We start from the raw sequence: 71631 nt of genomic DNA on the forward strand, positions 1-71631 counted from the left end.
CAATATATTAATAGGGTGATATGAAACATGATCAATCTTTACTTAGAATGCCAGAACTATTGCTTTATATGCAAATAAAACAATTAATACATCACACACACAAAAAGATCAAATCATCTATCATAAAGAAAGTTTTTTGGTTGTTGTTGTTTGCTTTTGGGCCACACTCTGTGATGCTCAGACATTATTCATGGCTCTGCACCCAGGATCACTCCCAGTGCATATACTTGGGGGGACTATATGGGATACCAGAATAGAACCTGGGTTGGCCACTTTCAAGGTGCTCTAACCACTATACTATCTTTCCAGCCCCAGAGAAAGGTGTCTCCATGATTAAATACCCATTTGTGAAAAAAAATGCTTTGCAAAAATGATGGAGAAACATTTCTAACCACAAAAAAGAACAATCGTGATATATACATAACCAACATCACAGTTAATAGTGAAAGAAAGCTTTATTCCTAAGATCAAGAACAAGAATGTTATTTATGATCATCACTATTATTTTATGTAGTATTGGAAGACTTAAAGTAAAAAGATAAGAAAAAGATATCCAAACTGGAAAAAAAGAAGTAAAATTGTCAATACCTGCAGATTCCATATCATATATACAATTAGAGAGACCCCACTAAAAAACTACTAGAAACAATAGACTTCCAGAAATAAAGCCACACATATCTGAGCACTTAATTTGTGACAAAGGGTATAAACACATACAATGGAGACTAGAAAATTTTTTTAACAGATGGCACTGAAAAAACTAGCTATCTATTTGCAAAAAATTGAAACTGGATCATCGTTCCACACCATACACAAAAGTGAACACAAAATGCTTGAAGGAGTTTGATATAGGATGTGTAGCCATAAAGTACATACAGGAAAGCAAAGAAAAATGTCCAATGATAGTGACCTCAGGGAAAACTTTGAGATGTCAACTATAACAGGGGAAACAAAAGCGAAAGTAAGTAAACATTTGGACTATACAAAAACGATAAAACTTTTGCACAGTGAAAGGAAGTATCAATAAAGCAAAAGGCATCCTATGTAATGGGAAAATATATTTGCATAGTACACATCCAACAAGTGATTGATTAACCTCAAGATTTTCAAAGAAATACTAAAACTGTAAACAAATACAAAAAGACCAGGAGGGCTGGTGAGATATTGTACAGGGAGGTGAAGTGCTTGCCTTGAAGGAGGCTGACCCAGGTTCAATTCCAGCACCCCATATGATCCCCAAACACATCAGGAGTGATCTTTCAATGCAGATCCAGGAGTAGCCCTGATCAACGCTGGATGTGGCCCCCAAACAAACAAATAAGCAAACAAAACCAACTGGAAACTAAAAAATAGAAGGGGAAGGTGGAAGAGATGGATAGATGTTTTTCTGAAGAAAATATGCAAATTGTCATCAGGGACATAAATAATAACACTCATTATCCATTATGATGGGGGAAATGTAAATTAAAACTACAATATCTTGGTGGTGGAATATGTGCACTGGTGGACGGGTGTTTGAGCATTGTATAACTGAGACTTAAACCTGAAAGCTTTGTAACTTTCCACATGGTGAACTAATAAAAAAAAAAATTAAAAATAAAAATAAAATAAAAATAAAACTACAATAAATACAATGAGATAATACTTCACCTCTGAGACCATACTCTAAAAACTTGACACAAAGGCTCAAAAAAACAAGTGTTGGCAAGTTTGTGGGAAAAAAGAATTACTGATATAATGTTGGTGGAAATATAAATTGGTTTGTTCCCCTCAGAAATCATACAGAGGTTTTTCAAAAGCTAAAAAATTTTCAAAATAATCACTTTATCCTTATAATATAAACCAGCAATTCTAACCCTAGTTATCCATCAAAAAGAGACAGCATCATGAATCCACACTAATAATCATTACATTAATGCTACTTAAAATAGCCAAGACGTGCAAACAACCCTGGTGGGTAAAGATGATGTGTGTCCATAATGGAAATCAACTCAAGCATAGACAATATAAAATCTTCTCAACTGTGATAATATGGATAGGGCTGAAGGGTATCATGGTAAAGAAAAGAATTCAGCAAGAGTGAAACAATCACAAGAAAATTTCATACATCAGCTGAGAAAAAAAAACCAAAACAGCAATGGAAGACACCAAAACAACTATTCATCTGGGGCTACGGAACTGAGATTGGAAGAAGGAAGCAGTGGAGACACACAGGACTCAAAGTTTCAGTAGATGGAGGTTGGTCGTCATGACTTGACAATTCATTGTTGAAGAATGTTGAAAAAAATATCCCTCACATATATAATAAACAATGTAAATCAATGTTATCCCAACAAAACAACAAAACAAATTAAACATGGTTTTGTGGAGCAATGCAAGTGTAGGTTCAGAGAAGCCCTTTGGACCACACGCTCACCTTGTAGCTCTGGTAGACGTCTTCCACAAGAGCTGTGACGTGTCCTTTGTGCTGTGTCCGCTCACAGCGCCAGCAGATGAGCTGTTGGTCGTCTTCACAGAAGAGGTGGAGCTGCTCTCTGTGTTCCTCACACAGCTTCTCACACTCTGTCTCCTTGATGGTCTCAATGAGGTTCTGCAGCTGCTTGTTGGGCCGGAGGCTCTCCCTTCTAAATGTCGCTCGGCACTGGGGACAGTGGAACTTCCTCTGCGCTGTCATAGAGCACTGGCTCTCAATGATGCCCACTATGCACAGGCGGCAGTAGCTGTGCCCGCAGTCGATGCTCACAGGCTCAGTCATCAGCTCCAGGCAGATGCAGCAGGTGGCTTCCTCCTTCATCTTCTTGGTACTTGTGCTTGAGGCCATGGCTTTCCCTGAGCTTTTTCTGAAATGCTGCAATATTGGATCTAGAGGTAGAGCAGAAGCACCAAGAACCTTGCAGAAGGACTAAAATACACCTCTCCTGAGTCCCTGTGTCTCTACAGGTCTTGATAGCTTCTCTCGGAGAGTAGAATTGGATTAGAATTCAGAAGCTGCGTGCCGTGTAGCTCTCTTATGAAAGATGTTAGACAACGTTGTCACTTACGTTGATACTAATAAAAATGAATATACATTAATATTCTCTTTCTCCATCTCACTAGACCAAGTCCCCTTGCTGAAATTGTGCATGGGGCTATTATTACCTGATATCCTAAAATATAACATGCCATCATTGGAGGAAGTGTTTTGGACAAAGGACTAGGAGAGAATATAGAAGCAAGACAGCCTACCTCGCAAAAGATGCAGCAAAAAGAGGTTTTAAAATTCTTTTTCACTCTCTGAACATCAAGAGTCACTGGTACCTGGATTACTATTTTGTAACTGGAGTGCCACTTACGTATAGTGATGGATTTATGAAGGAGTATCCCCGGAAAAATTCACATCTGGTTACATTGAAACATTCATCTGATGTTGGATCCGTTAAAACACAAATGGGAATTTATTGTGCCCTGTTCTCGGAACAAAGATTCGAAAGGAACTTTCTGCACCTGTTCTCATGAAAGGGTTTGAGTAATCACACCACAGTAAAGGTGCAGCTTGGGATAGACACACTCTTTCCTAACTTTGCTGTTCTTCTCCTGCTTCTGTAACCTGCTTGCTGGCTTAGTGAAATTCCAGGATGTGGTTTTTCCCTATAAAAAACCCTCACGTTTTGCCCTCAGGGCTGCCTCTTTTAACCAGTCAGGGTTGAGAGAGTAGTCACTGGCCAGCCAATCAAGACTCCTTGATTTGAGACAAGGATTCTAACCCTGGAATTGTTTTTGGAGTGCCGAGCCTATAATAGCAGAACCTCTTTCCCGCTCACACTCAAAGAACAAGAGAATATAGAAAATATAGGTAAATATAATCTATATAAAATACACATACTATGTATATTGCCACTGTATCACTGTCATCCCATTGTTCATTGATTTGCTCAAGCAGGCGCCAGTAACATCTCCATTAGTCCTAACCCTGAAATTTTATTTTTTATTTATTTTTTTAATTAATAGTTTATTTTTAATTAGTGAGTCAACGTGAGGGTACAGTTACAGATTTATACATTTTTGTGCTCATGTTTCTCCCTTACAAAGTTTGATAACCCATCCCTTCACCAGTGCCCATTCTCCACCACCAGTAAACCCAACATCCCTCCCCCCCTCCCCAGTCCCGTCTCCCCCCACCCCACACTGCCACTATGGCAGGGTATTCCCTTTTGTTCTCTCTCTCTGATTAGGTGTTGTGGTTTGCAATAAAGGTGTTGAGTGCCCATTGTGCTTTCTCTAGTCTGTATTCGGCCTGCATCATCTTTCCCCCACATGACCAACAACCACATTTTAATTGGTGTTCCCTTCTCTGAGTTGCCCAGAATGAGAGACCAGCCTCCAAGCCATGGTGACAACCTCCTGGTGCTTATTTCTACTATTCTTAGGTGTTAGTCTTATAGTCTATTATTCTATATTCCACAGATGAGTGCAATCTTTCTATGTCTGTCTCTCTCAACCCTGAAATTTTAGCAGCCTCTCTTTACTCATCCTTCCCTACATTGGGGGATTTTTCAGGGTCAGGGGAATGAGACCCATCATCGGTGCTGTTTTTGGCATATCAAATACACCACAGGGAGCTTGCCAGGCTCTGACATGTAGGCAGGATACTCTCGGTAGCTTGCTGGGTTCTCCAAGAAGGAGAACTAGACAATAAGAGGTTATGCAGCCGCAAATGCGGCCGTGCGCTTCCTGTGGACATTCCATCAGGATTGCCATGAAGCAGCATGTCCACCAGGATAATCAAGAAGCTGAACGTTCTTCCTGTTATCCTCTCAGACCTGAAGGAAATAGAACTGAAAGAACTGAAAAAGAGAAAAGGTAGGTCCTGGACCAGAGCCCCTTGAGACCCAGGGATGGGTCTTGCTCCCAGCCAGCCTGGTCTCTCAAAAGTCCCAAACTTCAGTTGAAGATAACTAGAGCCCTGAATCTTTACAGAACCTAGGGCCTGGGACAGGTAAGAGCACATGGGGCTGTGAAGACTGTAGGATCTTGGCCATTAATTCCCCAGTGTTCACCAGAGGGTATCTGATAGTCTGAAGCAGACAGAGCTGCCAGGAGAGGGAAGAGTTCACACGTTTCCCCCCATTGCTCCAACAGGTTTGGCATCTGCCCATGTTCCCTTTTATCACTGTGGAAACTTTGAGGGGAGGAGAGTAGAGACAGCATGAAATGTAATGAGAAAATGTCTCTTTAACTTGACAATGCTGAGTAGTAAAACAGGATTCAGCCAAGGTTGGAGAAAGACAGTTTCCTCCTATGACAGGATGGGTCTGTGGGTGGGTAGAGATCTCTTCAGGGGATTTATATCCCTTGTCAGTTACTTCCCCCTCCCCCCTTAGGGGAGCAGTACTCTGGGAAGAAGCACCTCCCACTCCTCTGATCCCACAGGGAGCCCCGGTTGGGTTTTTACTCACCTCACATCCTGGGTATGCTGAGATGAGACATGCGGTCTGGTGAGAGTGAAAGCAGCCGGGGAAGAGAACTAGGAAGCAAAGTCCTGTGGACTTTCAGCTTTGTTGGGTCTCGGCACTCTCCCTCTCTGTCTCTCTGTCTCTCTCTGTCTCTCTCTGTCTCTCTCTCTCTCTCTCTCTCTCTCTCTCACACACACACACACACACACACACACACACTCACACACGTTAGCCAACAGTTGTGTTGCTCTGCAGACAAGGCGGCGTGCTCCCAGTCTGCTCTGCAGCGACCTCTTCCTGAGTCCTCAACAAGGAAGTTCGAACTCACTGGGTTACTTTGAAAAGTGACACTGCAACGCAGGGGTGGGGGCGGAGTCCTGCAGGACTTGGGGAGAAAATGGGAGAAGTGAGTAGTATGAGCATTTTCTCAAAGGGACAAGAAAGAGAGGATTAATACTCTCTTTACAAGTAATAACACAGGAAACTGCTTTGTAAACAGGAAGCTTCCACAGAGTCAGTTTCAGAAAATAGACAAAATCTTTCTGCTTTTGTCCCCAAACCCATTGGGAGTCCTGGCTCTGGGACCACATTTACATTCATTCACCTCTTCTGGGTCCCTTATTGTCTCAAACAGCGGGAAGGGAGGGAGGGGGAGGGAGGGGGGTTTACAGAGCTCATGGGCAGTGGAGTCTCTGAATCTTTCTGTCTACTCTTCTGTCTTCTTTTTCACAGTATTGTTTCGTGAATATTCTTGCAGTCAGAGGTGCTGGGACAAGGAAAGCGGAAGAAATGTATGTCATGGAGGGTCCAAGTTCTCTCTGACTCTGTGACCAAAGTAGAGAGCCCTGAAATCTCCTTTTATTACCATCCTACAGTTCATAGGTCTCAATACGGTGAGGTCATCAACAAAGTGTTAGGGCGCGGATCGAGATCTCCCTATAACGACAAAGAGACTCCAGAGACTGCAAACAGCAAGCAGGGTTTATTGTAAGACTGGCTAGCCAGGGTCCAGCCGCCTACACGGACACACAGGTCCAGCAGGTTGGGCCAAAGACCCCGAGCTTCTTCAAAGGAGATCTTATATAGGCCTTCCCCGGCCGTTACAGCAGAGCCCGCGCATTTCATAGCCAATAGATTTGTAATATTGCAAACTTTCTTAACCAATCCATTTAAAAGAACATCACTCCTTAGCCTATGGTTTTAGAGATCAGTATTCGCGCCAATATTCAGGAATGTCCCGGTTCTGGGGGCAGTCCTGGGTCTTGTGATACGGGTCATGTGATATGGGTCTGGTGATCTGGTCTGACCACCACCCTTCTTGCGAACCGGGGTGCCTGTATCTGAATTCCTTGGTCAGGGGCAGAAAATCAAGTTATTCTAGAATGCGGGCTCCTGTAAAAAGAGTCTTAAGAAAGCTAAATAGATTCCTGTGGTCTGTCCTGGGCCAGATCCCCACAAAAGGAGTTAAAGGAAAATCATGCAAAGTTCTCCCACATACAGAAAACAAACAACGTAGGATCTGCACACTGACAATAAACAAGCTAAGTACCTAGATCTGCATACTGACAACAAACAGGCTAAGTGGAACCAGGGATCTGTGAAAAAAGGATGACTGACAGTTTCGGTATAATTTAGGAAATTATTTACTAAGGTAGCCAAAAGAAGAAGATGTTCAGCCTCATCCAAACTAGTAAGGACACACGAGAAATCTTGCCCACTTTCATGGGTCCCTATGTTCCTGCCCTTGTGTGGAGCAGTTTACATGGGCTCATCCTGGTAGCTCAGTCCAGCCCCAACACAGTCCCAATGTGCGACTCAGTCCATGTTTGTTTTGTCTTGGTCTTGAGGCCACACTGGGTTGTGCTCAGGCTTTGCTCCTGGCTCTGCACCCTATTCATTTCACTATTGCTTTGTCCTAGTAGGATTTTTAATATCATTTCTGTACACTTTAGTAACAAAATTATAGAAAGGGAATAAAGTCTGTCTTAGGGCCTAGAACAGGTGGATGTTTGTTCCGTGATAGCATGTTCATCTGCTGGCTCAGAACCTGAACTATAACCATTGCAGTCTTTCCAAGAAACACTGCAGAAACAAGATCTCAATTTTTTTTTAAAAAATTGCAAAGTAAAATAATTTCGAATGCAAAGATGATCGAAACTAGAGTCTTTGAATGCATGCAGCGTTGTATTATAGAACCTGGAAGGTGGGGATGGGAAAGAGGGAGGTGGGGAAGGGAAGATCAGGAGAAGGTAAACATTTTCTTTAGAAGGTTAGCTATGATTCTTTGAAGGATGGCATGAAACAATCAAAAAGTGATCTAGATTCCCTGTCAAAGTTTTAGGTCTCTTTTCAAAAAACAAATTCTCAGATTTCCAAAGAAAGCAAGTTTAATATGAATAAAATTCAGTATGCTCAACACAAAAAGAACAGTCCTGAGGCAGGTAGGTAGATAGGGAAGCAACTCCCCTGACCCCACTCTCCGTGACAATGAATTCCTGGGAAATAATAAAATCAATAGCCCCAAGACTGCAAAAACCCATCTTGTGGGCACAGAAACTGAGGCCTGATAAGTCCTTTACCTGGTGCCAGCACAGACACAGAGAAAGTTGGACCCCTTTCAGAGAGAAACTCCTGCAGAAACAAAGGCCAGGAATGGAATTTCAAGGATAAAGATCCACTGCCCAAAAAAGCACAGCAGAAATGACATCTGCACCTGTATGTTCACTGCAGCACTGTTCACAATAACCAGAATCTGGGAACAATTTGAATGCTTGAGAACAGACAATTGGTTAAAGAAACTGGTACATCCACACAATGGAATACTATGCAGCTGTTAGGAGAGATGAAGTCACAAAATTTGCTTATAAGTGGATGGACATGGAGAGTATCATGCTAAGTGAAATGAGTCAGAAAGAGAAGGACAGACATAGAATGACTGCACTCATTTGTGGACTATAAAATAATATAATATGAGACTGTCACCCAAGGACAGTAGACACAGGTCCAGGAATATTGCCCCATAGTTGGAAGTCTGTCTCTTGAGCTGGGGGAGAAGGCAGCTGGAATGGAGAAGGAATCACTAAGACAATGATGGTTGAAAGGGAGATGTGTGTTGAAAGTAGATAAAGGACCAAACATGATAACCTCTCAGTATTTGCATCATAAACCATAATGCCCAAAAGTAGAGAGAGGGTATGGTAGAAATTATCTGCCAAGGAGGCAGGGGGAGGGTTGGAAAGGGGGAGTATACTGGGGACATTGGTGGTGGAGAATGTGCACTGGTAGAGGGATGGGTGTTTGATCATTGTATGATTGAAACTCAACCATGAAAGCTTGTAACTGTATCTCACAGTGATTCAATAAAAATAATTAATTAATTAGTTGATTAATTAAAAGATCCACTGTTCCCAGCCCTACTCCCTTGTCAACCACCCTAGCAACAGACCCTGACCTACTCAGAAAGCCCCACACGGGGCAGCTTTGGAGAAACTCAATAAAAGCCAAATTGAATCCAAAAAGCATACATATATACTGCCCAATACTATATGCTGCCTGTGAACATGTGTTGCTGCCAAGCACATGTGTTGTCTGCATCTCCCCTCTTGAGATGTGCACTTTTGTATTTAATGTAGGGACGCTTTACGTCCCTGGAGAAGCTTGTGTTCTCTCTTGAACGCTTTACTTTATCTTTCTCTCTCTCCCTCCCCTTCCTCAGAACCTTCAAATAAAATGTGTTGTTTCACTTTACTGCTTGTCTCCTGAAATTCTTTTCGGAGAGAAAGGTCAAGGGCCCAAAAGGCAGGGTAAGGTCTAGACTGACTTTCTTTTCCTGAAAAAGAGCAATTCCTCACTCCAGCCTGAGTCCACAGCTCCCTGAGACATTGGGTGGTGAGGATTAAGTTCCCCACCAAGCAGAACAAGTGGACCTCAGGTGCAACTAGACAGCTGCCTAGTGGGACTGGTGGGATGTGAGGTCCATGTAAGGGTTCATTGCAGACTTTCAGTCTGAGATTTCCCAGCCATTTCCTGGGTGACAGAAGTGTAGAGAAAGTGGCCGGTCCCCTTGCCCTTGCTCACATACCCAGGGCTATTCTAAGTTGCCCATGTATTGTTATCATTCGAATTGGTGATGCCGAGCTTTCTCTCTATCCATCTCTGCCACCCAGGAACAGCTGGGGAAGCCTACTGCTGTGAGCCTGCTGTGAGCCTTGCTCCTGCAGGAAGGAAAGTCAGTCCAAGGCCTGACCCAAGCCTTTTGGGTTCTTGCCTTTCTCTCAGAAGAGAATTTCGGGGGAAGATGAGGTAGCAATGAAGTATTACAGATTTTCTTGGAAGTTTTGAAGTGAGAGACAGAGAAGCAAAGGCAGAGCCATGACAGGTTCATAAAGAAGCCAGAAGAAGCTAGGACTAAGTTTCAGTTCCAGAATTCCTGGAATTGAGCACAGATACCTGGAATTGAGTCATGATTTCCCTGAAGTGAGAGAGCCATAGGGAGGCCAACTAAGGGTTACCAGTCAGATGCAGGTAGGATGCAGGTATAACCTTCTGTAACTTTTATATGACCCTATGTAACTCCAACTTATAACCAGTCAGCTAAGTACAAGTAGTAAATAGCCCCTCAGACTGTGGCCAAAAGGGTGGTTTGTGGAAAGTTCCTATTATATAATATTATGCTATAAAAGCCCCTCACTTTTGAGAGTTGGGGCCGCTCGTTTCAAGAAGGCTGCCACTGTGCTGTGTGAGCCAGACAAGAGCCTTAGCTTGTGTTAGCCAATAAAGACCCTTTGCTTATTACATTGCAACTTGTCTTTGTGTGATTCCTCTGGGGAGATCTCAGTCCGGTTTAATAGAGGAAAAGGAGTGGAGAGAGAGAGACAGAGAGAGAGCACCTGGGCTTCTCCAGGGTGGAAAGGGAGCCCCAGTACACATCCCCGCGTTAGATATGAAAGTACACATCTCAAGAGGGGAGATGCAGTTGACACATGTGCTCGGCAGCAATACCTGGACACAGGCAGCACATGGGCTTGGGCATCATAGGCGGGTGCTTCCTTTGTTCAAGTTGGCTTTTATACGATTTCTTGCAAGCTGCCCCAAAGGGGGCTTTCTACCTAGGTAAGCGTCCTTCGTAGGGTGGTCAGCAAGGGTAAAGAGTTGGGTGTAGGGGCCGGAGCGATAGCACAGTGGGTAGGGCTTTTGCCTTGCACGCGGTCGACCCGGGTTCGATCCCCGGCATCCCATATGGTCCCCCAAGCACTGCCAGGAGTATTTCCTGAGTGCAAAGCCAGGAGTAACCCCTAAGCATCGCTGGGTGTGACCCAAAAAGCAAAAAAAAAAAAAAAAAAAAAAGAGTTGGGTGTAGTTGATGGTGCTCTTTGATATTTCTTTCTTGGCCTCTGTTCCTGCTGGAACTTCTCTCAGGGGGGATGGTCCAGCCTTCTCTGGGTCTGGCAGCAGGTAAAGGTTTTATCAAGCCTTAGTTTCTGTGTCCAGAAGGTGGGTTTTTATAGCCTTGGGGATATTGGTTTTATTACCTTTCAGAATGTGGGGTGGAAGAGGTTCTTCCCTATCCATCTACTTACCTGCCCATTTCATTGGCAAAAAGATTAAGGGTAAGCTGTTGGAGGCAGAAAAGCTGAAGCTGTCTTCCACACGGACGATGCAGAGAGCAGGTCAGGGAGACATTAAATGCCTTGCTATTTAACTTCTACTTATAAGTGGCAGATCTAAGATTCAAGTGTAAACATTCTGACTCCCTAGGCTCAATGCTAATCTGTGTTGTTCATTTACTTTCTACATTGTTTCAACGGAAATGTTCCCATTATAGTTCTTTACTGCCCCACAGAGTTGTGGGTAGAAATCTCTGTAGGTTGGCTGTCAGTAGTGGCACGTAACTAATGTCTGAGTTGGAGGTGGGGAGGGGACTGTCTTGTGGGACTAAATCCTTAACTCTAATCTTTTTTTGTTGGGAAACACATAACAGTGCTCTGGGCTTAATACTGTCTCTGTGCACAGAGATTGCTCCTGGCAGTGCTCCGGGGACCATATGGGGTGCCAGGAATGAAACTTAGGTTGGATGCATGCAAGGCCTTATCTACTATTTCTGCAGCCCTTTAACTCTAATCTTAGCACTAATCCAGTTAGTGTCAGGTGAATTGAATTGTAAGATACCCAACTAGCTTGATAGGAAAACCTCATTCATATGTGTCAGAAGTGAACTGAAGGGTGGGTGAAAGTTCACAATGTAAAAAGTGGGGGCTGCCACTGCGATACCGGTGTGTTCCATGACCCAGAGCCCACTCCTCACCTCCCTGGCCTCCCCGCCTCCCCACCTCCCTATGTTCCCACCTCCCTGCCTCCCTCCCCACCTCCCCGCCTCCCCAGGCCTCCCCAACAGAGAGCAGAGAGACAGGGAGAGACAAGACCACAGCCTGATGGTGAAAATGGTCCATTTAATGCAGAGCTGCTGCATCCTTATAGAGCATCTGAGGGATCTTGCAGTAAGTAAGTGTGATTGATCATTTGTGCATTTCCCCGAAATCTCTCCGGCCGTGGAGAGACAACAGTGGAAAGCGCTCCTAATTGGGTGGGTTCTGTGAGCGGTCCCGACCTGAGAATAAAACCGGTGAGGTTAGAAAGAAAGAGGCTCAAGACATGCTGATCAAGAGCGTCTTTATTATCAGCCATGCTGGTTTTATACCTTTCTTAGTAGGGGGTTGGTACATGAGTTGTCAATCATCAGGGAAGTGCCTTCTCAGACCAAATAAGGAAAAGTTCGGGGTGTTCTTTGGTGGGCTGCAATATTCTCTAAGAGTCGGTTGAGAAATAGTGGGGAGGGGGAACATCTGTCAGGAGGAACATACAAGGTTTTGTAAGCTAAAGTATGGCTTTTAGTGTAAAGGAAGGTATTCTACTCTGCAGCCCTTGGGGTCTCCTGGTTAACTGCCCTGGGCTACTTTTACTTCTAGAGGTTAGCTATTTCCTTTGTCACAAGGGCACCTGTGCCTCAGGTTATGCAAACGCTAGTAATGGAATTTTCCGGTTTGTCCAGAGTAAAGGTTGGGAGGAGGGCCCTCTTTTGTTCAGGGTCCTGAACAGTCCCCAACAATCATTTTCATAGATAAGACATCTGGAAGTTTGCATAGATCATTTATATAGATAAAAAACATAGGAAATTCTCTTTGGGGAGATTAAAGCAAGGAGACACTCTGTCTCCAGGGACTTCTACATTGCTTCTATCTTTCCCTCTATTTATCTTTATTTGTATTTTTAATGAATCACCTTGAGGTACAGTTACAGACTTACAAACTTTCATGATTACGTTTCAGTCATACAATGATTGAGTACCTATCCCTCCACCAGTGCCCATTCTCCACCACCAATGTCCCCGTACCCCCCCTTCCTCTCCCCTCCCGCCTCTGTGGCAGGCACTTTATCTTCTACTCTCTCCTTTTGGGTGTTATGGTTTGCCATACCAGTACTAAGTGATCATCCCCAACATGACCACTTACTAAGCAGACATGATGACCACAGTCTACTTTCAGCACACATCTCCCATCCCTTTCGAGCCCTCCAAGCATCATTTACTTGGTAGTCCCTTCTCTATCTCAGCTGCCTTTTCCCCAAGCATGTGAGGCCAGCTTCCAAGCCATGGAGTGATCCTCCTGGCCCTTATCTCTACTATCCTTGGATATTAGTCTCCCATTATGTTACTTTATATTCCACAAATGAGTGCAGTCCTTCTATGTCTGTCCCTCTCTCTCTGTTTTGCTTAGCATCTGTTTCTAGAGAGATGATGTCGAAGAACTTTAGCATTGACAAGCATTGATTTTTATTTTATTTTATTTTTGCTTTTTGGGTCACACCCGGCAATGCACAGGGGTTACTCCTGGCTCTGCACTCAGGAATTACTCCTGGCAGTGCTCAGGGGACCATATGGGAAGCTGAGAATTGAACCCGGGTCGGCCGTGTGCAAGGCAAATGCACTACCCGCTGTGCTATTGCTCCAGCCCTGACAAGCATTGATTTTTAGAGAAACTGTCCGTTATTGTAATATTCAGCAATTTAGTGACATTTTTGGTATCATTTATGTTCATGTTTGGCCAATTTCACTATAATCCTGTCCTTAACCATCTTATCTAAGAGAATTTAATTTTGACTTAAAAGTTACTCATTAAAATAAACTTGTGCATATTTAAAAGCAACTTGAGCATATCAGAATTGTAATAAAGGCTAACAATAATTTACTGGTGAAGGGATGGGTATTCGAGCATTGTATAACTGAGATTTAAACCTGAAAACTTTGTAACTTTCCACATGGTGACTCAATAAAAAATTAAAAAAAAATTTCATCTGCTATCACTGTTAACTGAGTTTTTAAAAAGATTTCAAGATATATAGTACTAAAAGTTGAAATATGTCAGTTTATTTTCTAGTACTGAGGTCCAACATCTTAATTCATTCTTATGCTTTCTCTCTTCTCCTTGGAAGCATCTTAGTGCAAGCCATGATTCGTCTTTTTTCTATCTTGGCTATTGGCCACTGCAGGGCTTTCTAGGTTTGGGGTTGTCTTCATTTATAATCTCATCCAAGGATAAGATGCATATTAGAATCAACAAGCAAGAAACTGGTTAGAGAACTCATGTTTGTTTTGATTTTCCTGTCTTTTACATACCTGACAGAGACAATTAATTGCAATTTCCTTCATCCTCCACAAATGCATTACAACAATATCAAGCAAACCCAGACAACTCTACCTCCTGATCTCAGGCATCCTGTCTGGTTAACCAAGAAATTTTAGAAATCGAAGATATGAATGGAAGGAGAGGACAATGTATGATCACTGCTGCAATTTGTTTTCTCCAAACTTGAGTTCATAAGTTATGGTATTTTAAAAGTCTTCATATCCATTCATCTCATAAAGATTTATTCACTAATATTCAATTAATCTTGGTATTATATATATATATATATATATATATATATATACACATATTCTCATTTGCCAAGACATCAAAGATCAGATGGGCTCGACATATAATGCGATTCAGAGACGACCGCTGGACTAGAGCTGTTACTGACTGGATTCCACGGGACGTCAAAAGACCGCGTGGCCGCCCACCAACGAGATGGTCAGACTGCTTTGTTAAAACCCTGAATGAATGGTTTGAGGCTCTTCCTGTTCCTGGAGTGAGCAGATATCTTTGGGCTACACTAGCACGCAATAGGGACAAATGGAGACGTTACTGGTGCCCGCTCGAGCAAATCAAAGATCAACGGGAAGATAAGTGATACAAGACAAGTGATTATATATATATATATGTATATATATATGTAAGATGACATTGGTTTTGTCTTTTTAGCCTTGCTGTAGGGAACTTAGTTTACCTTAAAGCAATGTCCTTTCTGTATGGACACAAGAAGACAGTTAATATTATGCTTTGTAACTTGGGAGTTGATTGCCTCCAATAATATTTACTCCTGGGCATCTGTTTTCTCGACTCAGTTGCCCTTAGTTCCTAGCACCCCCAAAACAGGGTCCCGACGAGGGACGGAATGGACCCAGGGCAAGCTGTGAGCTACCCTGGCATCAAAATGGGTCAGACCAAAGTGCCACAATTCTCAACTGTAAGTTGAGAGCATGGTCATAGACAAATGCTGTCATGATCCAAAAGTAACGATGAAAGTAGGACCCTACTGGGGTTAGGAAGACTAACCTGGCCTGAGGACTGTGATCTGGATTATATAGTGAATGTCCTCAGGAAGAACCAAACTTTAAGTCTGATATATTTCTTACTGTGTTTTTTTTATAAGATTGTTTATTTGTAATGAATTTAATAATATAATGTAGTATTACATACATGATTCAGGTTTATAATATAAAATTTCTATATATTGCAAAATGATCATAACAATTCCTCATTCACTATACATTGTTATAGTTTTAATTTTTCTGTCATCCTTAACAGAACACTGGCAATAATTCAAAGTGAATCAAAATATTAATAGAGATTAAGTAACATAGCATAATGATGCAAAGGTTAATTCATCAAGAATATAAATCATAAACTTTGTAAGTAGTCAGCTATAAAAAAATACAAAGAAAAAAATACAAAGACACACATGCGGAAGATGGGTGATATATGTTGTGTGTTGTTATCCTACATATATATATATATATGATATATATATATAAAATCATATAATCTTGGGCAACAGGAATGAGGGAAACATGTCTCACCTGGATTTACATTAAGTACTTTACATTGGATAAATAAGAGATATTATGCTTTACTTAGGGGAGGCAGGAACAAAGAAGAATCTGGTAAAACCCTAAAAAAAGGCCGGAGAGTTCTAGAAAAGGCGGCCTTGGGGAAGGTATAAATACAGGAGCCTGTATTCATGTTGTAAAAGGACACAAATCCAGCCTCATAGTCCAGGAAAACCCCTATAATCCCAGGATTCTTCTGAGGAAGAAATAATTTGGGATAGGTGAGGGCAGCACAGTTCTTCTCTTTGAACAGTCGAATGCCCCAGAATCCAGATGCAGGCTCCATAGTTATGTCAACATCCCTTGGCACATTTTCCAGACAAACTCCCAGATCACATTGAGTAATTCCTCTCACGTCCACTTCAAAGTAACATCTTCCTGAGGCGAAGCCCTCACAGCCCAAGACACAGCATAAGGACGTAAATCTTGTGGAAGTGTGAGGCCTGGGCTCGTACCCACGAGTCACTCTTCTGTGATCCTCTGACAGAATTAGATCAGAATGAGCTGTTTCTGGATCCAGAGTCACGTTGACTGAAAAACAAAGAGAGAGAGAAGGAAAGAGAGAGAGACAGACAGAGAGACAGAGAGAGAGAGACAGACAGATAGAGACAAAGACAGAGAGCACAATCATATGTTATGTTTTGGTGCTAAAAAAAACAGTTTGTATTAAATAAAACTGACTTTTCTTCCGGTATGAGCTTTTTATTTCACTGATTGTGTCAGTTTGGTTAACAATATGGCAGAAATTATTAGATGTGCCACAGTGGTGGGAACATTGAAGGACTTAACATATGCCTGGTGTTCGGTAAAATTCATAGTCTATAGAATCAAAATTGTAAACCACACCCCCCACCCGCAAAATCAAAGTTTCCAAGAATTAAATGGGTAAATTAGGAAAAAGTTAATAACTCTAATATCAAAATTTTCATTCAGGGCTAAGTTGGTTGAGCCTAAATTAGCTAAGTTGCATAGGAAAATCTGTTGCAAGGGCTTTGCAAGAGAAAATAAGTAGTACTCTATTTCCTGCATTCTACTCACTTTTTTTTTTTAAAGATGGCAGTGACTAGTGAAAACACAGTCTGAGAAGCAATTGTCTATTTGAAGCTATGTTTCAGAAAAGGTACATTGTGAAAACAGTATACAGATGACCAGGTAACCTCAAGATGCTCATCCTATTTATTCAGGAACCCTTATTCTTTATATGGAAACATCACTTTCCAAATATCCAGATGACAGATGTCAAGATTCCCTTGCTTATCAATGTGAGCCAAACCAATCAAACATGGGCAATGCTAAGGCCTAAAAGGTGTGTGCGTGGGGCCAATATGAGTTTCACAGATTCTGTTAACCACTTAAACATGCCAACAAAAAGTTTTTCTCTCTGACTCATTGTGGTCATAGGACACCAAAAACCCATATTTAATATTTTCTCATCATATTCATCATCTTAGTGACTCAGAAATCAGAGGCAGAAACAAACTAGAGTTGGCATGAATATTTTCTTCTCTAAATCCCTTCTTCCTCCATGTAGGATTACCTGGATCAATGAATACTTGAGTAAAAACAAATACATTTCCATCACTATTTAATAATCACTGATATGGAGAATCAGGAAAAAAAAAAAGATACAACTAATGCTGGGAAACTCCAAGGGGTCTATCCTAACCTCAGGATGTATTCCAGTCCCTTGACTTTCTTTTTTTCTTTTTGGGTCACACCCAGCAATGCTCAAGGGTCACTCCTGGCTCTGCACTCAGGAATTACCCCTGACTGTGCTCAGGGGACCATATGGGATGGTGGGAATCGAACCCGGGTCGGCCGTGTGCGAGGCAAATGCCCTACCCGCTGTGCTATCACTCCAGCCCCAGTCCCTTGACTTTTACGGGCAAACTTATCTTCCTCCTGGCTTCAGATGATGTTCCATAAGGGTTAGCTTAAGGTAACACGCCAAAAGTCATCCATATGAAAGTTATTTGACTAGAAAGTCAGACTGGACAGAAATCACATGATTAACTTGATATGTTTATTAAGTGTGATAGTGATCATCATACAATGTTAAAAATGAAAGTGTGGGACAATTTTCTAACAAGAGTTCAACTTGCTAGAAATACAGCATGCAGAAATACTTTCAGTTCTAGATGGTCTCCACTCTCCTTTGTTCTCCTTTAGATCACTCCCTACCTTCTGCCCTCTCACTCTGGTTCTCCTGGAAGCTGAGACTATGGATGCATCAAATAGGTTCCTTTCCTTCTAACCTCTGTTTGCTTCAACCAATGGAAAGCACAGGAGGAGACCATGGTGGAAAAAAGAACGAGAGGAGTAATTAAGTGCCCACGTCCCGCCCATTGCTGTGATTAAAGGTTCTGCAATCCTCTGCGTCAGGTCACAGTCTCCTACCCTCTCATCTCCCTCCACCCCCTATCAGAAACCCAGGACACATGATGGCTCCTTGCATATCCCTGCCCCAGGAACTTGGCTGTTCCTTCATGGCTTTTACTCTCATCTTTGTAAATAACCCCTTTACTAAACTCTCTTACCAGGAGCCAGATTCACAAAGTGTTTCTTTCACGTTACATGAATTCTGAAAACAACTGCAGTGAGCTTGGAAGCAAATTATTCTCCAGTCTAGCCTCCACCTAGAATGTATCCCAGTCCACAACTGTCAATTGCAGGTTGTGACAACTAAGCAAAAGACGCAGGTAATCTGCTCTCAGATTTATAAAACCTCTGAGATACTATGTATTTATTATTATAAATTGCTATTTTCTAGCTATATCGAATTACCACAGCTGCCAAATAATTTCAGGTTGGGTCCTCTTTTGTAGTAGAGACAGCAAAATAAAAACCTACTTTTTGACTTTTATAGTTGTGAAAAAGATTTAGCAAAGTATAACAAGTATGGTTTAGAAAATAAAGGGAAGAGACTCATAAATAAATCATGAAAGAGATCATCAAGCTGCAGAGACACCTCCAGACTCCATGCCAGGCGGAGTCTCCTGGACAGGTGAGCCCTCTGACAGCCCTAACAGAACCCCCGGCAGTTGAAGATCTCTATAACCCAATTCATGCCATGCTCATGGCCGCATTCCACAGGCTCAGGACTAGCCTCAACCACGAGTGAATCTGTTGAAAAGCTCAGGTATGTGGGTTTTGTGACCAAAATCTTCAGGCACTAATGGACTTGGGAATGGGAGACCTCCCCCATCTCCCTATTCTTCCAGCAGCCTGGCAGTCACACTCATGAATTATCTCTGGCCCTATACAAGCTTATTAACTGGTTACAATCCAGAGACTCATACAATATAAATCTTGAAAGGGATCAACAGGCTACAGAGATGCTTCTGGACCCCAAAGTCACCATCCAGTTAAAAATTTAACTCCAGCTGTGTTAGCCCATCAAAATTTTAGAATTCCTGGAGAGATATCTCATATTCTACACCACTGATGTGTTAGGAATAGCACAACACATTGGGTGGGATGTAAAGTAGAAGGCAACCAATCTCAATTAAGAAAATAAAAACGCACAAGGCTTAACCTGTAACAACATGGTAGTAATCTCTTATACAAGGGTTAAATGGCTCCAGGGTGAGATAGAACAGTCTTCACACTTTTTTTTAAGGAAATCTTTTTTGACAATTTTTAGTGAATTAATCATAACAAACAATACAAAATAACTCATTTAGGACCTGTTTTGGGGCCTGGTCTGGATGGTGGTTGGGGGAAATTGGAAATAAAGGTGGTGGGAAGATGTAGTGGTGGTGAAATTGGTATTGGGATATTGAATGTAATAAATTACCATGAACAACTTTATAAAATTAAAATTAAATTAAAAATAATAAATTAAGAACAAAAATTAAAACAAAAAAAATAGTAGATACCAATCTATATCCCTGGGGGGGAGGGAGAAAATAAAGGACTAGAAATACCAGGGGTTTGAATGGTTAAAAATTTCTTTTCCGGGGCTGGAGCAATAGCACAGCGGGTAGGGCGTTTGCCTTGCACGCGGCCGACCCGGTTCGATTCCCAGCATCCCACATGGTCCCCTGAGCACCGCCAGGGGTAATTCCTGAGTGCAGAGCCAGGAGCAACCCCTGTGCATCGCCGGGTGTGACCCAAAAAGCAAAAAGAAAAAAAGAAAAAAAAATTTCTTTTCCTTGTAATCTTAACATTTACTGTGTTATCTCAATCAAAGCTCTAAAAGCATTTGCATCACAGTCCATAGTACATTCTGCAAAGCTCTGAGTTGACTTAAACATAATGAATAAGTACAATGTCCCAACATTGCTCATATGTTCATGTCATTAATGCTAATGACTTCCCAGTGAAGTTTGAATTTTTAATGTTTTTTTTTATATATATACAGGGGGAGGACCAGAAAGTAATTTGTCTGGAGTAATAGACCTAGTAAGTGGAAGAACAGGAATTTGAGGAGTCTGCACAGCTATTCAATATGACAAGGTTCTTTCTAGAAACTGGAGCAAACTCACAAGGAAGAGTACATAGCTCCATTACAAACAACTCAACAGCCTCTCTGATTGTAAGCTAGCTGAGTGTAAGTGGCAACTTGGTTATGACTTAAGATCCCTTCCATTTTTTGCATTTAGGAACTCTTGATTTCACATACCTTGATAGCTCCTTAATATCTTTTTCACATCAAGGTAAAGCTCAGAAACATTGCACTTCTTATCAAGGTCCAAAGAGACAGTCTCTGGCAAATTCAGCATCACAGCAGAACTCCTACAATAAGCAAAAGCCCACAACTTCTTTAGTGAAAATGTTCCATTTGTCTCTTATTACCACACCCTCTTCCTCCCGCATTCAGTGAGTACTTACCTGTTCAAGACCTCTTTCACATTCTATAAGAAAACAAAGACAAAAGTGAGAGGGGGAATGTCAGGTTGGGACTGGTCTCTATAAATCCTCCTACCATAGAAGTAGAAGGACCAGAGCTTCAGATATTGAGAAAAAAAATTATTCCCATGCCAGTTCCTGAGCACATTTAGCATGGCTTTCCATTTGTCAACGAGTCTCCCTATGGGGAGCCATAGCGTTTGCATCACCTCAGCATTGTGGTCTGCTTGGGGAAGAGGATCAGGCATGTGCTCAGGATTCTCCTGCCAGAGTCACTTTCATAGAGCTAAGGGTCTTCAGAGGAGCCCAAATTAGAAATTATTTATTATAAGGATTTTTGGTGATGAAGACAAGTAGATCCCTGAGATTGGGCTACAAAGGTGGCGGCCGCAGGTATTACAGGGTTGTGAAACAGTTATGCAACAGTTAAAAAAGGGCCCATAAGAACTTCTGGAGAAAAGGCTTGACAGTCACAATCACCCATTTCAGCTACACCATTTATACCCACCAAACTTATTTCAGGAGACAGGATCCGGTGCTCATTGGAATGGTAGAGAAAATTACTGCTAATGGTCATAGTTCCCTACTAATAGTAGAGAAAGTTCTCCCATGGTTTCTTTTGTCAAGACATCCGGAGTTAGAGTGATAGCACAGTGGTATTTGCCTTGCATGCGGCTGACCTGGGTTGATTCCCAGCATCCCATATGGTCCCCCGAGCACCGCCAGGAGCAATTCCTGAGTGCAAAGCCAGAAGTAACCCCTGAGCATGGCTGGATGTGGCCCAAAAGAGAAAAAAAAAAAAGAAAAAGAAAAGAGAAATCCTTGGGGCTGGAGCGATAGCATAGCGGGAAGGGCGTTTGCCTTGCACACGGTCAACCCGGGTTCGAATCCCAGCATCCCATATGGTCCCCTGAGCACCGCCAGGGGTAATTCCTGAGTGCAAAGCCAGGAGTAACCCCTGTGCATCGCCGGGTGTGACCCAAAAAGCAAAAAAAGAAAAAGAAAAAGAAAAGAGAAATCCACCTATTTTTACCAAGACTTAAGCAAACGTTTGTGTATATATAGAGGCACTGTAAACACTAATGGAAGACACTGTTTAGATACTAACTTTAGAAGGAATATTACTCCCACATCACTGTGTGCACTGCCAAATGAGATAGAAGCAGACCTGACCAGTTTTCCCAGGTTTCCTCACTGTTCTCTTCATAATGGCAGGACTAGGCCCCCGTCCACTCCCTTTCCCCTGAGTGCAGAGCTTCACCTGAAGTAGATTCTGAGCTGGGCCCCGGCATTTGTCCTCAAGCTGCAGAATGTGTTTCTTGAGTTCCTGACTCTGCTCTTGTAGATTTGCTTCATTGTCCTGCAGTCTCTTCAGAACTTTCCCTTTTTCGTTCTCCAGTCTCCATAGATGAGATTTCTCTTCCTCACGCAGGAAATCTTGAAGACTCTTAAAGTCAGACTCGATATTTTGCTTTTGATTCTCTGTCACCCTCTATAAAAAAGAAAACATGCTCAAAAAGAGCAACAAACTTTACATCTGTGGATAAATCAACAAGCAAAATGAGGCACATATATGCAATAAAATGCTGTTCATCCTTAAAGTATAAATTCTTATATTCTCAACAACATAAAGAAAGAATAAATATATCACGGAACGTGAAATAAGCCAGAATCAAGAGGACAAACATTGCCCATTATCAGGGGACTATATGGGATCCTGAGGATTGAACTCGGGCCTGCTACATGCAAGACAAATGTCCTACCCACTGTACCATTGCTTTGACCCACATAAGTCTTCTTGTGAGTTATCGTTTAACTTTTTATTGGTATTAAATTTTAAAGACAGAAAACAAATAATGGCTACCAGGCTTTCAGGAAAAGGAGCATTAAGAATTACTTTGGCTTTAGAGTGACAATTTACAATGATGAAAAGTTATAGAAATGAATAACAGTATGGTTGCAAACTGTGAATACCAATTAACTGTATACTTAAAATTGTTAAAATGTAAATTTTATATTGTATTTATTTTAACATGCATCACTTCTCAACAGATGACTACTTAACAATTGTGATATTATTTTTCCCATGAATCATTCAACTTGGAAGAATGCCCAGGATCCTCGGTGCCTACAATCAGAAGTGGAAGAGTTTTCTTCACTGAGTTGCCCCATAATTTTATACAATCTCTTGATCCATTTTTTAGTTCTTTAGTCCAAATACAGAAGACAGGAGGGCAAGAGTATTAGACAATTTGATCGTGGATCTTGACCAAAGTAAGTACTTTTGGATGTAAAGATAAAGCTGAGTTTCAGTTGGAATGTGAGAAGGCATATCTTTCTTCTGAGAGATTTTTTTTAAAATTTTAATGAACATAAATAAGATTATATGTGAAGTCTGATAGGTTAGTTCATAATTTCAAAAAGAAGGCCTGGGCAAGATTTTGATAGTCGTCCTAGAAGTATTCATACATCAACCCAGTACCCACTTAATTTTTATCTTAAAGATTAACAAAATAATCGGTGCTGTGGGCCTCAACTTTCATTCTGAGAATACAGAGTGGTAATTTCTATTAGCGATTTCTCAAATCATTCAGTGTGTCAAAAACTGAAGTTGTGGTGTAAGGATTATTGATTTAGCCTGAAGTGGAATGCTTTGTTAACTCTGCATTAATGGGGTTTCACTTCATGTTAGTTACAATCAAGATCCTCCACACTGCCCAACATCCCCAAAATGAGGGATGCAAGGTATTTTTTGAGAGTTCAAGTTTAGCATCCACACATAAGCATAAGGCGGGGGTTGGAAAAGGCTCCTGTAAGAGGCAAAATGAGCCACTAGTCAGCATGATTGGATTGCAGACTAATTGAAAGCATCAGTAATTCCCTAGGGAATGTGTCTGTGATCCTGAGAGACTGGTTGGCTAATAGTACCAGAAACTGGAAGTCTGCAGTTTAATCTGCAGATGAACTGTCTGTTAGTAACAGACTAATCTGTACTAAGTTAGATTCTCTTTAGATTCTCATAAAATTTAACAGTGTGGTTTTAACAAGGAGCGTTCATGTTCTTACTGGTCACCTTCTCGTTATATAATTTTAGGGATCAACAGTATCCATTCCATAGTTACCATGTGGCAATTATGTGATAGGCTTAAGCCCTATAAACCAATGTTATCAAAATTGGAGTTATTTAAACCTTGAAACGTGTTTATTATGGCAGTATACACGATTTACATTAATGTTAATGTTTATACTTAGATGTAAAATGTTACAGGGCCACCACACCAAAGTGTGGCCTGTTCTTTCCATCCCTTCCCTCTCATCCCCCATTCCCATCTGACTCTGTAACCTCAATTCTGTTGTCAGATTCTAAGGGCTCTTTTCATTTTATATTTTCTCTACCTTTGCTTTGTTTACTTTATGCTACATATCAGTGATATCATCTAGTATTTGTCTTTCTCCTTCTGATTTATTTTGCTTACTATGTATGATAGTCTTTAGTTCTATTCATTAATAGCAAGATGCAGTATTTCATCTTTTCTTATAGCTATATGAATTCTGGATGAAAATGGGGAAAACTGAAAATAACTTCTTCAGACAGACAACTATAGACATGTAAACAATAAATCATTTTTTCCCTATGGGCATTTGCCTTTCACGCCGCCGACCCCTGTTCCATTGCTCCTCCCCTCTCAGAGAGCCCGGCAAGCTACTGAGAGTATTGTGCCTACACAGCAGAGCCTGGCAAGCTACCCATGGCATATTGGATATGCCAAAAACAGTAATAAAGTCTCACAATAAGAGACGTTACTGGTGCCCACTCGAACAAATCGATGAGCAATGGGATGACAGTGACAGTGACAGTATAGAGAATAAATCATTGTTTTGTTTTGCCCAATAATTTTCTGCTTAAACTGTTGGCTGAAAACGTTTGATATCAATTAATTTTAATTCTCACCTCACATTCAATTATATGCTGCTTTGTGACTGTCATTTGATTTTGGCATTTTTCTTCCAAATTCTTCAATCTTGCTAAAGTTTTCTGCAGCTTTTCCTGAAGAAAAACATTGGCACATAGAGTTAATTTGAAAGCTCTTTTTTGGGGGGCCTATAAAGTGAATCCCAGTTCTCCAAATTTATAACAAAATTTAATATTCAAGTCTGCTTATTGCTGTATGTACAATAACATTTGATCCTCTTAGCAAGTCAAACAATTGGGTAAGATTTTTACATTGTTTCAGTTACATAAAATCTGAGGTTTAGGGAAGAGTAAAATAGCTTTTTCATGGGACAATAACTGGTAGGTATTTGAGCTGTGAAGGGTCATAAGTATTGAGCTTGAAGGGTGATATTGGTCGAGTATATATGTGTGCACATGTACATGTGTACATGTATATGTGATGTTTGTTTTCTTTCTGTCTGCCTCTGTTAAATACTCAAATGTTAGAGTTAGGCTAAAATCAGGCTTAAACTTGGGCAAGGAGCCCCATTACAGAGGTCAGTGATATGCAATCTAGCAGTTTAAAAGTTTAGATGTGTTTGGAACTTGTTAGATAAAGGGCTTCTTAAAAATATATATTATTATTTATTTATTTTTAAAAAATTTTTATTAGTGAATCACTATGAGTTACAGTTACAAACTTATGAGCTTTCATGTTTGCATTTTGTTTACATCCCTCCACCAGTGCCCAGTCACCTCCACCAGTGTTCCCAGTATCCCTCCCACCCTCCCACCCCATCCCACCTCTGTGGAAGGGCATTCCCTTTTGATCTCTCTCCTTTTGGGTGCTGTGGTTTGAAACAGAGGCACTGAGTGGCCATCGTGTTTGGTCTATTTTCTATTTTCAGTGCGCATCTCCCATCCCACGTGGGTCCTTAAACCACACTTTCCCTAGTGTTCCCTTCTCTATGTGAGCTGCCCCTTCCTCCAGCATGTGAGACCAGCTTCCAAGCCTTGGAGCCAACTTTCTGGTACTTATCTCTACTATTCTTGAGTGTTAGTCTCCTAATCTGTTATTTTATATTCCACAGAAGAGTGCAATCTTTCTATGTCTGACTCTTTCTTTCTGACTCATTTCACTGTTAGATAAAGGTTTAAACAAAGATTACTAATCAGAATATGGAGCCTACAGAGAAATTGAAATTCTCAATCTAAAATTTCTTATTAGAGAAGCGTTAGTGGTTATTAACAGTTGAAATTCTTTTTAACTTAAGAATCTGTACTATCTACGAAGAGCTGTGGAACTAGAGCCTGAAACTAACGTGAAATGAGAGTTCAGGAAATCTAAGGCTTTATCTTACAAGTATCAGCCAACTTTAATAAAGAATTTAAGCTGTTTTACAAATAATAGAGGTACAGAAGCCATCAAAATAAACCAAGAAAGTTTTTTGTTTCTATAATCATTGGAAGTTCAAGTGTTTTCACCATGTTCATATTGTAGGATTGTTAAAGTATCTGGTGTAGAAAGCTCATGATTTGAAATAACTAAGGTATAAGAACCATAGAAATTAACCCAAAAGAGGTGAGATCTTGGGACGGAGGCATTACCGGCACTGCTCTCCACCGAGATGTGACCCAAGTGGCCGCACGTGTGCTGCCTCTTCGTTTCTGGATGACCGTAATCCCGGAGGCCAGCTAAACTACTTTTGGTACCAGCAGCTTCTTGCAGAAATGTCTCTAGACTGTGAACTAAGCCACGGCCCCATGCTGCCCCAGGAGGAGAAAGGTTTTTCTCTCTCGGCTTTTCCTTTTTGGGGGGCTTGGGGGGGTGGGAAAGGCGTTGTGACCGCCATCTTATAAGGACCACTAAAGACAGGTACAAGCTTGCAATGATGCAATTTCTGGCAGAAATTTCCCTGGACTTAGTTACTAAAATTCAGAAATCCAAAACCTCATATCTCTTCATTCTCAGCAATGGAAAACAAACTGTCAAATGCTTCCTTTTCAGCAGGTCTGATTTTGGGGGGGAAACTCCAAACAATCATAGTGAGTTTTTTGTGGAAATATTGAATGTAATCAAAGTAAAGAGAAAGTCAAGTGAAAATTATCAGCTACACGGGGGGGAGGGGAGGTATACTGGAGTTCTTGGTGGTGGAGTATGTGCACTGGTAAAGGGATGGGTGTTTGATCATTGTATAACTGAGACTTAATGCTTTGTAACTTTCCACATGGTGATTCAATAAAAAAAAAAAATCCCGAAATTAAGCCAAAAGAGATTTTCCTCATGCTTCGTAAAAATTGGTTTCAACATGAGACTAACAACAAATGATGGTAGACATAAGGCCCAGGAAGATTGCTCCATAGTTTGAAGCCTGCCTAATGAGCTAGGGGAGAAGGCAATGGAATATAGAAGGGATCACTAGGAAAATGATGGTTGGAGGGATTGGTTGGGATGGGAGAGGTGTGCTGTGTGCTGAAAGTAGATAAAGGACCAAAAGTGATGGCCTCTATGTTGCAAATCATAATGCCCAAAAAGAGAGAGAGAGAGAGTATGGGGGAAATTGTCTGCCATGGATGCAGGAAGAGGGTGGCAAAGGGGGGTATACTGGGGAGATTGGTGGTGGGGAATGTGCACTGGTGGAGGGATGGGTGTTTGAACATTGCATGATTGTAACTCAAACATGAAAGCTTGTAACTGTACCTCATGGTAATTCAATAAAATAAATTTCTAAAAAAAAACTACATAAAAAATGGTTCCAAGTTCTCCTTATGCTGCTATGTCTACATATATATTTGTGTTCGTTTATTTGTTGCATATGCATTGCATTAGATTATTAAAATGAGAGTTGAAATAATTGTGGTATTTAAAAACAGGTTCAAAAGGTATTGGTTTGGTTCAAAACATAAGTTTTTAGGTTATAAAATTGGTTGCAAAAATTATTCTACCAGTGTTTTATTTGATGAGCAACCTACCTTCACTGGACCGCTTGCGACACATCATAAGACACTCCCTACCCATTTTCCATAAAATCATAAAGGGAAATATATATATATGCTTCTCGGAGAGCCTGGAAAACTACTGAGAGTATCCTGCCCTCATGGCAGAGCCTGGCAAGCTCCCGTGGCATATTCAATATGCCAAAAACAGTAACAATAACAGGTCTCATTCCCCTGACCCTGAGAGAGTCTCCAATCATTGGGAAAGATGAGTAAGGAGAGGCTGCTAAAATCTCAGGGCTGGGACGAATGGAGATGTTACTAGCGCCTGCTCGAATAAATCAATGAACAATAGGATGACAGTGATACAGTGATTTGAGCTGTGATTCTGAGTTTTACCACTGACCAGCATCTGATCTATACATTCTGCTACAGTCCTGCCCATAAGATCTTGCATAATAATATAATAATAATCAAATAGAGATTTAGACCAAGATAATAATCATCGAATAGAGATTTCCACCATACTTCTATATACAGCCATTGTATGAGTGCTTTGAGACTCATCTATGGAAAGCGCAACAGATTCCATTTCCACCTGTTAAAACCCATTCCCACTACGCAAACCAAATGGACTGTAGGCTGCTAATTTACTCTACTAGACTGTAGGATACCTATAAAGTTGTGTATCTTTGTCCTTTGTTTTCAGACCCTATCACATCACCTGAATTTATGGATTTTTCAACTTTTATACACAATGGGTAGAATTAAACATGCCGGTGAGTGTTTGTACTCCTGGACCCTAAATTAAGAGAAGTTCATCAAAGCAACTGATTAGATCAAGAGTGTCATCGTGACCTGCCGCAGTTGGAACCCATTGCAAACTAAGTTTCAGAAGGACAATATAAAGAAAGCTCTATTTCTATACCACAATCTCAAATATCATGATAAATAATCTGAGGTCTCAGGAAGCAACATAAGAGCAGGCACATGCGAAGCCCTATCACTTACATACTCACCTTGTAGTCTTGGCATGCGTCTTCAACAAGAACAGTGACATGTCCTCTGTGCTGTGGTGACCGCTCACAGCACCAGCAGATGAGCTGACCGTCATTTTCACAGAACAGGTGGAGCTGCTCGTTATGTTCCTTACACAAACTTTTTTGGTCCATTTTCTTAAGGATTTCAATGAGGCTTTGCAGCTGCTTGTTGGGCCTGCAGCTTGCCCGACTGATTGGTGTCTGACACAGGGGGCAGATTCTGGGTTCAAGGAGGCCCAATATGCACGATTTGCAGAAGCTATGGCCACAGTTAACACTCGTAGGCTCTGTCATCAGCTGCTGGCAAATGGAGCAAGTGGCATCATTCCACATTTCTTTAGTGATGGAGGCCATGCTTTCTTTTCTTCTGAGAAACAACAATATTAGACATAAAGGCAGATGTAATACATCCAGAAGTTTCCACAATAGTGGAATTGCATCTCACCTGAATTTCTGTGGCTCAAAAGTGTTGAAACTTCTCTAAATAGAAGAAATGGAATAAAATGGAGTACTATATATATTTATATTTTGATAAATATATATTTCTGTATATTTATATATGTATTTCTGGATGGATAAGACCTCCAACCAAGAATATTCTACCCTGCTAGATACTTGAAAAAGGAATAAAGAACTGTTCAGACAAAAGGGAAAGCAATTCAGCTCTGCTAAATGAGTCCTTTAATAAATACTTAGGGGAATGTGTATACAAGAAAAAGAATATTCACTAGGATAACTTAAAATGCAAAATATGGAATAGAAATAGATTAATGACGGAGATTTTTACAATATAGTTAAGATTTACTTTCTTTCATGAGGGTGGTCTTAAGGGTGCTCAGGAAAGACGAGGTCCACTCTTGGAGATACTTGGCCAATTGGGTCAGTTCACTCAATGTTAGGTCTCCCTGGTACAACCAAGAATGATCCCTGAGTACAGAGCTGTGAGGAAGCCCTGAGCATAGCAAAGGGTGGAACAAAAAAAGAAGAAGAAGAAGAAGAAGAGGAAAAGAATGAGGAGTATGAGAAGGAAGAGGGGGAGGGGAAATGAGGAAACGCAATATTATTGCAATACAAAAGACAGATATCAAGTATAAGGGAAAAGAATATTAAAGAATACAAAATAGGTGGGGCTGGAGCAATAGCACAGCAGATAGGGCATTTGCCTTGCACGCGGCCAACCCGGGTTCGATTCCCAGCATCCCACATGGTCCCCTGAGAACCTCCAGGGGTAATTTCTGAGTGCAGAGTCAGGAGTAACCCATGAGCATCGCCAGGTGTGGCCCAAAAAGCAAAAAAAAAAAAAAAATGCAAAACAGAGACATACTTCAATAGTACCCAGAATCCATAAAGAAAAATGAAATAAATTCTTTCAGATCAATACTTTCACTAAACCTTAAAGATGTGAGTTCAATCAAAAGGCAAAAAAATTCCAGAATGGATGAAAAAATAAAAGCTGTCTTCTGCTTTCTATAGGAGACAGACATAAGGTCAAAAAATAAATGTAGATGCTAAGGAAAAGGCTTGAAAACAATCATATAGGCAACTGGTGATCTAAAAAGGCAGACATAGTCAGACTAATATTTGATAAAATAGGCATGAAATTAGAAAAGGTAAAAAAAGAAAGATAGCCTTTATATAATTAAGGAATCAACTAATCAAGAGGACCTAGTATTCATTAGTATTTATGCATTAAATCACAGATATCAAAATATGTAAAAGTAATGATTACCATTCCTGAGACTAGAGAAATTGAGGAGGGAGTTTTGAACTCACAGAGCCCAGAAAGGATTCAAAGCTGGCACTCAACCAAAGTACTGAATAGGCTATTTCCTTTTATAAAAGTAGGATATATCTTGCAGAGTTACAGAGGATTTCTTCTGGAGACTTCTTTTTTCTTTGAATTGTTTTTGGCCATACCTGGTGATGCTCAGAGTTGACTCCTGGTTGTGAATTCAAGAATTACTCCGGTCAGTGATCGGGGAACCATACGAGATGCCAGATACCAAACACTGGTTGACTGTGTGCAAGGCAAGTGCCTTACCCACTGTACTATCTCTCTAACCCCTCTTCTGGAGACTTCTATTGCTTTGCAGGATACTTCTCAAGACAGATATATCAGGCTTCGCTGGCAGGAGTGTTGTACTCTTGGGAAAAACACCTTGTATTGTCTGAGCCCCTGATCTTCACATACCTTCTGGATCCCGGAGGTGAAGCACGTAGTCTGGTTAAAATGAAAGCAAAGAGGGCGAGAGAATCGAAACCAAAACCAAAGTATCAAAGTTCAAAAGAGGAGGGACCACACAGACACAGACACAGACACACACACACACACACACACACACACACACCCCTCCTACACCTGCCCAGGTATTAATCAAAGCAGCAGCACCAATCAAATCTTGGCCTGGAATTTTCACTACCCACACAGCTGACATATCTGTCCTCAGTTTTCTCTATAACTGCCACTTCCTGAGATATCAACAAGGAAATTTATTCAAAATGAACTCAAAGGTGAAGTTATTGTTGAGGGTGGATAATGTATAATGAAAAAAATTGTGAAGTTGCCATATAATTTGAATTCATTTTTACCTGAACAGGCTGGTATTGCAGTAAGGTGTGGTTAGACAGTCTGAGGCATTGAGATATGCACAAGAAAGAAATACTTTATGGAGGATCACAAACTGTCTCTGGTGTTGTGTTGTGCTGGAGAGGAGCCTGTTCAGCTCCTTTTATTAACTAGCTTAATGTTCTAACCAGTGATATTCTGATATTCGGCCACAAAGGCAGAATATGCAAATTAACTTAGTCAACGGAAACAGTATCAAAGTCAGTTACTTAACCGGAAGCATAGTCAGTTAAAGGAACAGTATCAGAAAAACAATTTTAACATCCAAGCCTAGCTAGGCATGAGATTGTGAGATGTTGTACTCCAACAGACTGGAGCAATAGCACAGCGGGTAGGACCTTTGCCTTACACGTGGCTGACCCAGGTTCAATTCCTCTGTCCGTCTTGGAGAGTCTGACAAGCTATCAAGAGTATTCTGCCTGCATGGCAGAGCCTGGCAAGCGACCGGTGGCATCTTCGATATGCCAAAAACAATAAACGAGTCTCACAATGGAGACGTTTCTGGTGCCCGCTAGAGCAAATCGTTGAGCAAATGCGGTGATAGTGACGGTGACAGTTTTACCTAAAAGAGACAGGTCGGGGCTGGAGCAATAGCACAGCGGGTAGGGCGTTTGCCTTGCAAGCGGCCGACCCGGGTTCGATTCCCAGCATCCCATATGGTCCACTGAGCACCACCGGGAGTAATTCCTGAGTAAGCCAGGAGTAACCCCTGTGCATCGCCGGGTGCGACCCAAAAAGCAAAAAAAAAAAAAAAAAAAAAAAGAGAGAGACGGGTCATGGTAAGAATAATATTCTTTATTTAGAGCTATAAAGGAAAAAGCCAAATAATAACCTACAAACTATTGTGTATCCATATCCCAGAATCTAACCAGGAAGACTCCACAGGGTCAGATCACAGACTCTACCTTACGGTTTTTCTACATTTGTTTTGTTCTGTTTTCGGGCCAGCAATGCTCAGTGCTCCTGGATCTGTGCTCAGGGATCACTCCTGGAGGGGGTTGGGGACACAGGTGGGGTGCCAAGGATCAAACTCAGGCCAGCTGTGTAAAAGGTGAGTGCCTTACCTGCTGTGCTATTATTGCTCTGGCCTCCAAGTTTGCTCAACTTCTGCCAAAAAAGCACCGTGGTAATCCACAAGACTAGTCTTCCTCCTGCTCTCCGAGGTCCTTTGCCGTTTGAAACAGCTCAAGAGAACATGGATAGGGCTGGAGTGATAGCACAGCGGGTAGGGCGTTTGCCTTGCACGCAGCCGACCTGGGTTCGATTCCCGGCATCCCATATGGTCCCCCAGCACTGCCAGGAGTAATTCCTGAGTGCAGAGCCAGGAGTAACCCCTGTGCACAGCTGGGTGTGACCCAAAAAGCAAAAAAAAAAAAAAAAGAGAGAACATGGATAAATGGGTGTTACAGCAGCAGTTCGTGCCATACACCAGCCCCCTCCTCACTGCTGCGCTGTCTCCTTCCTTCTCACCCCTCTGCAGGACTCAGTGCTCATGAGCAAGAACCAGTATCCAGGACAGCCCAGGACCCACGAACTGCCCAGGAGTGATTGTTTCAGCTGGAAGCCATGTGAGACCTGGGCCACCACCCTGCTCTGTGTTTGTGGTGTGCCGGTTACAGGTCCTGGGTGGAGTAGTCCGTGACTCAGCTCCAGACTCTGCACTTTGTTAAGGAGAAAACTGCTGCAGGCACCCAACTAAATAAAAATGCCTTAGGATAGCCTCAAGTGCTTGAGGCATTTGTGATAAGGGAACAATGAAGCATTTATTGAAGTAATTAACATGTTCCGTGTACTAAGAGAGCTGATGGGGAGATTGGGAACCGGCAGAAGTTCTGACCTGGATTCAGAGAGTTTTCTGGACCAACCCTGACTCTTCCCACTGGCAGGTGCTGACCTGAGGACTTTGTGGGGGGTCTGTTCAGGTTACTAGATATGCAGGACGCCTAGGGGTCCAGACACAAGTCCTGCTGATTTAGCAATTCAGGCTGGGGACCAAAAAGAGAAACATTTCCACCCTTCCCAGTCCTGTGAAGTAGTCATTCAGCATTGTATCCTTTTTGGCTACATGCATCAGTTTCTCCCTGGATGGAACACAATCTTTAACTGAAAGGGTTATTTTCATCAGGATTCTCTGTGTTTTCTAGGTTCCCAAGCTCTGACTTTCAACTTCCTGCAACGGAAGCTCTCGCGGTTGGTTGGAATGACTCATCACAGGGTGACTGTATTTCGAAATGCCAGAGTTGGCTTTTCTTTCTTGTATGCAAGTTCCTGATTCAAACTTAAAAAGTGAAGACATGCCTGTTAAGGAAGCACCCGCTCAGATGAGGGTAAATTCAAACATAAGGCCTGTCTAGGTAAAATATCAGGATACCCCCTTCCCTCTGTTACCCTCATGGAGACTTGTTTTGTTGAACAGATCTGGATTGATTCGACTCTTTCTTTCCAACCAATCCTCCTCCCCTCTGCAATGTGGACGATTTTTTAATCCTCAATAATACTAATGAAAAAGAAGGATTTGGGGGGCTGGAGCAATAGCACAGTGGGTAGGGTGTTTGCCTTGCACGTGGCCGACCCGGGTTCGAATCCCAGCATCCCATATGGTCCCCTGAGCACCGCCAGGAGTAATTCCTGAATGCAGAGCCAGGAGTAACCCCTGTGCATTGCCAGGTGTGACCCAAAAAGAAAAAAAAAGATTTGGGGGGACAGAGCCATAATACAGCAGGTACTTGCAAATGGCCAATATGAGTTTGGTTCCTGGCATACCATATGTTCCCTTGAGCACCATAAGGAGTAATGAATTTCTGAGCTCAGAGTCAGTAGTAATCCCTGAGCACTACTCGGTGTTACCCCAATACAAAATCAAAACACCAAAAACAAATTAAAAAAAAAAAACAGATTTCCAATAACTTTCACATCAATGTTACTCTGCTCTGTCTAATTTTTTTTTTCTGTCTAATTTTTGGATGAGTCACAGGAATTTTTTTTACTTTGGTGTTTTGCCCAAATATGCCACAATTGTTGCCCTATGCTTCTTTTTGTTTGTTTGTTTTTTGGGCCACTGTGCTCAGGACTCACTCCTGGCTCTGCACTCAGGAATCACTGCAGGTAGTGCTCGGGGAACCATATGAGGTGCAGGGATTAAACCTCGGTCAGCTACATGCAAGGCAAGACAGTGACCAAACTATCTCTTCAGCTTTCCCTATACTTCTGACTAGCGATAAGGGAGGTTTCCAGATGGAATCTGTGAACTGCTTGTCTGGCAAGTAGTGGAACTCCTGTCACACACCTCAGGTAACACTAATGACTCTTGCTCAGAATTTTCATAAGAGTGAGATGTCCTAGTCCATGAAATGCCTTATCAAGGTGGACAAGAATATCATGGGACCCCAATATACACAACCAGTCCTACACCTTTTCGAAGAAAGTTTGAATAATTAATAACTTGGGCAATTCCGAACACAGAATTTCTAAAGAACATCCGTATCGTTAGCTATTTCACCATATTTTAAAGAATTGATTTAAATTACTTTTAGAATGTAAATCTTCAAAGTTCATGGTCCAGTTTAGACCAAAATACATTAATTGTCCAGAGGGCAGTGATTCTAGTTTCCTCAAGCAAAGGAAAAGACAGCAACTAAGAGGTGCGGAGAGAGAGTACAGCCGGTAAGGGGCTTGCCTTGTATGTGGCTGATCCAGGTTTGGTCCCCAGCACCCCAAAATGGTCCCTGGAGCACTGCCAGGAGTGATCCCTGAGGAAAGCAAAGCCTGAGCACAGCAGGGTGTGGACCAGAACAAAAACCAAAACCCCACGAACAAATAGAGGAGCTCAAAGGGCTAAGGCTCATGCTTTGTTTACAAAGGGCCCAGTTTTGAACCCCAGTGCACCCTGGTCCCCCCAAGTACTGTGCTGGGAGTAGCCTTTGTACATAGCTGGATGTGATCCAAAAAATGCAAAAAGCAAATAGAAAGAACACTGGAACTTTCCAGATGAATCAAGGGTCTGCTAAGCTACCTGGTGGGAAGGACCAGGACCGTAAAATCCATCACATTAAAATTTCTTTGGATGGTGCTTACCTTCATGTCATTTCCAAAAGAGACCAACCTTTGAAAGAGCCAACCTGGTGTTTTTCCTGGAAAAGAAGGCAGAGTTCTACTTCAAGTTCTTTTACCAGGAATCCTTGATGTTGAACTTTGTAGAACAAAGAACAATAAAATTTTGTTTTAAGTTGCTCAGTTTTGGGAAATTTCTTTTACCATCTTGTTAAGTCAGCTAATTTTTAATTTAATTTAATTTTGATTTTGATTTTTTTTTTTTTTTTTTTTGCTTCTTTAGAGTCACACCCGGAGATGCACAGAGCTTACTCTTGGCTCATGCATTTAGGAATTACTCCTGGTGGTTCTCAGGGAACCATATGGGAGGCTGGGAACCGAACCTGGGTCGGCCTCATGCAAGGCAAATGCCCTACCTGCTGTGCTATCACTCCAGCCTCTCAGCCAAGTTTTTATAAGTAGAAAGTTAAGAGGGAATTACTTCATGGTTAGACAGCATTTCTCTCTTTCCCTCCTTCCTACCTCCCCTCCCTCCCTCCCTTCCTTCCTGGTACTCAGGGCTTACTCCTGGTTCTGTGCTCAAGTATTACTCTTGGCATGCCTCTGTGGACCATATGGGGATTGAACCCAGGTCTTGGCATGCCTCTGTGGACCATATGGGGATTGAACCCAGGTCTTGGCATGCCTCTGTGGACCATATGGAGATTGAACCCAGGTCTTGGCATGCCTCTGTGGACCATATGGGGATTGAACCCAGGTCAGCTGCATGCAAGGCAAGTCCCCTACCCATTGTACAATCATTGCTCCAGCCCCTACTATTGCTTCTGTAGTGAATGATGAAAGATCTTGGAATAGATTTTCCTTTGGGAAGTGGGAAAAATCTGTTGGTTTAAGCAGAAAATTTTATATTTTATATTTATCGGTTATGACTAAATCGGTGGGAGAGGATTAAGTTAGGTTATGTGATGAGGCTGCCCAAAGTCATCAGAGAAACAGGTGACTGCTAAAAGATAACTGGGAAGCAGGGGAGACACTCCAAGGACACAGGGACAGGATGCCCTGAGAACACCAGCATTCAGACAAAATAGCTATCACGCACTGTTCAAGGCTAACCGCAGGTGTAAGGCTCGGTACCAAAAATATGCCTCCTTGTTTAGCAGATGAGGAAGTTGATTGATGTAGCCCAGCAGAATGTAATACGGAATGTTTAAAACTTTGCCTGGAATTGTGTTTGGGACTACTTGTTGCACTGAGACCCTCATTCTCAGGCTGCAGGTTAATAAAGTCTTTTCCATTCGAGAGTCAAGAGTGTTCCAGACTTTTGTGGGGAGCTCTCACCTGCAACAGTTAGATACCTAGTCTTTGTCAGCTTACGGTAAGCATGACCATGTGGGTGTCATTTCGGTAAGTATGACCATTTGGGTGTCATTTCCTTTTTAACACTAGTTACCAATTCGAATAGATTTAATTTTCTTTTGGTTGGGATGTTAAATTTCAAGTTTTAAATAAATTACTGAATCTCTAGGCTTTCCTTTTTTTTTTCTTTAATCCATTTACTAGAACAGTTTAAACAGCATGTGTCCCGTCCCGAGGGACCAGTAATTCAGGGTTTCGAGGAGGAGCTACCTGAAAAAGTCATGGGCGAGAGAGAAGAAGGAGACCAAGCAAGGAGATGTTGTCAAGGTCTTGTTTATTGAAGGCAGAAGCACAAAATATATAGGCGGTAGGGCAGGCCGGAACAGGGGTCCGGAGGGGGTCATGAGGGGTATTTGTGTAAGGGGACATGACGGGCCGGAGCATGATTTGTCTGTGCTTTTTTGTCCCCAGCACAGGTATTATCTTGTGACGCATATATTTTCATAATATCCTGGTGGTTAATCTTTGTTTAGGGAACGGCCAAGTTCTCTTTCCCGAGGTTTCGGCCCCCAACAAGCATGTGATTTTGGAGGGCACTGTTGATCAGCTACTTCCAAGTCCATTCTCCATTTCTTTCTTCAGAATCTTAATTGTAAAATAATATCTGACCATCATGAAAACAAGATATTTATCAGATTCCCTAGGTGTGGCACTGGGTTAAGTTTGGTTGATGTGCTACAAAGAGGTTTCATGGTAAGATTTAGAAAACTATAGTGAAAAATCAGATGTTTTTGTATGTATGGCCTATGTGCTATTTCTGTTTTGCATTCTCTACTTTACATCTTGGAATGTGGTGAGCTCTCTGCAACTTTGAAAGCTATCTTGGATCTGAAGAAAGTTGTAAGGAGAAAGTTGGTGTACTAGTGCCTTTGCCCTACTTGTCCTGGACTTCATGGATATGCACATCTGAATTGCCTTTACTTTGGAGAGACATGAACTTGATTCAACCACTCACTTTGGTTTGTCTAGTCTATAGAACTTAACTTAAGTGGGGCAATGACTTGTCAGTCCTTTGAAAAAAAAAAAAAGGAAACATGAAATACCTGTTCCTTCTTTTATTTTGAACCCCTTACTCAGTTGGAATTGTGCATAGTTTTGATTTTCGTTTGTATAATAGTCTATTAACATTTTCTTTTTCCTTTGTGAGTCAATTAGGACTTTTATTTGTTTTTCCCCCTTAATTTAAATGCTGTGGTTTACAAAGTTGTTTATGATGCATTTGTTATAAGCATTTAATATTCCAACACCAATCCCACCATCCCTGTCACCTTCCCTCTACCATTGTCCCCATTTTCCCCAACTACCCGTCAAGCCTGCCCCCATAGTAGGCCCAAAATAATTTATTTTATATTGTTTGTTACTACTAAGTGGCTAATGGAATTAGAAAAAAAAAAACTTCGCTAAAGTTCAGTAAAATACTTAGTAAAACAAAATTTGTGAAAATTGTTCTGTCTCACCATGGGGACACTAAGTCCTTGTTTGAAGGTTTATCTAAGCTGTTGTTGCTTTTTGAGCCTTTTGGTTAATGGTTTTGCTAACTGAGCTTGTTGGGTTCTATGTTACATTTTGCTCCAATCTGGTGTGCTCCTATTGTAATGTTAGTATTGTAGAGTTTGGAGATATTGCTCCAGAAAACCCGGAATATTTAACTTGGCAGAGAACATGTATGGCAGGGGTGGTGACGGAATGTGGGTGTGGCTGTCAGGGTTTCCAGAAAAATGGGGGATAAGGGGTGGGGAGGTTGCCCACAGTTTGGACTTTTAATTTAGTTTTAGAAACTCTTTTTTAAAATTTTTTTATTGATTGAAAAAACTTTTTTTTTTTTGCTTTTTGGGTCACACCCGGCAATGCACAGGGGTTATTCCTGGCTCATGCACTCAAGAATTACTCCTGGCGGTGCTCAGGGGAGCATATGGGATGCTGGGAATTGAACCTGGGTCAGCCGTCTGCAAGGCAAATGCCCTACCCGCTGTGCTATTGCTCCAGCCCGATTTAAAAAAATTTTACTGAATCATCGTGAGATACAGTTACAGACTTACTTTTGTGATTATGTTTCAGTCATACAATGATCAAGTGCCCATCCTTCCCATTCTCCACCACCAATGTTCCCAATATCCTCCTGCCACGTTCATAACCGCCACCCCACGAGCCCCCCCACCCCACCTCCATAGCAGGTACATTCTATTTTACTCTCTCTCTCTCTTTCTCTCTCTCCTTTTGGGTGTTTATGGTTGGCAATACGGGTACTAAGTGGCCATCATATTTGGTCCATAGTCTACTTTCAGCACACATCTTCCATCCTGAGTGGGCTCTCCAAGCATCCTTTAGTTGGTGGTCCCTTCTCTCTCAGCTAACTTTTTCCCCAGCATGTGAGGCTGGCTTCCAAGCTATGGAGCAATCCTCCTGGCCCTTATCTCTACTATTCCTGGATGTAGTCTTGCATTATGTTACTTTATATTTCACAAATGAGTGTAGTCATTCTCTCTGTCCCTCTCTCTCTGACTCGTTTCACTTAGCATGATACTCTCCATGTCGATCCACTTATATGAAAATTTCATGACTTTATCTTTTCTAACAGCTGCATAGTATTCCATTGTGTAGATGTACTAGAGTTTCTTTAGTCAGTCATCTGTTCTTGGGCACTAGTTTTTTCCAGATTCTGGCTATTGTAAATAGTGCTGCAACAAATAAGTGCAGATATAATTTATAGTTTTAGGAAGTCTTTTAATCAAGGTTTTAAATGTATTTTCATCTAGTTTTTCAAGTGAACCCCTCCATATTATTATTTTCAACATGTACTTTCTGGTGTTTTAATATTTTTCTAAATAATCCCAGTTAAAATTTTATTGTTAGCATATTTCCAGTCATGCAATGTTTATGGGTTTGTCAGTGGTCAGAAGAATGGTAATTTTGATTTTGATTTCCCTGATTTTATGCTGCCAACTTGAACAATTTTAGCTTTCCCTCATCCACTACACAGAAGTTCCAGTGGTCAAAAAATCTGGTGACCCTGTTGATCATTCAGAGACTCTTGGATATGAAACATTTGGATCTAGTGAGAAGGAAGATGATGAATAGCATGGTTTTTTTTCAAGTTCAGAGTCATAAGATACAATATCTTCAAGAATTTGCATATCCATTTATTTAATGCCAATCACGGAATCCCACTAATCACCGATTTCTCGGGTGGGCTCAGTTACATCTCATTTTGTCCTTTCCCTGAGATCTTAGAAGTCCATCTCGACTCGACCCTCCTAACGATGTTGCACTGGGGGCTCTTCAGGGTCAGGGGAATGTGATCCAGCTTGTTACTGGATTTTGCGTATGAATACACCATGGGAAGCTTGCAAGGCTGTCCCAGGTGGGCAGGAAACTCTGAGAAGATTGCCAGTTTCTCCCAGAGGGAGAAGAAGGCTAAAGATATCTGGGAGCTTGCTTTTAAGTCTCTCTCTGGATGTTGGCCGTTGATGGGATTACACACACCTGGGTTCCTCTGCCGGTACCTTCATGCATGAGGCCTGTTCGAATGTGTGGAGAGGGGCCTTGAGCATGGCTGTAGCTAGGATCCGGTGGTCTTCGGCCGCCAGGAGCTCTGCTCGTGGTGGGGAGGGAAGTTGGAGCCCATCTCCTCCGAGGGGCCCCGGGGAAGACAGCCAGGCGTGTGGGCAAGAGACTCTCTTTAATGCCAATAAACATTAAATATTCATAAAAACTCAGCACTAGTCTTGGTACGGGAATGTTCTCGGTACAGGGAAATAGCAGGGAAGAATGTAGAATTAATGTTTTCAGCTGGATTTGCATTATGTTCTCTATAATGGATAAACCACAAAGGATGTTTTACTCCTTTCCTTATTTGTCTGGAAGAGGCAGACACAATAATGTATCGTTACAAACCTGGAAAAAGGGTTTGAGAGTCTCAGGGAAGGAGGCTTTGGGGAAAGTGAAGATGTGGGAACCAGTAGTCATGTTGTAAAAAGAGACAAATCCAGCCTCATAATCTAGGAACACTCCTATGACCCGGGGCTGGTTCATCAGAGAAAGTGGAGTCTGAGGAGAGGTCAGGGCCACACAACTATTCTGCCGTAATAATCTGATAGTCCAAAATCCAGTCAGAGGCTCCTGTACCTGGTGACCATCTCTCCGCACACTTTCTAGACAAACACCTATATCCCACCCAGTTTTATCTCCCACATCCACTTCAAAATAATGTCTCCCTGAGGTGAAGCCCTCACAGCCTAGAACGGAGTAGAGCAAATGCTTGCGGCTTCCAGTCTGAAGACTTTTCCTGGAGTTAGGACCAGTTACACATCTCCGATCGTCGGACACAAGTAGATCAGGATGAGCTGTATCTGGATCCAGAGTGACATCAACTGGGGGAAAAAAAAGAGATTTTTTTGTCTGTCCTGAGAACATGGTTTATATGAAACAAATCTGTGATCAAATGCAATTTTTATTTCTTACTAGTCATTCTTAGAACGAGTCATTCTTGGTGATCAGTTTGTTAACTACAAAGCAGAAATTTTCATATGTGTCACAAGGATTCACTGGGAAGACTGAATGAGATGATGTATTCTCTTGGCGAAATTCTTAGAATATATTAAGCTGTTAAATGGTTATAATAAAATACCATCATCATCATATTAGTTTCTGAGAAAACAAGGATCAAAACTAAGCAGAATTCACTTGCTACTGTATTCTTCCACACCTTTTTCTCCTCCTATGTAGGACATTTAGGTTTGAGGAAACGTTGGAGCAGAAATAAGACCTTTCAGCCTGAGCAGTAATCACAGACACTGAAAAAACACAGCAAATGTCATAGATTGTTATAGATTTCTCAAAATGTTAATCAGGCTGCAGGACACATGCCAATTCTCATGAATTTAAAGTAAAAGCTTGTCTTTCTTGCTGAATTCAGATAATACTCCATGGGGATTCTATAAGGTGATATCCATATACATGAGAACCCATATACACTGAATACCCATATACATGAAAACTATTTGATTAGATCAAATAAAACAATCTTGAAAATATGCTGGAGTGATAGCACAGGGGGTAGGGCCTTTGCCTTGCATGCGGTCGACCTGGGTTCGATTCCTTTGCCCCTCTCGAAGAGCCCGACAAGCTACCAAGAGTATCCTGCCCACACGGCAGAGCCTGGCAAGCTCCCGGTGGCTTATTTGATATGCCAAAAACAGTCACAACAAGTCTCACAATGGAGACGTTACTGGTGCCCACTTGAGCAAATTGATGAGCAACGGGATAAGTGACAGTGACAGTGACAGATACCTGCCACCCTTTGCACTGCAGGGTGTTCACAGTCCCCTCTCATGGTTGTAGGAAGGTGCAGTGGTGATGGGATTGGTGTTGGAATACTAAATGCAATAAATGGTTATGAACAACTTTATAAAAATAAGTAAATAATAAATGATAGTCCCAAAAGAAAAATATTTAAAAAACAATCTTAAGTGTGATAATGGCTAGCAGTGCAATATTTAAAATGGAAGTTCATGATAGGAAGCTCTAGTAAGAGTTCATCACTTTCTCACCCGTTTAGCGCTGGTCAGCTGGATTGAGGTGTATGGAAAATCAAGAACGCAGAAACACTTGCTCTACTCTGCTTTGCACTCGCTGACTCCTCACCTTTTCCCACTTTCTCTCTTCCCAGAAAGACTTATGCCTATAGTCATATCAACCAGACTCCCTTTCTCTAGTTTCTGTTTGGTTCCATCAATGAGAAACTCTAGAATGTATGTGGCTAAAAGGAGCAGAGTTAGAAATACTCTTAAAATTAGGTTAGAAACTAATCATAAAAGACCTACAATGCATTCTAAATATTGGAAAGTAGTAATGCTTCTGAATTAAAGTACATCGAATCATGGAACTGAATACTACTAACATGCTACCCCCCAAAGAAATACAAAGCAGAACACTGTGATTTGAAAAAAAAGTTAGCTATTCCATGATTATTTTAAGCCAAGTTCAAGTTTCAATTTTACATGTTCAACTTAAATCACAAATCTCAAATTTTTATCTGCCTATGGATAATTTTGTTTGTTTGGGGGCCACACCTGGTGATACTCAGAGGTTACTCCACTTCATTCAGGAGTTATTCCTTACAGTGCTCAGGAGTCCACATGGAATGCTGAAGTTGGCTGTGTGCAAAGGAAGTGCCTTACTCACTGTGTTGTCTCTTGCACCCCTGCCTATAGAGTATTGGGCAACAGAATTGTGTGTATGTTTGTTTACATCGTGACAACATCACAAAATCTTTTCACGTTAGGCCTTCTATCGCAAGAAATAGAGTTTTAAAACCTTCATAATTGCAGATTTTAGAAACATGGAAAGTGTAGGTCAAGGGATCAATATGCAGGAGGTTTAGTATTTGGATTTGGCAAATCTTGGCTTTAATTCCTGTTCTAACATTTACTGTTATCTGGGTCCTGGTCCTAAAGCCATTTGTATCACAGTCCATTATCCTGTCCTATATTGCATACTTTGCAAATAGGAACATGATATCAGACAATGTTCTAAAGGCTTTATGCAGGTTTTTGTATTTAATTTTCACAACAACCCACTAGAATTAACATTCCATTCTTCCTCTGCAAAGCGGAGGAGCTCATAAAACTGGACTTACACAGCTAATAAATAAGAGAGTAGAAACTTGAGGAGTCTTCACAGATAACTACTTTGCAATGTCCCTAGATCCCTGTCTACACATAAGATCATGCTATTGAAAAATAATGTGACAACTCTATTCAGAACAATTAAATACTCCTTCTTGGCCATGAACCTATATAGGGACAGCTGGTAAACTTGGTTATCATGTAAGTCCCTTTCCTCCTTAGAAGTTAGTGAAGACTTATTTGCTTGGGGGACACAAATGGCAGTGTGCAGGGATCACTACTGTTGTGATGCTCAGGTGGGGCTAAATGCCTGGTGGGGTGCTGGGGACCACATGCAGTATCAGGGATCAAACTAGGTTCTGCTGCATGCAAGGCAAGTGCTTTACTATTTTTGTATTATCGCTGTGGCCCCAAAGCTAGTGAATTCTTTACTTTACACACCTTGGTAGCTCTTTAATGTTTTCTTCACATCCAAGTACAGCTCAGAAACATTGCACTCAATAGGAGGATCCAAAGAGAAAGTCTCCGGCAACTCCAGATTCACAGATGAACTCCTGGAATAAGCAGAAGCCACACACTTCATCAGTGGGACATTCCAGTTAGCTCAATGTGCCCACACCCCTCCCTCCTTGGTTCACCTAGCACTTACCTGCTCAAGACGTCTTTCACATTCTGTAGAGAAACAAAGACCAAAGATGAGTGTGAGAACATCAATATTACATGGGGCTTGGTTTGTGGGACTCTCTCTATGAACGCTGCTTCCAAAGAAGTAAACAGAATGACCCCAGGTTTAGCTTATCAATGGATTCCTAGAGAAAATTCTTCCTATCCCAGACCCTTGTGTTATTCAGCATGATAGTATATTTATCAACCGTTTTGTTTTTCATTAATTTACTCCCTGATTGTCTTTCCTTTTGTTATCATTGCAAAAACTGGGGGCTCCACATATACGTGGTTGACACATTCTTAGCTGTGGCACGTGGTAGGGAGGACAAACCAGATTGTGGCTTTTGCACCCTTGGCCATAGTGTTGTTCACTGAGGTTTGCCTTTCATTAATTTCCATGCTTGCACACACCTGCCAGGGATTTCCCTCTTAGTTGAGGCATACAAGTTATGGCGGTGGTGCTTACCAGGGTCACTATGTTGCACCCACATCCCAAGTAGGGGTTATATTTCCTGTGATGGCTCTTGTGCATCTTCTGCTGTGATGCTCACCAGCAGTTGCGCTCTTTGTGGTGGCCCACTCTGGCTACAGTGCAAGCAGAAACCACTTGCAGCACTGGGGATCGCAGAAAACAGAGCTGGCAGACTTCTAGCAGCAGACCTGTCACAACTCTGCTCAGTGGACATGTGTCCCTGGGGACTTGAGCTCCTAACCGGAAGCTTGCAAGGCACTTGGTTTTAGTGATTGCTGGTCTTCCAGGCCCTACCCTCAACTCGGTGTTTGTCTCTTCCTTGCAGAGGCCTGTATGGAGATGTGGTGTCTTCAATAATATTAGCCTGTCCATGGGGCTGGAGTAATAGCATAGCGGGTAGGGCGTTGCCTTGCATGCGGCCGACCCGGGTTCAAATCCCAGCATCCCATATGGTCCCCTGAGCACCGCCAGGAGTAATTCCTGAGTGCAGAGCCAGGAGTAACCCCTGTGCATCGCCAGGTGTGGCCCAAAAATCAAAATCAAAATAATAATAATAATAATAATAATAATAATAATAATAATAATAGCCTGTCCACTGCTTGGGAAAGGACAGTAGGGTGTCCAAGCTACCCCTGCCAAAACTCGTTTCATGGGTCTAATTTCCTTCAAAGTGAGCCAAGATTAGAAATGACTTATAGCAAAGGTCTTAAAGTGATGGATCCAAGCAGAATCCTTGAAACTAGGGATGACGGTGGGACGCAGCAAGCATTGTGTTGGCGGGCAGTCACACTACGGTCTCAACTGCCAGTGTCCCCTCAAGTTTACTTCTTTTATAAAGTACAATAAACAGTTATAGGCATTTATCAGGAAGCCCCATGGAGTCCTTCGAACAAGAACATTATAAGAACATTATAAAGAAATCAAGGAAAAGATTATCACTCATTTTGATGGCCTCACTGTATCACCCTTAATCAATGGAATAGGCAGAGTTCTATGCAAATGAGATAAATGATAGCAAAAATTATCCAGCGGTTCCATTTGGTTAAGAAACTCACATTGACTATCAGGTCCATTTTTTTTTGCTTTTTGGGTCACACTTGGTGAACCTGGTGATGCACAGGAGTTACACCTGGCTTATGCACTCAGGAATTACTCCTGGTGGTGCTCGGGCGACCATATGGGATGCTGGGAATCGAACCCGGGTCGGCCTCGTGCAAGGCAAACACCCTACCCATTGTGCTATCACTCTAACCCCCAAACAGGTCAATGTTTCTGATTCACATAAAGACACTTGACGGACCCGTGGAAGACACTCTGCAGATGTTAACGTGTACGTGAATGTGTGTCTAAAATATAGATTCTATTCCCCACACAAGTATGCACAGCTGAGTGAGGTAGGAGGGCTGATGTCTCTCAGGCTTCCTCACCATTCTCATCTCAATGGCTTGGAAGCAAACCCTTGCTCTCCACCCCCTAAGTAACAGTCCTACCTGCAACAATTTACACTTAGGATCCTGATACTTCTTCTCCAGTTCCATGATGTGTTCCTTGAGTCTGTCGCTCTGCATTTTCAGACTTGTGCTGTCAGCTTGTAGTCTCTTCAGAGCCTGTTCCTTTTGCTTCCCCAGTTTTGACATGTGAGACTTCTCCTCTTCACGAAGGAAGGCATAGAGGATCTCAAAATCAGAGTGGATTCTTTGTTTCTCTTTTTCTATAGTTTCCTAGAAGCAATAAATACATGTTTAAAAGATGAAAACTAAATGTTTAGCTACATAGATCACTGTATCACTGTCATCTCGTTGTTCATCGATCACTCGAGCAGATACCAGTCACATGCTAGTAGTAGCCCAATGGCATCTGCTCACTCCAGGAACACGAAGAGCACGTTATTGTTACTGTTACTGTTTTTGGCATATCAAATACGTCACGGGTAGCTTGCCAGGCTCTGCTGTGAGCTACACAGATGTAAGAAAATTTGTTTGGAGTTTTTTTTTTTTTTAGGTGTGTGTTTGTCTATACCGGGGGAGCTCAGAGGCTACCCAGGCTCTGTGCTTGAGAGGCACTCCTGATAGTGTTCAGGGATCATGTAGTGCCAGTGATCAGACTTGGACCTCTTTTGTATGCACAGTAGGATCTCAGACCTTCTTTTCATTTAATAATGTTTTATTTATTTTGCTTTTGGGGTCATAAACAGCAATGCTCAGAGTTACTCCTGGCTCTGCACATAGGAATTACTTCTGGTGGTGCATGGGGGATCATATGGGATGCTGGGGATCGAACACACATCGACTGCATGCAAGGCAAACCCCCTACCTGCTGTACTATTGCTCCTGCCTGGATCTCAGACCTTTGAACTACCTTGCAGGCTGGAATACTATTTGTTCTTAAGAAGGAACAAAATTTGATATCTATTATAACTTGCACAAAATTTTATAAGGAACACTGAATGAAGTAAGCCAGACACAAAGGAAAAACTTTTGTCTGAATCTACAACAGTGAAATACCTACAAAATATCAGAAACAGGAAGTAATAGAATCCAGGAGTTAGTTGGAGATAAGACTATTTACTAAGAATAGTTTCACTTTGAAACAATGCAAATTCCTGCAGATAGTCTGATAGTTACAAAACAGTGTAGGGGCACTTAATTCCATGGAACTTATAAGGGTTAAAATGTAAATTTCATGCCATGCTTATTTCGACAGAGACACACATGTGCTGATATGCAAAATAAGCTTCCATAGCACTGCATCATTTTCCCATGAATCATTCCACTGAAAGAATGTGCCAAGTTCCGCTGCTGTGCCCACGAGTGAGGTACTTAGGTTTGGGTGAGATTTTCACAATTTTGATAGTCACCTAGTTAATATCCTTGGATTCTTCAGTAATGATGTAGGAGAACAGAGGAGCTGAAGTGCTAAATAACTTAATTATAGAGCTAGGGCCAAGGCCAAATGCTTCTTTATTTGTTAAAATATCATTTGGAAAAATCAAAAATTTTTTTTTGAGAGAGGACACATCCAGTGGTGGTCAGGGACGACTTCTGAGGGTTCTTACATAGATAGATATGTGGTGTTGGGGATGGAACCAGAGTCTACTGCCTGCAAACCAAGTGTCTTAACCCCTGTTACTTTCTATCCGTCCCCTACACTCATTTGCCTACACAGGAGAGCCGGCAAGCTCCCCATGGCGTATTCATAAGCCAAAAACAGTAACAATGATGGGTCTCATTCCCCTGACCCTGAGGAGCCTCTAATGTGGCACCATTGGGAAGGATGAGTAAAGAGAGGCTGCTAAAATCTCAGAGCTAGGACGAATGAAGACGTTACTGGGCCCACTCGAGGAAATGATGATCAACAGGATGACAGTGATACAGTGAATATTAAAAGGTTTTCCTGGGGGCTGGAGCGATAGCACAGCGGGTAGGGCATTTGCCTTGCACGCGGCTGACCTGGATCCGATCCCCGGCATCCCATATGGTCCCCCAAGCACTGCCAGGAGCAATTCCTGAGTGCAAAGCCAGGAGTAACCCCTGAGCATCGCTGGGTGTGACCCAAAAAGCAAAAAATAAATAAATAAATAAATAAATAAAGGTTTTTCTGTCTCTGAAGGAAAGATGAAGCAAAATAGCTTAATCTTATCTATGTTTGCCTATAACAAACATAAATAAGATTACTCATTACAACTACCAGGCTGGTAGATAAGCCCATTCTTCTTAGCAGAGAGAAGTTTGATTGGTAGTCTTTTACAGACAGATAATTCAGGGAACTATTCATTCACAACAGAAGGTCCACCTAAAGATGGTCAGACACCAGGTGATCTGTATTGTGAACTCGGCTCTCAACATGGAAATATAGAATTGCAGCTGCTATTAGTGATTTCTTGTTTCTGTGGTGTTTCAGTGAATGAAGGTGTGGGAGAGGGTAACTGATTTGGGTTGAAGTGAAACTTTCCTAACTGAGACAGGGGTAGCTTTAATTGCTCCACTGATTGGATTTCCATGTTGTTTTTTACATCAAACTTCCATCCCACTGCTCAAGAGTCTTAGAAATAAGCGAATACTGTTCTTTGAGAGTCTGATGTTAGTATCGGAAAGGAGGAGGAGAGATACTGGAAGACACCCAGAAAGAATCAAAATAACTCATTGGTCTGTGAGTGTTAACTGCAAACTGATAGACTGCATCAATGTTCTTTAAAAAGGAGTATATCGAATTGTCGGGAGATTGGTCAGCTGTGAAACTGGCTCAAAGAACCATGTGTATATTCTACGTTATGATCCTGTTCATCAGTTTCATAAACTTAAGGAATTTGAATCCCTTCTGGAGTGATCCTCTTCCTTAGTGCTTATAAAAGTTTATTTATGAACATGAAAAGTTGAGTGCCAGGTAAGTAGCATCTTTTACCATGGTAAGTAGGACAAATTAATATGTGTGAAGCCTTCAAACCAGGAATGTGTTAAAGTGTGAGCTACTTAACTTTGAGGCATTTAAATTTTGAATCCCAGTCAAGAAAGGCTCTTGAAACAAATGAATGAAGGTATGAAGGTATCAGAAATTCTAGTCAATCATTATTGAAAGGTTAGGGGAATTGGATGTTAATTCTCATAGGTAAAGAAACTCATAGAAACATTTCATAGATGCAGGATAATAACAAAAAATGTCATTCTCTTTGGGTTCATCTATCTGGCCTGGTTTAATAAGAATAAACCATCATTGTGCTCTGCCTAATCAGCATAAATGCTTAGTTCTAAAATAAAAATAATATGAGATAAAAATTCAAATTTGGGGGAGATAGAACAGAGGGTAAGATGTTTGCCTTGCACACTTCAATTCCCATCACCACATATGGCTCCCCAAATCCTGCTAGAAGGAGTAACCCTTGAACAGTGTCAGATATGGCTCCAAAACAAACCAAAAATCTTCTAAAAATTCCAAATTTTACCTCCCAGATGGTTATTTGCTCTTTCATGGACATCTTTAGATTGTTACACTGGTCTTGCATTTGCTTCAGTTTTGTGATAGTCTTCTCAAGTTTTGTCTGATGGGGGTAAAAAAAATGGAATAAATTTAGTTAATTTCATTGAACATATAAGAGAAACCCCAGACTTCAAAGAGCATTAGGGTGACACTGAATAGTTGATGGCTCCTTATAATTCTAGAGTGCTTGTTGAGGGTTGTTTGTGCAGTAATTATTTGACACCCTCAGAAACTCTGAGAAGTCCTTAGGATTTTTAGCATCACTTCTGTGCTAGAAACTGGGGCTTAAGAAGAAGTTAAGATATCCATCTACTATAAGTTTTAGATGACTAAGTTGTATCAGAATTGGATCCATATACACCATGATAGTCTTGCCACGGAAATGTTGCATAGCTACCATTTTTCTCTACTATTAAGTAAGTGGTAATTTGCATCTGCTTTTCAGGAATCACCTGTGGGAAGACTCCTCAGATTACATTCCACATCCTTTAGTGTCCAAAACAAGGGTCTCCAAGCTGTCTTTGGAATAGACTGAAGAATACCTGAAAGGCACTGTGTCCTTATACCTGGTATTTTCAGAATCTATCACAAATTTGGCTCATTGTTGATTCTCAAAGTATGTAGACAATTTATACAATAAATCATATAGTTGTAGAATTTCACACACTGGATTTTAGAACAAGAGAAGTTAGTTATAATAAGAGCCAAGTGTCTGACTATCCTGCTGAAATTTAGTCTGTATAGTCAGGACTTGATTCAGTGAGGGCCCATCAAGAACTATTACTCCAAAGACTGAAGTGATGAAAACTATATTTCAATACCATAATTCCAAATTTCATGATATAATCTCAGTTCTGGGAGCAATATGAGAACAGGTACTTGTGAAGCCCTCTGACACAAACTCACCCTGTAGCCTTTGCAAGCATCTTCAATAAGAGCAGTGACATGTCCTCTGTGCTGCGGTGACCGCTCACAGCACCAGCAGATGAGCTGACCATCATCCTCACAGAACAGGAGCAGCTTCTCTCCATGTTTCTCACACACGCTCTTATTCATCTCCTTGAAAGATTCAATGAGACTTTCCAGCTGCCTATTGGGCCGGAGGCTATTCCTAGTAAAAGGTTGCCGACACAGGGGGCAGTGCAGTGTCTCCTGCCTTTGTTTCTCAATAATGCCTGTTATGCATAAGTGGCAGAAACTGTGTCCACAGTCAATGCTCATAGGCTTAGTCATCAGTTCCAGACAGATGGAACAGATTGCTTCTTCCTTAAACTTCGTGGTAACTGTGTCCGAGGCCATGGCTTCTCCTGAAATGCTCCAATATTGGATCTAAAGACAAAGAAACTGCAGCCAGAATTTTCCAGAGTGATGCAAAAATATCTTGCATGAGCTTTTGTGCCTTCTCCGGTATAAATGCCTTAACTCTGAAGAGTAGATACGGATTGGAATTGAGAAAATGTATGATATATAGTTGTAGAAGACAAATGTTGGTATCACATGTTCACTTAAATTGATACTGTCTTCCACTGTTCATCGATTTGCTCAAATGGGCACCAGTAACATCTCCATTGTGAGACTTGTTACTGTTTTTGGCATATTGAATACGCCACGGGTAGCTTGCCAGGTTCTGCCGTGTGGGCGGGATACTCTCAGTAGCTTGTTGGCTTTCCAAGAGGGGTGCAGGAATCAAACCCGGGTGACCAAGCAAGGCAAATGTCCTACCTGCTGTGCTATCTCTCCAGTCCATCTCCAATAAATAAATAAATAAATAAAGTAGGAGAAAATACTTTAAATCCCTAGGAATTTAAAGATAAGATATAGGGGACTGGAGACATAGTACAATAGGTCCTATATTGGTCTTACTGACCTAGATTTGAACCATGGTACCAATATAGTGCCCTGAGTCGGCCAGGAGTGATCCCTGAACACAAAACCAGGACTAAGCCCTAGGTACTGCAGTGTGTGACCAAAGACAAAAATGACAAATAAATAACATTACATAGAAGCTGGGGATGCGGCTTTGCAGTAGGGTATGTGGCACCCATGTGTGAAGACCTGGGTCCAACCCCCAGCACTAGAAAAATAATTTAATAAAATGAGACACATAGGGGGCTGGAGTGATAGCACAGTGGGTAGGGTGTTTGCCTTGCAGGAAGTCAACCCAGGTTCGATTCCCAGCATCCCATATGGTCCCCTGAGCGCTGCCAGGAGTAATTCCTCAGTGCAGAGCCAGGAGTAACCCCTGTGCATCACCAGGTGTGACCCCAAAAGAAAAAAAAATGGTACATATAATCACTAGCCATACAGAACACTTTCAATAAACAGAACTACATGAAAAGTAAAAATTTCCAGAACGAAAAAAACAAAAAAACAAAAACCCTCCCATAAGCAGTGAAAAGGTCCAGAGATAACTATATCAAAGGACTGATATACAAAACAAACAACTTCTTAAAAATTAATAAGACATAAAGATGTTCAACATTGGTAATCAGAAAAATGCAAACTGGAACCAAAATGAAATGCACTACATACAACCATCCAGAATGACTAAAATGAAAAGACTATTATTATCAAGTGTTGGTGAAGACATGAAGCCACAAAAAGTTTCACACTTAGAATATGGGATTTGCATCCCATTTACTATGTGTGAAATTGATACTAATACATTTTTTAAAATTTTAAATTTAAATGCTTCTGACCCCTCAAAGAGGAGCAAGTTTTCTACCACCCACCCAAACAGAGCCCAGCAGCCCCAAACCTCCACAGGCCAATCACTGCCATGCTTATGGCTAGACTCCACAGGCTCAGGATGAGCCTCATTGAGAAATGAATCTGTTGAAAAACTCAGGCATATGGGTTTTGTGATTGAAATCCCCAGACTTTCGTGGAGTCGGAATTGGGATATTTCCTCACTTCTCCCTGTACTTCCGGGAGCCTGGTAGTCATGCCCATGAACTGCCTCTAGTGCCCTAAAAGCTCATTAACCTGTCATGATCCAGAAACTCATAAATAAATCTCAAAAGAAATCCACAAGCTGCAGAGATGCTTATGGACCACAGAGTCACCATCCAGTTACAAATTTAACTTCAGCTATATCACCCAACTCAAAGTATTAGAATTCCTGGGAGAGCCTCTCCTGTGCCTGGAGCAAGCAGATATCACTGCGCTGCACTAGCACGCAACAGGGACAAATGGAGACGTTACTGGAGCCTGCTCGAGCAAATCGAAGATCAACGGGATGACACGTGATACAAGTGACAAGTGACAAGAATTCCTGAAGCACATGGTGGCATTTGTGGCTACGTGACATCTTAAACTCTACATCACTTATATACTAGGAGTAGCACAACACATTGGATGGGATGTTAAGTAGAAGGTAACCAATCTGGATTAAGTAAATATTAACACACAAAGCTTAACCTGTAGCAACATGTTAGTAATCTCTTATACAAGGGCCTAATGACTCCAGAGTAAGATACAACAATCTTCCCATATTTTCTTCTAAGGAAACCTTTTTTGATCATTTTTAGCAAATTATTCATAACAAGTAATATAAAATATTTATACTCTGCTATTGAGGCGGCTTGGGTGGTGGTTGGGAAAATTGGAAGTAATGGTGGCGGGAAGGTGCAATGGTGGTGGAACTGGTGTTGGAATACTGAATATAATAAACCATCACAAACAACTTTATAAAAATAATAATTAAAAAAATTAAATTTAGTTTCCTCATTCAACACTCCAATTTTAATCATGTAACATTTGTCCAGCTAAAACGCCATTCCATTATTGCTGAAAAGCTTTGAAAACAAGAGTTAGCAAAAGTCAAAGCAAGAGAGAATGCAGGGAGGACAAAGCTCTTATTTCTCCCTGATACGCATCTTAGTAAATTATTATCAGAATGATTGCATTATAAGTGGACTACCAATTTGAAAAACATGAATTCAATAAAGAAGTCCATTTAGACAGCACATTTGAATCTACTTGGAACACAACCTTAACTTATACTTAGTCAGACCCTATCCTAGGCTTAAAACTATCAATTTGCCTAAATTTAATCTTTTTTCTATAATTAACTTGCAATGTTAAGCATACTAAAACTTTACATGTAACCCCTACACAAAAGCTAACTTAAATACAAATCTTAATCCTATTCCAAACCTTAAACTTAAACTTAAACCTTAAACTTAGCTATAACTAGCTGAGGCTTAAAACTCCCAATTAGCCTAAATTTAACAACCATACTGTACTATACTTTCTTTTATTTTTATTTATTTATTTATTTGCTTTTTGGGTCACACCCAGCAATGCACAGGGGTCACTCCTGGCTCTGCACTCAGGAATTACCCCTGGCAGCGCTCAGGGGACCATATGAAATGCTGGGAATCGAACCCGGGTCGGCCACATGCAAGGCAAATGCCCTACCCGCTGTGCTATCACTCCAGCCCCTATACTTTCTTTTAAAACACTAAACACATGGAAATAATCACTCTGGATAATAATTTCAGGCCAAAAGTAGATATATGACCAAATATGAGAAACTTTCAGTATCTGTATTGCAAACTGTAATGCCCAAAAGAAAAGAGAAAGAAAAACGTGCCTAACATTGAGGCAGGCTGGGGTGAGGGTGAGAGGTAGAGGGTGAGGGAGGGATACTTGGTACATTGGCGGTGGGGAATGTACACTAGTGGTGGATGGGTGATGGAACATCAAAGTGACTGAAACCAAACCATAAACAGCTTTGAAACTGTATATCATGGTGATTCAATAAAAAAAAAAAAAAAAAAAAAAAAAAACACTAAACACAGTCAAACCGAACACAGAAATCCTACATCATCACATCATCCTGCCCCTAACCCTAGCCCTAACACTTATCCTAATCCTAGCTTAATACTAACTCTTACCCTAGCCTGGTCTTAAGCCTACCAATTAGCCAAAATTTAATAACTGCCCTATAGTTAGCTTGCAATTTTAACTTTGAACACAGCCCTACTTGGCACCTAACCCACACACAATACCTAAACCTAAAAGAGTACAATTGCCCTGTATTTGACTTTAATTTTTTTTTAAAAAATTAACACAGAAACCCTACACAACTCTAACCCTAACTAATCCTAAATCTAACCCTCTTTCAACCCTGATCCTAGCCCGCTGAAGCCTACCAATTGCCACAACTTAACAACTGCCCTATATTTAAGCTGCAATTTTAATTGCAAACACTAAAACTGGACAACTAGCCTCTACAAAAAAGCCCTAATCTTAGTCCTAATTCTATTACTAACCCTAACCTATACTTTGCCTGACCCTAGTCTCCCTTAAAACTTGCAATTAGCTTATACTTAATAGTCACCCTGTACTTTACTTATATTTTTGCTTTCACTCCCTTAGTTGCACTCTCCAAGAACACAGGTAAACAGTCTCAGTAGAGATCCCACCAGACCGATAAAGAAATCAAGAAGGCAAGCAGAGGAAGCAGCATGCCTTTCTGTTCATCCTCCCTCATTTGAGGACAGAGAATTGAAAGCGCTGGTTCAGGGCCAGAACTCTTGGAGACCCAGGGGGTGCCAGCATCTTATTCGGGCCAGCCTGATTCCGAGGAGAAATTTTGAGTAACCAGAAGTCTGGGAGTTTGCAGAACTCAACATGTGATGAGCAGATGAGGAAATCCAGTTCTCTGTGTGGTCTTGGGATCCCACCTTCTGGCATCCACCAGGGAGGACCAGGGTAAGAGCAGAGGCCTGGCAGAGGGACCGGGAGTGTTGGAATCTGCCCTCCCTCCTCTGCAGCGGGTGCTGGGGGTGGGGTAGGGGGCGGAACCTGTTTCCTATTTACCACAGAGGGGAACTTCGGCGAGTAGCGACAGGTTTTCAGAATAGGACATTTCCTTTGAACTCAGGGTGCCTGGAACTAAGGCACTACGGTTATTGGATGGACCTTTAGCACCAATAAAGAATGAAGCTGGGGCTGGAGTGAAAGCACAGCGGGTAGGGCGTTTGCCTTGCACGCGGCTGACCCGGGTTCGATCCCCGGCATCCCATATGGTCCCCTGAGCACCACCAGGAGTAATTCCTCAGTGCAGAGCCAGGAGTAACCCCTGTGCATCGCCGGGTGTGACCCAAAAAGAGTGAAGCTTTTAAGTGAAATGAGTCAGAAAGAAAGGGACAGACATAGAATGACTGCACTCACTTATGGAATAATAATACACTGCACTGCAGCAATATAGTCTTGTTGGTCATCAATTTGTTCAAGCGGGCACCAGTAATGTCTCCATTGTGAGACTTGTTACTATTCTTGGCATATCAAATACGCACAAGGAGCTTACCAGGCTCTGCCGTGTGGATAGGATACTCTGGGTAGCTTGCCTGGCTCTCCGAGAGGGATGGAGGAATTGGACCTGGGTCGGCCGCTGTGCTATTGCTCCACATTTTATGTGGAATATAAAATATTTTATGTGGGATATAAGATAACATACTAGGAGACTAATACTTAAGGACAGTACAGAAAAAGGCCAGGAATATTGCTCCATGGTTGATCCCCTGTCTCATGAGCTGAGAGAGAAGGCAGCTGGAACAGAGAAGGGATCACTAAGTCAATGATGGTTGGAGGGATAGCTCAGGATGGGAGATGTGTGCTGAAAGGACCAAATATGATGGCTTCTCGGTATCTGTATTGCGAACCATAATGCCCAAAAGTAGAGAGGGAAAGTGTCTGCCATAGAGGCAGGGGGGAGGGGCGGGGCTGGGGATGCGGGAGGCGGGGGAGATATACTGGGGACATTGGTGGTGGAAAATGTACACTGGGTGTCCGATCACTGTATAACTGAAACTCAAAAATGAAAGCTTTGTAATTGTTATCTCACAGTGATTCAATTAAAAAAAAAAGTAAAGCTTTAAAGAGTCGCAAAGGACTTCTGAGAGATCTTTGTTGGTACGTTATTTCTACGATAATATACCTATGAAAAAATGACTAATATGCCATGAAACACCAGTGACCTGTGGGAGAAGGTACTCTATTCTTCTGAGCCCAGAACACCTACGTGTGGGTTCACTGGCACTAAGATGAAGTCTGCAGCCGTCAGAAGTGAAAGCAAAGGAAAAGAGTGAAGGAGAAAAGTCCTAAGCGCTAGAGTCGCTAAGTGCTAGACCTCCCCTCAAGCCACCCCGAGCGTCCCCACTGACCCCTCAGCCCCAGTCAATAAGAATCCTACCCTCAGCCAAGAACACCCCAGCTGGGATTTCTCCAGACCCCTAAACACACTTACCCGTCCTGGCCAGTGTCCTTCGCAGCTGCCACTTCTTTACCCGCAACAAGGAAGTTCCTTCTGATTGGTTGGTGTCAGCTCAGCCGTGCAAGGGCCAGTGGGGGTGCGAGCCCCGAGCGATTGGAGCCAAGCTGTGAAGCTGCTCCTTTGTTTGGCTCTGCGGGTGTCCGGGAAGGAGGAGTGAGAAGCCAGGAAATTCTTCTGGGTTCCTAACTCAGAGTTTAAAGTCGGAAAGCCTACATTGGGTCAGTTCGGAGAGTTCATAGGCTCTGAACTGAGACCTAGTCAGTAATTCTTTTCACTTCAACTATAAATTTAGATTCTAAAATTTCTGTTTGGGAAGATTATGTTAGCACATAGGGGCATTGGCATTAGGACTGGTACAAATACATATTTTTGTATGTGGTCACCAGCAGTTTCTGGGGCCGTTCAGGAAAATTATGCAAGTAGGCTCATCTCAGAGCAGATTTTTGTGAAATGTTTATATATACATGTATATGTATCTGTATATGTGAATATATATACACACATATATATGTCATGATAATTGCAGGCACAAACTATTTGTTAAAACTTGCTAAGATTTCATTTGGCAGGTTTTTTTTTTAATCATACTCATTATTCAGAAGAGTTCAGTTTTTGACAAAGCTAATTAAAAATATTCAATATTCTGTGTTATCCTCTCTTTCCTCTTCTTATCTCTGACTGATGGAATACTTTCTTCTCTTTGGTCATTTGAAAAGTTGGTCCTGAACTTCCACATTTTCTTTTTCTTTCCTTTTTTTTTTTTTTTTTTTTTGCTTTTCGGGATCACACTCAGTGGTGCTCAGAAGTGCCTTGGGGCTGGAGCAATAGCACAGCGGGTAGGGCGGTGGCCTTACACACTGCTGACCCAGGTTCGATTCCCAGCATCCCATATGATCCCCTGAGCACCGCCAGGGGTAATTCCTGAGTGCAGAGCCAGGAGTAATCCCTGTGCATCACTGGGTGTGATCCAAAAAGAAAAAAAAAAAAAGGTGGCTCATGACTCTGCATTCAGGATTCACTCCTGGCAGTGCTTAGGGGACCGTATGGAATGTCAATGATCAAACCCAGGTTAGCTGCATGCAAGGCTAGTGTGCTATTTATTTTATTTTATTGGAGGAAGAAGATCAGCTCTCTCGGAAATGAATTCTGGTCATTTATTACATCTCTTGCTAAATTAACTTTCATGCCACTTTTACGTACACTTAAGCACATAGATGATACACACAGACACACATTCAATGCACACAAACACATAAGTTACCATACATACCACAGACATATCTTAACCTTTTTAGGAGTCATACCTGAGTACAGAACCAGGTGTGGCTTAAAAAGAAAAACAGAGGAAAAAGAAAGGAACATGAGCATAAGTATAGTTGGATAATCCAACAAGAAAATGTGTGAGGTTTGGATTTCATTAAGAACTTTAGCCATGAGTTAAGTAAAATACAAAGTTCATTCATTCCTGTTTTAAGAGCAAAGGAGAGTAGAGGGAAGCAGTGTGCCACACGAGTCTCAGAATCTGTGGCAGGCACATTTTATAGCTTTAATTTTTCATTAATCTTTTAGCACACAATCTTTTCATCAGGCTATTTTAGAAATCTGAATACAGTTGTAGGCTTCTGTATGCTAATAGAAATAAGTTTAATTATTCTGAATAATCTTATGTAACTGGAACATTTTCCATAATGGTCGATATAGCTCTGTAGTGCTGTCGTCCTATTGTCGTCAATTTGCTCTAGTGGGCACCAGTAACGTCTTCATTGTGAAACTTGTTGTTACTGTTTTTGGCATATTAAACACACCACGGGGGGCTGGCCAACTCAGGTTGGCCGCATGCAAGGCAAATGCCCTACACGCTGTGCTATCGCTCCAGCCCCTAGTTTACTCTTTTTTTTTTTTGCTTTTTGGATCACACCCAGCGATGCACAGGGGTTACTCCTGGCTTTGCACTCAGGAATTACTCCTGGCGGTGCTTGGGGGACCATATGGGATGCCGGGGATCAAACCCGGGTCGGCCGCGTGCAAGGCAAACGCCCTACCCGCTGTGCTATCGCTCCGGCCCCTCTAGTTTACTCTTAATAGCAGTCCCCTTTCCCCATTTTATTAGGTACTTAGATATATTGGATTATAATTTTTCAATTTTAAGTAAATTTTATTAGTTTATAAATATTATTATAAATTTCAGAAGTACACCTTTACACCCTTCTGTGTATAAATGTCAGCACACCCATCACAAATTTCTAGTGTCATTTTCAAATTGATCCCCTCTATCTTTCCTTCAATACAACTTCCCCTTTCTGGTAATCACCATATTTTTCAGTCTTGGCTTCATTTTTTTTTCTTGCTTTTTGGGGTCACACCCAGAGATGCACAGGGCTTACTCCTGGCTCTGCACTCAGGAATTACCCCTGACGGTGCTCAGGGGACCATATGGGATGCTAGAATTGAACCTGGGTCGGTGGCTTGCAAGGCAGATGCCCTACCCTCTGTGCTATTGTGCCAGCCCTTGGCTTCACTTTTTTTTTTTTTTTTTTTTTTGCTTTTTGTGTCACACCCGGAGATGCTCAGGGGTTACTTCGGGCTCTGCACTCAGGAATCACTCCTGGCAGTGCTCAAGGGACCATATGGGATGCTGGGAATCGAATCCAGGTCAGCCCTGTGCAAGGCAAATGCCTTTCCCGCTGTGCTATTGCTCGGAGCCCTCATTTTTTGGTTATAGTTTTATATATGAGTAAGCAGTAAGCCAGAAGGTGGCATATTTGACTGTGCAGTATAAGATTTTCCTTTCTTCCTTGCTTCCTTGCTTTCTTTCTGGTTCTTTCTCATTTTATTTTTTTTCCTCTCTCTTTCTTCTAACAAACAATGAACTCTGCCTCAAAGCAGCAGCATTTGCTGGAAGATATTACTTTGGACTGTATCCCATCCCGCAGAACAGAATAATGCGGTTCACGAAGAGAGGGTGCAAGAGTGATAGGGAGAGGGGAGACAAACACACACACACACACACACACACACACACACACACACACAGAGGTGAAAAAGAGCAAAAGCTACTTTATTGTAACTCCACAGCTTATGCATACTTAGTTTTCAATCTACTTGTGTCATGGCCTAAAGGTAAAACTAGAAGTAACTACTGGCACCCGGGGCAACTAGGGGAGATAACAGTAGATATCCAGCAGGCTGATCTCTCTGTTTCTGTTGGCTTACTATCCTGGTCTTGTAAAAATGTCCCAGTCCTCCGGTTCTTGTAAAATGACTTTCTCAACCTGTTTCTGCAAATGTTTGACCGCAAGCTACATGCTGAAGGCCCGCCCTCTACAGGACTGATCAAGAGAAGGTCCTGTGTGCTCCAGCAGAACGTTGGAAAGCGTCAGTATGACTGGGGAAAGGGCTAAGCACCAAATCTCAGCAAATAGTGCTTCAGACTGATTCTGACAAACAGGTAACTGTGAACGTCATCTACTCTTCTCAACATTAAATAATGATCTGGGGGAAAGGATTGGACCTGCAGATTTTAAGAAATTGATTCATCCAACTGATTTTTTTTTTTTTAAATAGGCATCTAAGAGGTAGTGCAGCAGGTAGAACGCTTGCATTGCATACTGCGAATGTGGGTTCAATCCCTGGCACCTCCATATGGTCCCCCAAGCTTCTCCATGAGTGATTCCTGATCACAGATCAGGAGTAAGTCCCTAAGCACTGCTAGGTGTGTCCCCCCAAAGAAACTAACCAAAAAAAAAAAAATAGGAACTTTAATCAAATGCTAAGGATTTGGGTTCCAGTTGAAACTATCTGCATGGTCAAAAAAAAAATCCCTACAGCTACAAAATGCAAGTTCCACAGTCAGGAATGTGTGCGACCCTTGTTCATCACAGCAGCAATATAAATAAAACGTTTTATTTCCTTCTTATATACACATTTTTAAATTATTAGAGATCTGTGATTTTCAAAGTTATTGATAGTTGAGTTTTAGGCACATAGTGTCCAGCACGAATCCCCAGTGTCAACTTCCTTCCACTGTCACTGTCACTCTCATCGCCTTGCTCATCGATATGTTCGAGCGGACTCTAGTAACATCTCTCATTGAGAGACTTATTGTTACTGTTTTTGGCATATCCAATATGTCACGGGGAGCTTGCCAGGCTCTGCCGTGTGGGGGCGATACTCTCAGTAGCTTGCTAGGGTCTTCAAGAGAGGCAGAGGAATCAAACATGGGTCGGCCGCATGAAAGGCGAACACCCTACTGCTGTGCTATCGCTCCAGCCCTTCCTTCCACTAGTGTTCCCAAATTCTCTCCCCCATCCCCCCACCTGCGCCCCAGGTTGCCACCTTCACAGGCATGTTTTAAAGTTTGGTTGTTGTAGTTTGGATCTCAAGTATTCAGTGTCTTTCACTCTGTGGTTTGGATATGTAGTTATACCACTCCCCACATTACGGATGTGCCCGAGACCCCTGCCCTTAAACTCTCCCTGTTATTTTCCTCCCTTATCTTCAGACGCCTTGTCTCAATTTCTTTCTTTCTCTGTCCTTTGAATAGTGTTTGGGACTAGAGTGATACCACAGTGGGTAGGGTGTTTGCCTTGCACGCGGCCGACCCGGGTTCGATTCCTCCGTCCCTCTCAGAGAACCTGGCAAGCTACTGAGAGTCTCCTGCCCACACAGGAGAGCCTGGCAAGCTCCCCGTGGCATATTCAATATGCCAAAAACAGTAACAAGTCTCACAATGGAGACGTTACTGGTGCCCGCTGGAGCAAATTGATGACAGTGACAGTGATTTGCCAGATTACTTTCATTTCTGACCGTCTAAGAGCACAAATACAGAAAATCAAACAATTCTGACCCACACCCACAGTAGTTTCATTTATGAGCTGATTAGAGTAAGAGACAAATTGCCTGTTAGTGTCTGAGGAGGTCACAGCAGCAAGGGGCCCTGTCAGTGAGCATGTGAGTATCAACTGGGTCCTCTGGAGTTTCTGTAACGGTGAGGTGAAGGTTTTCTCCGTGGAGGGATGCTGAGGTGTACATACTGGAGACAGGAGGAAGTGAGGGGAGGGCGCTCATGAATGAAGGGACCCCTCTCTTCCTCAACCTCGGTCGGGCCCCCCCACCCCCTTCTGAACAGGGTCGGAACATTGCTTTCTTGCTCTCTCTTTTGTCTGCTTTCTTTTCTCACAGAACTTGGATGATCAAGTTATGTGCGTATGAAAGACCAGGACCAGCACCCTGGGGACCTAGAGGAGGAGGGGTGATTGCAAGAAACTTAGTCTGTGTCAGAAGACATCTAAGGTCTTCATTCAGAAAATAATTTTGTAAGGAAAACCTCAGGACTAAATTCTCTAGGATTCAGAGGGATGCCTCATCAGAGAGGGAAATAGCTTTCCGGTGACCTTTGAACTCTCTTGTCTCTAATACTGACAGGGCAAAGGAAAGGTCTCCCACCCACCTCACTCCTGTGGGTGGGAATTGTTGGATACTAACCCCAAGTGTTTTTTAGGCTTCATCTGTGAATTGCCCCTTTCCTCCTCCCAGAGAAGCTTATCTTGTCCTTACTAGCATCCCTAACTTAGTTATCACTGTCACTGTGTCACTGTCATCCCGTTGCTCATCGATTTGCTTGAGCGGGCACCAGTAAGGTCTCCATTGTGAGACTTGTTACTGTTTTTGGCATATCGAATACATCATGGGAAGCTTGCCAGGCTCTGCCAAATTTAGTTATAGTTTATCTTTGACCTTTCCTTTGTATTTTACCTTTCATTGTTTCAGTTCCCCAAGTCAGTCTTGATGACTTATAAGCCAAAACGTTCTGGTAATTCTGAACTTTGTATTTGTAGTGCTTTGTATTTGAAGTGCTGTGTATTTGTACCTGCTTCTCTATTTCCCCGGTAGCCTTTTTATATTTTATTATAGAGTAATGTTCTTTAGTCAAACACAGACAGACCATTAATGCTATGCTTCTAATATTTGGGAGTTGATTGACTCTGAAATATATCTATTCCTGGGCATAATTCCTTGGTCATAATTACTTGACTCAGGCTTCAGTTGCTGGAGTTCCTAACACCCCAAAAGGGAGGTCCTGCCATGGGACTGCAATGGAACCCGGGTGCGTGTCAAAGCTACCCTGGCATAGAAATGGGACAGTCTAGAAAGCATAAATGCATGGTCTTGATGCAAACTGTTATGGCTTAAGAGACAGATCCCCCAGGGGGAAGGACAAGCAGAACTGCCTGAGGACTTAATTTTTTTTTTTTTAATTTTACTGAATCACCATGAGATAGTTACAAGCTTCCATGTTTGGGTTACAATCTCACAATGATCAAACACCCATCCCTCCACCAGTGCACATTCCTCACCACCAATATCCCGGGTATACCCCCCCTTTCTCCCACCCTCCCCCTGCCTCCATGGCAGAAAATATTCCCCATACTCACTCTCTGATTTTGGGCATTATGACCTGCAACACAGACACTGAGAGGTCATCATGTTTGGCCCATTATCTACTTTCGGCGTGCATTGCCTGAGGGACTTATACGGTAAAAGCCTTGCTTGCTCAGAGCCCAGAGAAGTATGTGTTGGGATCTTTTTCTCTTACTGTGTTTACCCAAACAACTGCAAGTATTGATAGCTTATACAACTGGAGGGAGAAATAAAAGCAATGTAGCTGTCCCTGGGAAACAGAGTGTCTCCTTGAGTAAATAATCTCCAAGAGAATTTCCTCCACCAAATGCTTATCTATGTAAAGGATCAATCACACCCATGTCCTGACCTCAACCCCCCCCCTTCAGATGTTCTGTAAGCATGCTAGCAGCTTTGCATTAAAGGGGCTATTTTCACCATCAGGCTGTGGTCCCCCTGATGTCAGTGGGCCCCACGGGTGACTTATGTGAAGCAGGGAGGAGAAATATGGTCACTTTCTCCCCATCCGCCTGTCACCAGGGATCTAGGGCTACTGGGTTCTTGTCTCGCCTCACAGAAGAGAATTTCAGGAGTAGAAAAGCAATGAAGTAGACCAGATTTTATTTGGAGGTTTTGAAGGGAAGGGGGGAGAGAAAGTGGGAGAGAGTGGAGAGTAATGTGCTCCAGAGAGAACCCAGGCTTCTGTGAGGGAGAGACAGACCCTACACATATCCAACATTAGACAGGAAAGTGTGAATGTCCACATCTCAGGAGGGGAGATGTGGGCAACACATGTGCTCAACCATGTGGGCACAAGCACAGGAATCATACAAGCTCGGGAATCATATGCGTGCCCTTCCTTTGTTCAAGGTGGTCTTTATAGGGTTTCTCCAACCTGCCCCCACGTGGGGCTTCTCCCTAGGTCAAAGACCGTTGCTAAGGAGGTTGCCTGGGGGGTTGGGAGTGGCGAAGGTCTTCTTTGAAATTCCTTTCCTGGCCTTTTGTTTCTGCAGGAGCCTCTCCGGGTCTGTCGCCGTAGATAGGTGAGGGTTTTTTCGGGCCTTACTTCCTGTTTTTCCTATTTTCTGCAAGATCGGCTTTTGCCACTGCCTTGCACGTGAGCCTTCCCTATCCTGCCCGCGCCACCCCGGCTCCCTGTCTCTCTGTTGGGGAGGTGGCTTTAGGCCACCGAACACACACGTGTCGCAGCAGCAGTCGCAACCCCCCCAGCATTTTACTTCGTGAACTTACCTCTGGCTTCCCTCGTGTGGGCGCGAACCACCAACTGGCTGACAACTAAAGGTAAGGACAGCGTTCCGTGCGCCCCCGTTTACAGAAGTGAGTGGAGAAGAGATTTTCGGGGTACTGGGGAGGTGCAGAGTCCTAGCCGTATCCCCCCACTCAGAGGAGAGTGGGATTGCAGATTTTCAGGTTTGGGGAGAGTGGGCGAGTTAGAGTAGCAGCCGCGTCTCCCTGCTGAGATGGAACAGAAACAGCCGCCCCGGCTCTTCCAGAGTGTCAAGCCAGACTGCAAGGGCCGAGGCTTTTATGGATGTGATTGAGCATCTGTCCTGCAGAACAGGAGACTGCATTTCCCGAGACCAACTCCGGGCCTGCTTTAAAATTGTTTACCGAATAAACCCCTGGTTCCCGGGACCAAGGAACTCGAGAAATCAAGTTGGGAGAAAAGTTAGGGACAAGGTCTACTTAGTATCTAAGGAGGGAACTCGGATCCTCTGAATTCTGGATTACAAGGGATATCATTAATTCCATCTCCATTTTTTGGAAAGTACAGTTGAGAAGAAAGAGAATTTTCTTGGGAACTGGGAATTTAGCAAACAAACATTTCAAAGGATTAAGGAGACAAAGACAGTTCCCCCTGCTGAAATGGCCACTCCCTCAGCCCCTCCCTTACCCAAAGCCCGAAAGAATGGAAGTGCTTTCCCAGTGAAAGATGCGCTCTCGGATGCTGTTGACTTAACATTCCCTACGGGCATCAAGCCAGAGAGACCCCCATCTCCTCCGGCTGACTCCATTTCCAGGACATCAGATGAAAGTGATGCGGATGACGAGCCTGCTGCGGGGTCCTCTGACTCTGAGTCTGACTGAGAGTGGCTGGGTAGAGAAGGCTTCTCTCAGGGGCCGCCTCTTCACAGCCAAACGGTCTCCAGGCCGCTCGGGACAGCACTCCGGATAGAAGCTTACAGCTGAGTCTTCTGGACCGCGAGCGGTCCATCCTATCCTGACCACATGGGCTCCGTCTTTTTCCTGGTCCAGCTGGAGGAAGATCAGCCCCCACCTTATGAAGGGTGAAGAATGGATTCTCTCAGCCATTCCAAAAAGGCCTGTGCTTCCTATGGGACCCACATCTCCAAACTGCAAGGGGTGTCTTAATAGCTGGAGTAAAAGTGCATGTTGGGTACCCCAAGATTTTGACGTGGCCACTAAGACATGCTTAAGCCCGTCTCAGTACATGCATTGGAGGATGTGGTTGAGTGATGAGGCCAAAGCAAAACTTGTTGAACTAGGTCATTCTGGGCGAAAATGTTCAGGAATCAGATTGACTTAGGAGATCTTAATAGGTGAAGGGAAACGGCACAGACCCCCCAAAAAGCAAGTCACCTTGCCTCATGCTGTTTTTGCTCACGTCCCTGGGGCTGCCCTGGGAGAAGATTGATGCAGATGCTGAATTTAAGGGAAGCTATATAAGGATAGTTCAGGGTGCCTTGGAACGTTTGCAGACTTTATGTAGTGACTCAGCAAATCCTGTCGAAACAATTGGCCTTTGATAATGCTAATGAGGACTGCCAGGCTGGTCTGCGCCCCGTTAAGGAGAAGGGGGACATACTGGGGAATTTTGAAAGGGTGTTGGAATGTCGGTTCAATCAAACATCAGGCACTTATCAGTGCTCTTGTGGCCTGTGCGGTACTGAGACAAGCTCAGGATAAATGTTTCAATCGTAGGAATAAATGTTTTACTTGCAGGAAATCAGTCTGATGTCGGTGGGCCCCATGGGTGAAGTGGGGAGGAGAAAGATGGTCACTTTCTCTGGATCTGCCTCTGCCACTCCGGAGGAGACCCAGAATTACTGGGTTCTTGTCTCAGAGAGAGAGACAGTGACAGAGACAGACAGATATAGAGACAGACAGAGAGAGAATATATAGAGTATCTTCTCTGGAATGTTCTAAAGTCTTCTCTGCGCTGAATTACTAAAGTTAGCTGAACTAAGGGAGAGATCCTAGAGTATTCGAGGAATTCCCTTCATGGGGGGAGGGTCCCATCTCCTCAGGGTCCTTGCTGGCACCAGGTGAGGGGCTTAGGAGGCCTTAGTTCCTGTTTTCTGCAGATTAGCCTTTGCAACGTCAGAGCTGTGACTTCCCAGGAAATTTATTGCCATTTCCTGGGGAGGGGCCTTCCCTATCTGCCTGCCTGCCTGCCTGCCTCAGGGCCACGTTCCAAGGGTTTGCAGAGACCTCCCCTCCCCCACACACCTCAACTTACTGTTTTGAAAGGACCACCAGGACGGGCCCTGTCTGCTGTATAAGAGGGAACCGCCGGGCTAGGGACTGCCACGCCAGGTTTGAGGCCACAGATGACTCGACCTTGGGGAGCCAGCAAGGGGGCCAGGCCAGGCCCCATTAAACCAGGGGTGCATTCCCAGCCGCAGCCCTCCTCCCCATGTAAAGTTTCAGTGCTCCAGTCAGTAGATTCACTGCAACCCACCACAGCAGGCAGCGCCGCCTTGGCTAGTCCCTGCCCTGACACAGTTAGACTAAATTCCGGGTGTGAAGGGAGGGCTGTGAAGGGGGTGTGCGCAGATGAACCTTACAAGCAGCACATCAGGTTTTCCTGGTTACTGGAAGATTCCATGACAGCGAAGGAAAAGGCATTACCCATCCCTGACTCCACCCCTCGTGGAGAGCAGCTAGAGGCTGGCTCAGAGACAAGGCTGGCTCAGAGACAAGGCTGACTCAGAGACAAGGCTGACTCAGAGACAAGGCTGACTCAGAGACAAGGCTGGCTCAGAGACAAGGCTGGCTCAGAGACAAGGCTGACTCAGAGACAAGGCTGGCTCAGAGACAAGGCTGACTCAGAGACAAGCGGTTGAGCTCTGGGAACAAGGAGCTATGGGACATGCGGAACTCTGCACCTAATGGGCGGCAGGTATTGAGCCAGGACAAAGGTGAGAAAATTTTGCATCAAAGAGCTGTGTCAATTGGTGGATTTGTGTTGGCAAAATGAGCAGAACTTTGGGTAAAGGGGCTCAGCTATCCCGGGAGCCCTCAGCGGGCACCAGTAATGTCTCCATTGTGAGACTTGTTACTGTTTTTGGCATATTGAATATGCCATGGGGAGCTTTCCAGACTCTGCCGTGTGGGCGGGATACTCTCAGTAGCTTGCCGGGCTCTCCGAGAGGGGAGGAGGAATTGAACCCAGGTTGGTTGGCCCTACCCGCTGTGCTATTGCTCCAGTCCATGGCCTTTGCTACAGTTATTAAGAAAGATAAAGCGGGTATGCACCCAATTGACTTCTTGTTTTTGACATTATTTTTTTTACTTAAAAAAAAAATCTTATGAATACTCTCTTAATGATGCATTCCCAGCTCAGTCAGCTCCGCCTCAGTTAGAGACTGGATTGCCAGACCCTCCCTGACCTCCACAGTGAGGTCTTCACACTTCTGCCCAGCAGAGAAGACTTGCTAAATTGATTTGTCGACTCTTCCAGGTAGCAGATTCTTGCAACTTTGTGAGTGAGAAAAAGTTCAGGAAACACTTAGTTTTTAAAATTGACAAAAAAAAAAAAAAAAGATAGTGGACAACCTCCTTGTAGGAGCAAAAGTCTATGCTTATATTCTAACAGGTGGAGGAAGAGCCAGGACATAGGACCCCAGATAAAGGCCTCTAGCTCACTTCAACATATCATGAGGTCACATTAAGAACATTCCTTATACCCTTCTCTTACAAGTTGTGCATGAACAATGCCAGGGCCCCTTATTTTGGACTAACAACTCCTTACTTTTACCCTCTCCTTGGAATTCACAGGTGCCTCAGTTCCTGAAGGAGGAAGGAAATGGTTTTTAATAGGAACACCTTCTAATTTCTCTCTAGGATACCTGTTTGTCTTGGAGTTTCTCCTTGTGTCTCTCTCCATCCCCATGCGTCGATTCATATCAAGCCCGTGATGCTCAAAGTCTCAAAAAATAAGTGTTTTCTCTCACATATAAGCTAGTTACATGTATGACTGCCTGTGAATCTGATCAGAGAATGGCAGCATTTCCCTGCTAAAGGACTCCTGACAGAAATTGTGATGCTCTGCTCCAGTGCTCCCTGCCTGCTCCCTGCAATTCATCGAACTCCTGATTTTTGCTTTCCTGGGACTCTTGCTGTGACCACTACCACTGCTCTTGCAGAAACAATTCTTCAAACCTCTATCCAGACTCATGATTTCATCAAAATGTGACGAAATGACTCTTTCCAGGACAGTTGGACAGTTTGCAACAAGGACTGCTCTGGGTCCAGGGGCAGCTTAAAGCTTTAGAACAAAAATGAGACTGTTTTGTGATGGAACTGTTCCTCGTTCTATTTTAGTTTTTGCATTTTGTAAAGAGAAAAGGGGGAGATGTTGGCTATTAACCCAAAGTGTTTTAGGTTTTATCTGTGAATCGCCCCTTTTCCTCCTCCCAGAGAAGCCTATTGTGTCCTTGCTGGCATCCCTGATTTAAAGTTTATCTTTAACCTTTCCTCTGTATTTTACCTCTCTTTGTCTCAGTTCCCCAAGTCAGTCCTGATTACTTACAAGTCAAAACTTTCTGGTAATTCTGAACTTTGCATTTATACTGCTTTGTGTTTGAAGTGCTGCATTTGTAGCTGCTTTTCTATTTCCCCTATAGTTTTTTTATATTTTACTATAGGTTCGATTCCTCTGCCCCTCTTGGAGAGCCTGGCAAGCTACCGAGAGTATATCACCCGCACAGCAGAGCCTGGCAAGATCCCCGTGGCGTATTGGATATGCCAAAAACAGTAACAAGTCTCACAATGGAGATGCTTCTGGTGCCTGCTCGAGCAAATCGATGAACAATGGGATGACAGTGACAGTGATACTATAGAGCAGTATTCTTTGGTTAAGCACAGAAAGACCCATTAATGCTGTGCTCCTAATGTTTGGGAGTTGATTTAAACATAATCGAAACATTGACTGAAACATACTTACTCCTGGGCACAAGTCAGTCATAATTATTTGACTCAGGCTTCAGTTGCGAAGTTCCGAACATCCCAAAAGGGAGGTCCCGCTGTGGGACTGGGATGGACCTGGGGCGAGTGGCAAAGCTACCCTGGCAAGGAAATGGGACAATCTAGAAAGCATAAATGCATGATCTTGATGCAAACTGTTAGGACTTAAGAGACAGGACCCCCTTTGGGGAAGGACAAGCAGAATTGTCCTGAGGACTTAGTCTGGGATTTATGGTAAAAGTTTTGCTTGCTCTCAGAGCCCAGGGAACTATGTGTTGGGATCTTTGTCTCTTACTGTGTTTATGGGATCTTTGTCTCTTACCGTGTTTATCCAAATGGCTGCAAGTATTGGTAAGAAGTAAAACTAGGGGCTGGAGCGATAGTACAGTGGGTAGGGCATTTGCTTTATATGCGGCTGATCTGGGTTCAATTCTCAGCATCCCATACGGTCCCCTGAGCACTGCCAGGAGTAATTCCTGAGTGCAAAGCCAGGAGTAACCCCTGTGTATGCCTGGATATGACCCAAAAAGCCAATAAATAAATAAGGAAAAGAGAAAAGAAATGAAACGAAAAGAAAAGAAGTAGAATTAATTGTTTGACTGTTTGACTTAATTGTTTGATATACGACTAGAAGGAAATAGAAAAGCAACATGGATATCCCTGGGAGACAGAGCATCTCGTTGAGTTTATCTCCCCCAGACAACTGCCTCTGCTGCAATGTTTTACCTCTGCAAATCACACGGACATGCAGTCCTACAGGTCTGATCCCCTCAGATGTTCTATAAATATGTCGGCAGCTCTGCATGAAATGGGCCATTTTCACCATCAGGCTGTGGTCCCCATCTCTCTATGCTGGGGAGGATGGGAGGTGGCTCTCGGCCACCAAATGCAGATAATTAATCATAGCAGTACCCCCATTTTACTTTGTGAACTCACAGGAAGGCGGAGCAGGGACAGGCTCCCTTGCCAGCGGCCTGGGAGGGAGGGGGTAGCTGGCTCCCGTGTTCCTAGACTCTTTCCTGACTGTGCTGTAAAGCCCTCCCCTACGGACACTGGATGATCTAGCACCCAGAATCCACAGACACTTAGCTCCTTCCATCTCTTCCTCCTTCCTCGTGTCGTGGGTTCTACCAACTCCCAGTTAATCTTCCTGAACTTCCAGGAGACCATCTTACTTACTTATGTGTTGCTAAGTAAATCAACACGAAGTTTCCCCTGTACTATTATTTTTTGAGCTTCAAGGATTAAACAATTGCACATTTCTTCACACACTTCTTTGTCTTGCTGCAAGTTTTGTGAGACCGCCTGTGTGCTTTCTTGTTCCTTTTAGTGCTGACTATAAAGATTTCTTCAATATGGGGATTTTTTTTTAATCTGTCTATTATATAAATACAACCACATGCAGTCATTTAGCAACTAAACTGTGACTATTAATACAATGAAACAACTAAATTTTACTTTCATTTAATATTCGCTATTTCATTTCAAATGCCATCTGTGTTACTGGATATCACTTCCACAAGCTGCATGTTACCTGTCTTCTCAAGTCCAATTTCTTGCTTTTTTCTTTTTCGTTTTGAGAGAAAACTCATGTGAAAAGGGACAAGAGTTCAGGAAAAGTGTATGGTTATCTCTAGAAAATTCTCTCTCTCTCATCTCTGCTTACAGATTAAATATTGGAATATTTCAAAAAGAAAGCATGGCCTCGGTTATCAAGAAACTCCGGGAGGAAGCCACCTGCTCCAGCTGCCTGCAGCTGATGACTGACCCCGTGGTCATTGACTGTGGGCACAGCTTCTGCCATGAGTGCATAATGGGCATCATCGAGAACCAGCAAGGGGACCTACCGATAGGGGGGATCTATGTCTGTGCCCTGTGTATGCACACCTTTCAAATAGAGAGTCTCCGACCCAACAAGAAGCTGCAAAGCATCATCGAAACCATCAAGAACATGAGCTGTGAAAAGTTGTGCGAGGAGCACGGAGAGAAGCTCCACCTCTACTGTGAAGATGATGACCAGCTCATCTGCTTGTGCTGTGAACGAAAGCCGCAGCACAGAGGACACGTCTTGGTGCTTGCTGAAGATGTCTGCCAAGACTACAAGGTGAGCGTGTGTGTCAGGGGGCTTCAGGCATCTGCTCTTGTGTGAGTCCCTGAGAACTGAGATTTTCCCTTTGAGGTCCATGCTTATATCGGTGAATAACGCTTTCACTATGTCATTGGCTAAACCTTAATTAGTTAATGATCACTCTCCCCTGAACCAGTGCCTGAGTGTAAATTCTGACTCTCATTGGAAGTCAGACTTGTCGGCATACTCACTGTGATAAAATTCTTGTCTAGAATTTAGTGTGCACAAAATTTAGTGTGCAGCTGCAAGTTTTATGACCTTATATCATGTACATACGTTGAAAAAATACAATGTGTT

At 42.6% G+C, this 71631-nt stretch overlaps 4 protein-coding genes across 4 annotated transcripts in view; 1 reads left to right on the forward strand and 3 right to left on the reverse strand.

Moving 5' to 3' along the window:
* The window catches only part of LOC101536900 (E3 ubiquitin-protein ligase TRIM38-like), a 10232-nt gene extending 7396 nt beyond the window's left edge, over positions 1-2836 (reverse strand). Inside the window, exon 1 of the mRNA XM_004621765.2 lies at positions 2417-2836. Coding sequence (XP_004621822.2) covers positions 2417-2821 — 405 coding nt within the window. The 5' untranslated portion in view covers positions 2822-2836. The remainder of the gene's footprint in view (positions 1-2416) is intronic.
* Positions 2837-15712: 12876 nt separating this feature from the next.
* On the reverse strand, positions 15713-30463 carry LOC101552522 (E3 ubiquitin-protein ligase TRIM38-like). The gene is made up of 7 exons (XM_055124278.1): positions 30379-30463; positions 28441-28828; positions 24503-24598; positions 21812-22042; positions 20533-20555; positions 20324-20436; positions 15713-16230 (listed from the first exon to the last, which is right to left on the reverse strand). The coding sequence occupies exons 2-7, from the start codon at positions 28813-28815 to the stop codon at positions 15713-15715; spliced, it is 1356 nt and encodes a 451-aa protein (XP_054980253.1). The 5' UTR covers positions 28816-28828; positions 30379-30463.
* A 9170-nt stretch (positions 30464-39633) lies between these two features.
* LOC101539299 (E3 ubiquitin-protein ligase TRIM38-like) lies at positions 39634-56585 on the reverse strand. Its single transcript, XM_004621774.2, has 7 exons — positions 56550-56585; positions 50198-50620; positions 49257-49352; positions 45808-46038; positions 43829-43851; positions 43621-43733; positions 39634-40923 (listed from the first exon to the last, which is right to left on the reverse strand). The coding sequence occupies exons 2-7, from the start codon at positions 50588-50590 to the stop codon at positions 40403-40405; spliced, it is 1377 nt and encodes a 458-aa protein (XP_004621831.2). The 5' UTR covers positions 50591-50620; positions 56550-56585; the 3' UTR covers positions 39634-40402.
* A 14320-nt stretch (positions 56586-70905) lies between these two features.
* The window catches only part of LOC129401587 (E3 ubiquitin-protein ligase TRIM38-like), a 16695-nt gene continuing 15969 nt past the window's right edge, over positions 70906-71631 (forward strand). Inside the window, exon 1 of the mRNA XM_055124279.1 lies at positions 70906-71310. Coding sequence (XP_054980254.1) covers positions 70906-71310 — 405 coding nt within the window. The remainder of the gene's footprint in view (positions 71311-71631) is intronic.

The sequence above is a fragment of the Sorex araneus genome, chromosome 2 (assembly GCF_027595985.1).
Source record: "Sorex araneus isolate mSorAra2 chromosome 2, mSorAra2.pri, whole genome shotgun sequence".
Taxonomy (NCBI): domain Eukaryota; kingdom Metazoa; phylum Chordata; class Mammalia; order Eulipotyphla; family Soricidae; genus Sorex; species Sorex araneus.

Excerpts from the sequence above, each read along its gene's own strand:
- LOC101552522 (XM_055124278.1), bottom strand. The coding sequence starts at position 28,815 with ATGGCCTCCATCACTAAAGAAATGTGGAATGATGCCACTTGCTCCATT. Across the intron at positions 20,556-21,811 it reads CAGCTCAGAATCTACTTCAG|AATGTGAAAGAGGTCTTGAA; the intron begins GTGAAGCTCTGC and ends GTTTTCTTATAG. Across the intron at positions 16,231-20,323 it reads GATATTAAGGAGCTATCAAG|TCAACGTGACTCTGGATCCA; the intron begins GTATGTGAAATC and ends TTTGTTTTTCAG.
- LOC101539299 (XM_004621774.2), bottom strand. The coding sequence starts at position 50,590 with ATGGCCTCGGACACAGTTACCACGAAGTTTAAGGAAGAAGCAATCTGT. Across the intron at positions 49,353-50,197 it reads ATGCTTGCAAAGGCTACAGG|ACAAAACTTGAGAAGACTAT; the intron begins GTGAGTTTGTGT and ends TACCCCCATCAG. Across the intron at positions 43,734-43,828 it reads GTGAAAGACGTCTTGAGCAG|GAGTTCATCTGTGAATCTGG; the intron begins GTAAGTGCTAGG and ends TGCTTATTCCAG.